At 44.0% G+C, this 72089-nt stretch overlaps 1 protein-coding gene across 3 annotated transcripts; it reads right to left on the bottom strand.

Moving 5' to 3' along the window:
• Nucleotides 1–39111: 39111 nt before the first annotated feature.
• LOC133901558 (DNA-directed RNA polymerase 1B, mitochondrial-like) lies at nucleotides 39112–52140 on the bottom strand. 3 transcript variants are annotated; one of them, XM_062342903.1, is made up of 19 exons: nucleotides 51141–52136; nucleotides 50004–50219; nucleotides 49773–49906; nucleotides 49609–49675; nucleotides 49450–49508; nucleotides 49019–49136; nucleotides 48394–48507; nucleotides 48162–48293; nucleotides 47648–48064; nucleotides 46937–46987; nucleotides 46752–46822; nucleotides 46018–46102; nucleotides 44915–45067; nucleotides 44747–44821; nucleotides 44008–44097; nucleotides 43822–43869; nucleotides 40491–40605; nucleotides 40312–40415; nucleotides 39112–39721 (listed from the first exon to the last, which is right to left on the bottom strand). In XM_062342903.1, exons 1-19 carry the CDS (start codon nucleotides 52008–52010, stop codon nucleotides 39611–39613), a joined length of 3030 nt encoding a protein of 1009 aa, XP_062198887.1. In that variant the 5' UTR covers nucleotides 52011–52136; the 3' UTR covers nucleotides 39112–39610. The 3 variants fall into 3 exon arrangements, 2 of the variants coding, with proteins under 2 accessions (XP_062198887.1, XP_062198888.1); XR_009906732.1 differs by having other exon boundaries at nucleotides 39673–39721; nucleotides 40511–40605; nucleotides 51141–52138; XM_062342904.1 differs by lacking the exons at nucleotides 39112–39721; nucleotides 40312–40415; nucleotides 40491–40605; ... (2 more) ...; nucleotides 44747–44821; nucleotides 44915–45067 and adding an exon at nucleotides 45075–45701 and having other exon boundaries at nucleotides 51141–52140.
• Nucleotides 52141–72089: the final 19949 nt, after the last annotated feature.

The following is a 72089-nucleotide window of genomic DNA, read 5'->3' as shown; positions in this document are numbered from 1 at the left end:
TTGAGTTGCATCGAGCAAAGTCTTGAGTTGATTAACCACAGGGCTTAAGGGGTTGACCGGATCCAACTCGGGAAAGGATCTTAAAATCATATGGGCACCATAGATATTGGCTTCTGGGGTACCAAAAACATCACTACCTAGAGTCAGATGTGGTGGTTCTGATGTCGCCCCGCAATTGGTATCATGAGGGGGTTCGTTCCTTGACCCTTGGGATACTACTGGTGGAGGCGTGCCTACCGGAAGTCATCGTTGAAGACCATGAGGCACCTGACCTCCTGCGGCATGTCGATGAAAAGTTGTATTAGGGATAGTGCCCGACGGTATCGCTTAGTGGCACCAGTTCCTGCAGCAGTGGTTGCCACCGCTGGGTCTTTAGGGATTTTAGCATCATCATTCATCACAACATCCAGATCTCCAGCATTCTGCTCGATGGGTGCTTCGCTAGCTTCGGCCAACACGAATCGATCTGTTCGACTCTGACCATCAACGGAGCCACCATTGTCACTTTCCTGACATTCGCCATCGCTATCGGTGTCCATGAATTGGAGAACGTTAGGCTCCTTGGGATCCCAATCGAGGTGCCCCACCTCGCGGTATGCATCCAATGGGTTGGACTCAAGAATATTGGTGTGGATCAGTCCACCCTGATTGTCCTAACGGTAAACCATAGTTGCGAAGGTGATCTCAGAGCTAGCGGGAGGTGATTTGAAGATGATCGCCACTGACTCGAAGTGATTGTAGAAGCCAGTGTCAGAAAATCCAATGCGGATGCGCACTTGAGACATGATCTATCCTGAAAAACAGAAGAAGTCCCCTACCTGTCACACCAATTGTCAAAGATTAGTTCCCAACAATATGTCCATAATTGAACTTGGGTGCCTTTGAGATCAGGGATCGAGCACAAAACAAGACACACGATATAGACAGGTTTGGGCCCCCGGCTGGAGTAATACCCTACGTCTTGTATGAAGTTTGATTCATATGTATTCTCTCGAGTACAATCCAGGTGGCTAGACCTATTACAAGGAGTAGATTGGATGTAAACTAAACTAGAGTTGAAGTCGCTGAGGCTCTTTGAAGGTCTTGGATGCTTGCATCGAGTTGCCTAGGTGTTTATCTGCCGTAAGTTGTAGAAGTTCTCTCTCCCCTCAGGGTTCATGGTCTCCACCTTATAAAGGGGTCCTGGTGCTGCCTTAGTCCCAGCCGTAGTCAATAGAGAGTCCTTCATCTTGTTGGTCAAGGCAAAACAGTCAAATCCAGCTTAGATACTAGTTGTACTCGAGTCGGTTAACCCAATCGAGACATTCCTAGTATGAGCCTTCATGATCTCCAAGTGTACCAGGTCTCGCAGATTCGGGTCCACAATATCTAGAGTCATTAAAGATGTGAACAAGGTATTATGTCCATATACGTTGTACTCTCTATATGTATATACCCTATAGTTAGATATTCGACACCAGCTTTTTAGCTAGTTTGTTGCTAAAAAGCTGGTTTGTGTAAGCTTCTGATGTATCTCATAATTTAAATCATGAGTGTTGCTTGTTCAACGCCTTCACACATGAAGCATCATGCACTAGAATTTGGTGCTACACTAGCATCTGCAGGCAGAAGTGCCTGAGCGAGCAGAGCCACAAGGTTATCACATATGCTCGCGTGCGGAGTCGAGATCCCTTCGGTGAGCAAGAGTCATGGTCTGCTCTGAAGCCGACAATGACTTCACCGTGGGCACATGCGAAGCCGAAGCTGAGCGCAAAGCAAGGAACAGTCCGTCCCACAATAGATGGTCCTTCGGGCCAAATCATGGCAAACTTCATGGCCCGCATATGACGCTAAGCTCTGCACGGCCGAAGCCGTGCAACTCCATGAACTAGGTGGTTATAGCCCACACAGGAAGCCAACCCATTGTGCACCTCTCTGCAGCAGCAGCATTAGCACCGTCGGTGGCGTGAATGATGATGTTATGTATAACATGCACATGTATATTTTCCTAAAATCTTCCAACACGCATTCATCACTTTGTCATGCCATTACTGCTTGTTTTTGTTGTGAGCTACCTTTATATTAGTAGGGAGTAATGAAGGCTGTTTATTAATCTTAATCTTGTATATCTTAGCTGAAATATCTCCTTGAGTGCATAGTTGCTAACCTCGGTTAAACTGCGTGCTGTGTGTATGGCTAGGGAGTAGTTTTTCTGCATACTAGCATTGTGGCAGCATAGAATGGCATCTAGCATGTTGCCGTATCACTTGTGCTAGGGAGTATTTTTCTCTTAAGCACTCAAAGCCTACTATATGCTTGACTGATTACTCATTAATCACCCTGTTGATTCTTATATACTTGCGGTCATGCATCACTGTGATGTGCAGAAGTGTTGCCATCACTACTACAGAAACCCCCTTCACTGTTAGTTTTAGAGCTAGTAGTGGGCAACGGGTAGTGATTCTCCTCTACTATCAATGCTGGCCCAGGGAACCAACAGTGAAGGGGATTATCACTGCCGGCCCAAGGCTTGAGTCAGTAGTTATTCCCTGGTATCACTGTTGGCTGGTGGTTTTAGTTGGCAGTGAATCCGTGGAATCACTGCCAGCTGAAACCTTAAGCCGGCAGTGTTTTGCCTCTCCTCTCTCCTACATCTCTCTCCTCTCTATCCTCTCCTCTCTCTCTCGCCTCTATCCTCTCCTTTCTCCATCTCTCTCGTTTGCTCTCAATACATGCATACAATGAGACACATTTAATGTAAATCAATAGGAAAGACACCTTCATAAATGCATAGTAATTCATGTCCTTCATTAATACATAGTAATTAATATCCTTCATTAATCTGCAAATAAAGCTACTTAATGTGGCTTAATGATATATACGCTGTCATGCCCCTTGATAGACTTCTTCCTTGTCGCATACTATGTACTAGAAGGTATGGTGTCATTTGAAGGTCTCTTATGAGTCGATGACACCATTGGTTCATAAAACTCACTGTTTGGGTTGATAACATGTTCGATGAAGAACCCGATGATCTGTTCTTGAATGGCATGTATTTTCGCAGGGAGTATCGCACTTGTGCGTTGTTTGAAGCGCTGCGTTTGAAGAATTGAAAGAATTAGTCCTTAGACATGTATAGAAATTGAAAATAAGGTATCGATATGTAATTTCATACATCAACATCATTAAACATGACAACGTCTTCTTCTCCACTGAATACGTGCATGAAAGTAAAAACATAGAACCTGCAGAGATTGTTGCATGTGGCAGCAAGAGGAAAGGATTCGTTAGCGGAATGGGTTGAACCTTTTTATTTAGTAGGAAATGTAAGATATGAATATTCCCTGTGTGTCGGAATGTAAGTTTTTACATCATACTATTTCCTGTATAGACAATAGACAACACTTTTTTTGCAGTATCTTGTGTACGCCCTACCCTGTACGTGAATATGAATACCAATTAAACATAGATGCAATCAACATGAGGTTAAATGATCGAGTTTACCTATTTAGCATGTCGATGAGGTCTTGGAAGGTTGACTTATCTTGGTCAAGTCTGGATAGATAACTAGGAGGATCCAATTAAAATTGTAGAAATATGTCACATAGCTAATTAGTACTAGAGTCGAGTTACCCACAAAAGTAGAACGCCGTGGCATGCAAACACGTACTCAAAGCTTTAGGGTAATAGTATGAATATCTTGTGTTGGTGGTGAAGTAGACACTTCAATAAGTAGTTCTAGATGAAGTCTGGACTCTCACTTACAAGTTTTGCATTGACAAGCCCTAGATCGATGAATCCTACTTTATTATCTAATTCTTGTCTGCATGCGTTGATCTTCATTCTATGAAAGAGAGAAGTTAGTCAGCCGATTTGAAGGTACAAGATCATATAACATGAATTATATACATAAGTCACTTACATAGTCCATGCTCTGACTATAGCCACATCGAGTACATCCTCTTTGTACATTTCATAAAAGCACTCGAATTTCAACAAGTAGTCATCCCTGTTGAGGAAATATTCATCTCTATATCTTGCGGGGTATGCCTCAAAACCATGCCTAGACTGCTCCAAGTACCACAGATGTAATCAACACATTTGAGTTGTAATGTTTCTTTCTATATCTGGTTTGACCAAAGGTTTGTCCAACTCAAATGGCTATGTAACAACCAACTTTTGGATTTCTGCTCCCCGCAACAAGCTATGCTAGTTCTTCTGGTGTTAATCTAGAAGTAGTCAGGAAGTCCCTAATGCTTGAAGTATCCTTAATGATTGGACCTGATTTGCTCTTAGCCTGCTTCTTGCTAATGCGTTCGTAGTCAATTGGTGGGTTACTTGAAGCTACACCCGTCTGTTTAACTTTGGCAATATTCATGAAAAATTTCATGCTATCTTCAGTTACAACAGGCTTCGGTGGAGGTGCTGAAGGATGGAGATGAGCCATTACACTAGCATCCACAATCCTTTTGGTTTCCTTGGGATTAATTTAATAACATTTTTGGGTTTCGTAAACTTCTTAGATGGCACTGACTTCTTAGATGATGTTGTATTCTTGGATGCTGCAGAACCTGATTGTGTTTTTCGAGACTCTGGCTGGCTTCTTGAGCGGTGGACTTCTTCGAGGTGATGGCTGAGGAGGTGGACTTCTTCTAGGAGATGGATGAGGAGAGGGAGATCTATGAGACAATGACAGCATGAGGTGTAGTGGACACTAAAGGTTCTTGGGAGATGTCGCTGGTGGAAACACTTTGTAGGCCTTCTCCCATGCGATGAATGTATGTATGGGGTGCTGTGAGGAAACAACCAAATAGTATTCCAATTAATTATCAGGACGATCATCATTTGCTTAATCATGACTACAATGATGATTAATCGAAATTCCATCCTGATAGTCCCGGCATGTGTTTTGTGCCCAAGTTCGGAACACATGCCTTTCCAACATATAGCATCACAATAAAGCTTAAGAAAAAGTGAGTAATTAAATTATATTACAAGTTCTTAAGCATTGAACAATTTACAATAATTTACATCAAAAATGAAGATAGGAGGGTAAATAACAGATTACCTCCTAAACAAACTAGAAACTATGCAGCCGGAAGATTAACACCTAACAACACTCAAAGCTAGGTGAAGCCATATATATGCCCTTAGGCTCCATCCAAAAGCCTCACCACATGAGTAGTTTGCACTACTCATTCCACCACCTACATCGGTTTGCATAAAGTAGCCAAACACAAGCTCCTCCTCATCAGTAAAACCTGAAAGAGCAGCGTGAGTATGAAGGTACTAATAAGACATAATCCGTATGGGTACATATAACAACCTGACTCCAAGCATTATTCATTTAAGTCATTAGCGAGGAGTACGCCACAAGGTTAAGTAAACTCCTATGCATAAGCAACCTTACCACCTATGTGTGAACACCTATACTTAACCAAAAATATCTTTCTACCCTATAACCAACTACTTGCACATAAATGTAAATGGAACAATCTCATGTGAACCAAAACCATCACCAAACATACCCAAGAAATCCTACCAAACACCCTCAATTTTCGAAACTCTACGATCGATGCGGATGGATAGAAGCATACTCATGACCGAGAGTGCGGCAATTTGAATTGTTTTTACACCCTGCAGGGTGTACAACTTTACCCACATGACCCGGGTCCATCCTCTTGGCACCCGGGACAACCTTTCTCATACCTGGAACTACCCACTTGCACATGTCCCTATGGCACCGGGGTTACTGTGAGAGTGTCCTGGACACTGCCGACCCCCCACCATCTTGGTTTTCTTTTATTTTTCTTACATGTCAAGGCAAGCGTCAGCACGTCATATGATACTCAGCTCATTCGTCCATTATCCGAATATGTTGTTGTACGGAAAGTGCTAAAGCAAACGGCATCGATGGATGGTGCTTAAACGATGCAAGCCGTCTATGGCATCCGGGCTCCTCTCCGGACCTACCCCTAGCACCACCCACATCTCGCCTCATCCTCACATCTCATACAACCCACATCATTGCCATTGTGTATTGTAAACAATAAGTAAGCCCTAAGCTCGCGAACAATGGTTGAACCATTGCTCGTCTTCTACCGAGGACCTAAGCACTGCTAAGCATTTCGAATACTTTTAAGTTAGACATCAACAATGTTATCAAGGCTACAATAATATGGATCATCAACAACTCAAGGTAGAGGTAATGCAAAATAATATAGGTTCTATCCATATAAACTTGACATCGACATCGCTAAACATGGAAACATACATAAGCGGCAACTTATAAGTGTAGACTCCATTCAATTCAAACTAAAGGGTGCAATATGCTTAGATTGCTTACCTTGCTACTCTGGCGGTTGCCTGATACTCCTAGCGCAACACTCACAGAACTCCGGTAGATTGGCGTCGCCTTCACTCGCTTGGATCACCGGCAAAACGCTCTCTAAACAAATAAAGAAAGCATTGCATAAATAATTAAACGATAGAAAAGTGTGCATATGATGCATGCTTGAACATTGATAGACTGTCGTGTTTCAAAAACATTTGCAAAAGACTACCAAATGATTAAGGTATTGAAGTTTAAAACCATGGATAAGACAACCTAAGTGCATATATCTTTAAGTAGCTTGCGGTTAGACCTGTGCTGAAGTTGCGGTCAGACCGCCAGTGTGCAGAAGATTTTGACCTTTGGCAGTCAAATCGACATATATCGGCGGTCAAACTGCCGTCTGGCGGTCAGACCGACCCTAGTGATGGTCAGACTGTGAGACTCTGCCAGCAACACATTTCAAAGGCTACCGGTGAAGGTTTCGGTGATGCCTTCGAACGTGAAGGGTACCAAAATACTCTATGGGACTAATGGAGTGCTTCTAAGGTGATTTGGACAACATTCACTGAGCTAAACCCAAAATACACCATGGGGAAGCTCTAGGTTAGGGTTGAACTCAGGTCTAAACAAAATGTGGACCGATTAGAGCTTATGACGACGGGGAAATGGTAGGGGATGTCTCACTTAACATAGGGAAGCTTTCTATTGGAGGGGTTCACTCCAACGAAGCTCCGATTTGGAGATCATGATCCAAGGTGGTGTAGGGGCTTGAGGTGGATGAACGCATGTGGAAACTTCACCGACGAAGAGGGTGAAGGGGATGAGCTTGAGGAAGCCTTCGGGGAGCTCAAGGAAGTTCCCTCCGTCGATCTTCGGTCATCGTGGATGCCAAGGTGATGTTTCCCTCTCTCTTATTGTGGGTGAAGGAGTGAGTGCGAGTGAGAGTGTGAGGGAGTTAGCCGATTTTCTTAAATGGAGCCTTTGTGCTGTGTGTTCAGATCGCGGGATGGGTCGGTCAGACCACGGGAATAGTATGGTCCTGAAAGTCTCATTTTTATTCTTTTTCTGTTCTAATATCTATGGGGTTTCTCCTAACTAGCTTCTAAGCCATGTTCACTCTCAAATACTCATGTATATGTGGGGGAAATACATGGAGACTGAAAACGCATAACTTATGGAACACGTTTAAACTCAAACTGATAATCAATCGCAAAAAAAAATGGAATTATGATTAGGCATGTCTAATTACGTAATTAACATTTTGGAACGTGACAAACCTCCCCCCCCCCCCCCCGCCCCCACCTTAAAAAGAACTTTGTCGAAATTCATTGACAAATGGAATGATAGTCATTGAGCCTTCACTAGAGCTGGTGGTCAGACCACAGCTAGGCTCAGTCAGACCGCGGCATGGTTAGATCGCAAAAATGGTGGTTAGACCAAAATCTATACCGAGAGTTTTGGCTCTAGCGGTCGGACTGGTGTTGTGCTGGCGGTCAGACTGCCGACCAATAGTCAGACCACAAGCCTTGGGCAGTCAAACCGCCCGGGAACAAAGAGGTTTTAGGCTCTAAATGACTCTGGCGATTAGACTAGCAGACCAACAGCGGTTAGACTACCAAGAGTATGGTTCTCCCAGTTGGATAGTTTCTAAGTGATCATGGTAATGCTTATAGACATGTGAGACACTCCAAATATACAAAATTACAACGATATCTACAAGTTCCTGCAAACTTTGGGATATTTGGAGCGAATTTTATCCTCTCGTTCCCAAGTTGCTTCATCCGCGGTGTGGTTGCTCCATTGTACTTTGATGAACTTAATAGAGTGACGTCGGGTCTTACATTCTACTTCATCCAAGATTCAAATTGGCTGTTCGCAATATGAGAGATCCAGTTGCAATTCTTGATTTGCAACTTCAATGACTTCGGTTGGAACTCAAAGGAATTTCTTTAGTTGCAAGACGTGGAACACATTATGAATAGCGTAGAGGGACGGAGGCAAGTTCAATTGGTAGGCCACCTCTCCACGCCAAGCAACGATTTGGAAAGGCCCTACATAACGAGGCACCAACTTCCCTCAGACTTGAAAGAGTCGAATCCCTTTGGCAATACCTTGAGATATACAAAGTCCCTAATATCAAACACAAGTTCTCGCCAGCGGCGGTCCAAATAGCTCTTGTATCGAGACTGAGCCATGAGGAGACACTTGTGAATAGCCCGAACATGTTCTTCTGACTTTTTGACCAAATCCGGACCTAGAAAAGCCCTTTCACCAGATTCAGACCAATTCAATGGTGTTCAGCATCTTCGGCCATAGCGAGCTTCAAATGGTGACATTTTCATGCTTGACTGATAACTATTGTTGTAGGAGAACTCAGCGAATGGCAAGTAAATTTCCCACTTCTTCCCATATGTGAGAGCACAAGCTCACAACATGTCTTCTAGAATCTAATTCACCCTCTCGGTTTGACCATCGGTTTGAGGGTGGTAGGCGGTGCTATGGAAGAGCTCGGTTCTCATGGCTTCATGAAGGCTCTTATAGAAATGAGAAGTGAATTGAGTGTCTCGATCGGAAATGATTTTCTTCAAAATCCTATGAAGGCAAACAATCCAAGTGAGATACAACTCGACATAATTCTTAGCATTGTATCGAGTCTTTACCTGGAGAAATATACTGACTTTGTGAGTCAGTCCACGATGACCCACATCGAGTCATACCCTTGAGAGGTCTTCGGCAACCTGGTAATGAAATTCATACCGATCTCCTCCCACTTCCAGGAGGAAATAGGCAATGGTTGGAGCATACCAGTCGGCTTGAGGTGATCAGCCTTCACTCTTCTGTAGACATCACACTTAGCAACATATTGAGCAATTTCTCGCTTCATGCGAGTCCACCAGAATCTTGGCTTGAGGTCTTGGTACATCTTTGTACTCGTCGGATGAATGTAACAAATAATCATGAGCTTCACCTAGAATCTTCTTTCTCAGTGCCTGAAGCTTTAAAACAACTAGTCTCTTCTCAAACCATATGACACCCTAATAATCGTCAAAAAAACATGTGGCCTTGCCTTCCTTCATTTTCTCTCAGATTTGGGCCATGCCCTTGTCACTCCTTTGAGCTTCTTTGATTTGATCGAGGAGGGTGGATATGATCCCCAAGTATGCTAGAAATCCCTATGGGACCATTTGGAGTTCAAGCCTTCGGAATTCATCACAAAGTGTAGCATTTCCGGGCTTGACCATAAGGCAGTTGAATCAGGCCTTTCGACTTAGTGCATCGGTGACCACATTCGCCTTGCCAGGATGAGAATGCACTTCTAGCTTATAGTCTTTGATTAACTTGAGCCATCTTCTGTCTCATGTTCAGATCGGCTTGAGTAAAAATGTATTTGAGACTTTTGTGATCCGTATAGATACGGCAAGGATTACCCAATAGGTAGTGGCGCTAAATCTTTAGAGTATGTAGAACTGCCGCAAGCTCTAAGTCATGAGTAGGGTAGTTCTTTTCATGGCGCTTCAATTGGCATGAAGCATATGCAACAACTCGGCCTTCTTGCATAAAGACACATCCGAGGCCTATGTGAGAAGCGTCGCAATAGACATCGAAACCCTTGTCCACTTCAGGCTAAGCTATAATAGGAGCTGTCGTGAGCAGTTTCTTCAAAGTTTGGAAACATGACTCACAGCAAGGACGTCATGTTACCAGATATATCATAGAACGGGTTATTACATACGGATTTTAAACTCTATCATAGACAGTTGTATGTTTCATCTCTACAAAAGTGTATGTAATATCGACCTTGTTACAAACAATTCTAGAACCATCTATAATCGCGTTAAACAGAGACAGATTTTTTGTAAAACCTTCTATGGGGTAATAAGGGTCACATACGGGTTTTATTGAAACTCGTCTGTGTTATTTGTCACAGATGGAGTTTTTTAAAAAAAATCATATGTGTGACCTTTTCTCCCCAAAAAGAAAATTTGCTTCCTGGCTGCTCTCATCGTATGGCGTACATACTTTATGATTCACAAATTAAACAACACATTTATATATTATTCATAACATTGATCACACATTGTTCGGAACATCAATCACATATAGTTCAGAACACAACACACAGACATTTACATATCACAAGGGTTCAGAACATCACACATTGTTCATAACACATAAACCTATGTAGCTAAACACAATCCCTAGATATACATCACTGGTGATACTATCTTGCAAAAGGACGAGATGATAGTGTCCAAGATTCGTTCCGGACAATGTGTCCGTAAAGAACGAGGTTACCTTCGTGGATCAGGGATCGAGTAGGAAATGAGATGCACGATGTTGATAGGTTTGGGCCTCCAATTGGAGTAACATCCTTCGTCATGTATACGTATTCTCTTGAGTATAAGTAATGGAGCTAGACCAATTACAAGGAATAAACGGATCTAAACTAAACTAGAGATGAAGTCACTGAGTATCTCCTATGATCTTTTTGCTCGCGTCGAGATGTGTATGCCTTGAGTTGAGGTCATCCTCCCCTCCAAGGGTCTGGGTCCCTACCTTATGTATTGTTCATGTACTATCTCCTATCCAGCCATAGTCGATAGGGAGTCACTATAACAGCTATGATGAAGTGCATGCCTCTTGCACTCGTGATGCTCTATTTCAATCAAGAAAATTACCACAAGCAATTATGCCTTTACACAATGACAGCTAGGATGACATGTTACCAGCACTATCTTAGAACGGGTTATTACATACGGATCTTAAACTCTATTATAGATAGTTGTATGTTTCATCTCTACAAAAGTGTATGTAATATCGACCTTGCTACAAACAATTTTAGAACCATCTATAATCGCGTTAAACAGAGACAGATTTTTTGTAAAACCTTCTATGGGTAATAAGGGTTACATACGGGTTTTATTGAAACTCGTCTGTGTTATTTGTCACAGATGGAGTTTTTTAAAAAAACCGTATGTGTGACCTTTTCTCCCCAAAAAGAAAATTTGCTTCCTGGCTGCTCTCATCGTATGGCGTACATACTTTATGATTCACACATTAAACAACACATTGATATATTATTCATAACATTGATTACACAGTGTTCAAAACATCAATCACATATAGTTCAGAACACAACACACAGACATTTACATATCACAAGGGTTCAGAACATCACACATTGTTCATAACACATAAACCTATGTAGCTAAACACAATCCCTATATATACATCATCAGTGATACTGTCCTGCAAAAGGACGAGATGATAGTGTCCAAGATTCATTCCGGACAATGTGTCCGTAAAGAACGAGGTTACCTTCGTGGATCAGGGATCGAGTAGGAAATGAGATGCATGATGTTGATAGGTTTGGGCCTCCAATTGGAGTAACACCCTACGTCATGTATACGTATTCTATTGAGTATAAGTAATGGAGCTAGACCAATTACAAGGAATAAATGGATCTAAACTAAACTAGAGATGAAGTCACTGAGTATCTCCTATAATCTTTTTGCTCGCGTCGAGATGTGTATGCCTTTAGTTGAGGTCATCCTCCCCTCCAGGAGTCTGGGTCTCCGCCTTATGTATTGTTGATGTACCGTCTCCTATCCAACCATAGTCGATAGGGCGTCACTCTAACAGCTATGATGAAGTGCATGCCTCTTGCACTCGTGATGCTCTATTTCAATCAAGAAAATTACCACAAGCAATAAAGCCATTACACAATGACAGCAAGGACGCCATGTTACCAGATATATCATAGAACGGGTTATTACATACGGATTTTAAACTCTATCATAGACAGTTGTATGTTTCATCTCTACAAATGTGTATGTAATATCGACCTTGTTACAAACAATTTTAGAACCATCTATAAGCACGTTAAACAGAGATAGATTTTTTGTAAAACCTTCTATGGGGTAATAAGGGTCACATACGGGTTTTATTGAAACTCGTCTGTGTTATTTGTCACAGACGGAGTTTTTTTTTTAAAAACCGTCTGTGTGACATTTTCTCCCCAAAAAGAAAATTTGCTTCCTAGCTACCCTCATCGTATGGCGTACATACTTTATGGTTCACAAATTAAACAACACATTGATACATTATTCATAACATTGATCACACATTGTTCGGAACATCAATCACATATAGTTCAGAACACAACACACAGTTATTTACATATCACAAGGGTTCAGAACATCACACATTGTTCATAACACATAAACCTATGTAGCTAAACACAATCCCTATATATACATCATCGGTGATACTGTCCTGCAAAAGGACGAGATGATAGTGTCCAAGATTCATTCCGGACAATGTGTCCGTAAAGAACGAGGTTACCTTCGTGGATCAGGGATTGAGTAAGAAATGAAATGCACGATGTTGATAGGTTTGGGCCTCCAATTGGAGTAACACCCTACGTCATGTATACGTATTCTATTGAGTATAAGTAATGGAGCTAGACCAATTACAAGGAATAAACGGATCTAAACTAAACTAGAGATGAAGTCACTGAGTATCTCCTATAATCTTTTTGCTCTCGTCGAGATGTGTATGCCTTTAGTTGAGGTCTTCCTCCCCTCCAGGGGTCTGGGTCTCCGCCTTATGTATTGTTGATGTACCGTCTCCTATCCAACCATAGTCGATAGGGAGTCACTCTAACAGCTATGATGAAGTGCATGCCTCTTGCACTCGTGATGCTCTATTTCAATCAAGAAAATTACCACAAGCAATAAAGCCATTACACAATGACAGCAAGGACGCCATGTTACCAGATATATCATAGAACGGGTTATTACATACGGATTTTAAACTCTATCATAGACAGTTGTATGTTTCATCTCTACAAATGTGTATGTAATATCGACGTTGTTACAAACAATTTTAGAACCATCTATAATCGCGTTAAACAGAGATAGATTTTTTGTAAAACCTTCTATGGGGTAATAAGGGTCACATACGGGTTTTATTGAAACTCGTCTGTGTTATTTGTCACAGACGGAGTTTTTTTTTAAAATCGTATGTGTGACCTTTTCTCCCCAAAAAGGAAATTTGCTTCCTAGCTACCCTCATCTTATGGCGTACATACTTTATGATTCACAAATTAAACAACACATTGATACATTATTCATAACATTGATCACACATTGTTCGGAACATCAATCACATATAGTTCAGAACACAACAAACAGACATTTACATATCACAAGGGTTCAGAACATCACACATTGTTCATAACACATAAACCTATGTAGCTAAACACAATCCCTATATATACATCATCGGTGATACTGTCCTGCAAAAGGACGAGATGATAGTGTCCAAGATTCGTTCCGGACAATGTGTCCGTAAAGAACGAGGTTACCTTCGTGGATCAGGGATTGAGTAAGAAATGAAATGCACGATGTTGATAGGTTTGGGCCTCCAATTGGAGTAACATCCTTCGTCATGTATACGTATTCTCTTGAGTATAAGTAATGGAGCTAGACCAATTACAAGGAATAAACGGATCTAAACTAAACTAGAGATGAAGTCACTGAGTATCTCATATAATCTTTTTGCTCGCGTCGAGATGTGTATGCCTTTAGTTGAGGTCATCCTCCCCTCCAGGGGTCTGGGTCCCTGCCTTATGTATTGTTGATGTACTGTCTCCTATCCAGCCATAGTCGATAGGGAGTCACTATAACAGCTATTATGAAGTGCATGCCTCTTGCACTCGTGATGCTCCATTTCAATCAAGAAAATTACCACAATGATAGCTAGGATGACATGTTACCAGCACTATCTTAGAACGGGTTATTACATACGGATTTTAAACTCCATTATAGACAGTTGTATGTTTTATCTCTACATAAGTGTATGTAATATCGACCTTGTTACAAACAATTTTAGAACCATCTATAATCGCGTTAAACAGAGACAGATTTTTTGTAAAACCTTCTATGGGTAATAAGGGTTACATACGGGTTTTATTGAAACTCGTCTGTGTTATTTGTCACAGACGGAGTTTTTTTAAAAAACCGTATGTGTGACCTTTTCTCCCCAAGAAGAAAATTTGCTTCCTGGTTGCTCTCATCGTATGGTGTATATACTTTATGATTCACAAATTAAACAACACATTGATATATTATTCGTAACATTGATCACACATTGTTCGGAACATCAATCACATATAGTTCAGAACACAACACATAGACATTTACATATCACAAGGGTTCAGAACATCACACATTGTTCATAACACATAAACCTATGTAGCTAAACACAATCCCTATATATACATCATCAGTGATACTGTCTTGCAAAAGGACGAGATGATAGTGTCCAAGATTCATTCCGGACAATGTGTCCGTAAAGAACGAGGTTACCTTCGTGGATCAGGGATCGAGTAGGAAATGAGATGCACGATGTTGATAGGTTTGGGCCTCCAATTGGAGTAACACCCTACGTCATGTATACGTATTCTATTGAGTATAAGTAATGGAGCTAGACCAATTACAAGGAATAAATGGATCTAAACCAAACTAGAGATGAAGTCACTGAGTATCTCCTATAATCTTTTTGCTCGCGTCGAGATGTGTATGCCTTTAGTTGAGGTCATCCTCCCCTCCAGGAGTCTGGGTCTCCGCCTTATGTATTGTTGATGTACCGTCTCCTATCCAACCATAGTCGATAGGGAGTCACTCTAACAGCTATGATGAAGTGCATGCCTCTTGCACTCGTGATGCTCTATTTCAATCAAGAAAATTACCACAAGCAACAAAGCCATTACACAATGACAGCAAGGACGCCATGTTACCAGATATATCATAGAACGGGTTATTACATACGGATTTTAAACTCTATCATAGACAGTTGTATGTTTCATCTCTACAAAAGTGTATGTAATATCGACCTTGTTACAAACAATTTTAGAACCATCTATAATCGCGTTAAACAGAGACAGATTTTTTGTAAAACCTTCTATTGGGTAATAAGGGTCACATACGGGTTTTATTGAAACTCGTCTGTGTTATTTGTCACAGATGGAGTTTTTTTAAAAAATCGTATGTGTGACCTTTTCTCCCCAAAAAGGAAATTTGCTTCCTGGCTGCTCTCATCGTATGGTGTACATACTTTATGATTCACAAATTAAACAACACATTGATATATTATTCATAACATTGATCACACATTGTTCGAAACATCAATCACATATAGTTCAGAACACAACACACAGACATTTACATATCACAAGGGTTCAGAACATCACACATTGTTCATAACACATAAACCAATGTAGCTAAACACAATCCCTATATATACATCATCGGTGATACTGTCTTGCAAAAGGACGAGATGATAGTGTCCAAGATTCGTTCCGGACAATGTGTCCGTAAAGAACGAGGTTACCTTCGTGGATCAGGAATCGAGTAAGAAATGAGATTTACGATGTTGATAGGTTTGGGCCTCCAATTGGAGTAACATCCTTCGTCATGTATACATATTCTCTTGAGTATAAGTAATGGAGCTAGACAAATTACAAGGAATAAACGGATCAAAACTAAACTAGAGATGAAGTCACTGAGTATCTCCTATGATCTTTTTGCTCGCGTCGAGATGTGTATGCCTTGAGTTGAGGTCATCCTCCCCTCCAGGGTTCTGGGTCCCAGCCTTATGTATTGTTCATGTACAGTTTCCTATCCAGCCATAGTCGAGAGGGAGTCACTATAACAGCTATGATGAAGTGCATGCCTCTTGCACTCGTGATGCTCTATTTCAATCCAGAAAATTACCACAAGCAATAAAGCCATTACACAATGACAGCAAGGACGCCATGTTACCAGATATATCATAGAACGGGTTATTACATACGGATTTTAAACTCTATCATAGACAGTTGTATGTTTCATCTCTACAAAAGTGTATGTAATATCGACCTTGTTACAAACAATTTTAGAACCATCTATAATCGCGTTAAACAGAGACAGATTTTTTTTAAAACCTTCTATGGGGTAATAAGGGTCACATACGGGTTTTATTGAAACTCGTCTGTGTTATTTGTCACAGATGGAGTTTTTTTAAAAAATCTTATGTGTGACCTTTTCTCCCCAAAAAGAAAATTTGCTTCCTGGCTGCTCTCATCGTATGGCGTACATACTTTATGATTCACAAATTAAACAACACATTGATATATTATTCATAACATTGATCACACATTGTTCGGAACATCAATCACATATAGTTCAGAACACAACACACAGACATTTACATATCACAAGGGTTCAGAACATCACACATTGTTCATAACACATAAACCTATGTAGCTAAACACAATCCCTATATATACATCATCGGTGATACTGTCTTGCAAAAGGACGAGATGATAGTGTCCAAGATTCGTTCCGGACAATGTGTCCGTAAAGAACGAGGTTACCTTCGTGGATCAGGGATCGAGTAAGAAATGAGATGCACGATGTTGATAGGTTTGGGCCTCCAATTGGAGTAACATCGTTCGTCATGTATACGTATTCTCTTGAGTATAAGTAATGGAGCTAGACAAATTACAAGGAATAAACGGATCTAAACTAAACTAGAGATGAAGTCACTGAGTATCTCCTATGATCTTTTTGCTCGCGTCGAGATGTGTATGCCTTGAGTTGAGGTCATCCTCCCCTCCAGGGGTCTGGGTCCCTGCCTTATGTATTGTTGATGTACAATCTCCTATCCAGCCATAGTCGATAGGGAGTCACTATAACAGCTATTATGAAGTGCATGCCTCTTGCACTCGTGGTGCTCCATTTCAATCAAGAAAATTACCACAATGATAGCTAGGATGACATGTTACCAGCACTATCTTAGAACGGGTTATTACATACGGATTTTAAACTCCATTATAGACAGTTGTATGTTTTATCTCTACATAAGTGTATGTAATATCGACCTTGTTACAAACAATTTTAGAACCATCTATAATCGCGTTAAACAGAGACAGATTTTTTGTAAAACCTTCTATGGGTAATAAGGGTTACATACGGGTTTTATTGAAACTCGTCTGTGTTATTTGTCACAGACGGAGTTTTTTTAAAAAACCGTATGAGTGACCTTTTCTCCCCAAAAAGAAAATTTGCTTCCTGGTTGCTCTCATCGTATGGTGTACATACTTTATGATTCACAAATTAAACAACACATTGATATATTATTCGTAACATTGATCACACATTGTTCGGAACATCAATCACATATAGTTCAGAACACAACACACAGACATTTACATATCACAAGGGTTCTGAACATCACACATTGTTCATAACACATAAACCTATGTAGCTAAACACAATCCCTAGATATACATCATTGGTGATACTGTCTTGCAAAAGGACAATATGATAGTGTCGAAGATTCATTCCGGACAATGTGTCCGTAAAGAATGAGGTTACCTTCGTGGATCAGGGATCGAGTAAGAAATGAGATGCACGATGTTGATAGGTTTGGGACTCCAATTGGAGTAACACCCTACGTCATGTATACGTATTCTCTTGAGTATAAGTAATGGAGCTAGACCTATTACAAGGAATAAATGGATCTATACTAAACTAGAGATGAAGTCACTGAGTATCTCCGATGATCTTTTTGCTCGCGTCGAGATGTGTATGCCTTGAGTTTAGGTCATCCTCCCCTCCGGTGGTCTGGGTCCCTGCCTTATATAGTGCTGATGTACCGCCTCGTATCCAGCTATAGTCGATAGAGAGTCACAATGACAGCTCGGATCAAGTGCTTGCCTCTTGCACTCGTGATGCTCTATTTCATTGAAGAAAATTACCACAAGCAATTATGCCTTTACACAATGACAACTAGGACGACATGTTACCAGCACTATCTTAGAACGGGTTATTACATATGGATTTTAAACTCTATCATAAACGGTTATATGTTCCATCTCTACAAAAATGTTGTAATATCGACCTTGTTACAAATAATTTCAGAAACATCTATAATAGCAATACACACAGACGGATTTTTTTTTAAAACCTTCTGTGCACAATACAAAGGCATTTACATATTACAAGGGTGAAGAACATCACACATTGTTCAGAACACATTGATCTATCTAGCTAAACGCAATCCCTAGATATACATCATTGGTCATACTGTCTTCCAAAAGGACGAGATGATAGTGTTGAATATTTTTTCCCGATAATGTGTCTGTAAAGAACGAGGTAATATTCGTGGATCGGGGTTCGAGTAAGAAACTAGATACACGATGTAGATAGCTTTGGGTCTCCAATTGGACAAACACTCTACGTCATGTATATGTATTCTCTTGAGTATAAGTAATGGAGCTAGATCTATTATAAGGAGTAAAGCAGATCTAAACTAAACTAGAGTTGATGTCAACGAGTATCTCGTATCTCTTGGTCCTCGTGTCGAGATGTGTATGCCTTGAGTTGAGGTCGTCCTCCCCTCTGGGGGTCTAGGTCCCACCTTATATAATGCTATTGTACCGCCTCCTATCCAGCCATAGTCGATAGGTAGTCACAATGACAGCTAGGGTGAAGTCACACCTCTTGCACTCGTGATGCTCTATTTCATTGAAGAAAATTAGCGCAAGCAATAAAGCCTTTGCACAATGATAGCTTGGACGACATGTTACCAGCGCTATCTTAGAACGGGTTATTACATACGTATTTTAAACTCTATCATAGACGGTTAAATGTTCCATCTCTACAAAAGTGTCTGTAATATTGACTTTGTTACAAACAATTTCTGAACCATCTATAATAGCATTACATAGAGACGGATTTTTTGTAAAACCTTCTTTGCTCAATACACAGGCATTTACATATCACAAGGGTTAAGAACATCACACATTTTTCAGAACACGTAAATCTATCTTGCTAAACACAATCCCTAGATATACATCATTGGTGATTGTCTTGTAAATGGACGAGATGATAGTATCTTAGATTCATTCCCGACAATGTGTCTGTAAAGAATGAGGTTTCCTTCGTGAATCAGGGATTGAGTAAGAAACAAGATATACGATGTAGATAGGTTTGGGCCTCCAATTGAAGTAGCACCCTATGTCATGTGTATGTATTCTCTTGAGTATAAGTAATGGAGCTAGACCTATTACAAGGAGTAAAATGGATCTAAACTAAACTAGATATGAAGACAAAAAGTATCTCCTACGATCTTGGTGCTCACATCGAGATGTGTTTGCCTTGAGTTGAGGTCATCCTCCCCTCTATAGTTCTGGGTCCCTGCCGTATATAGTGCTGATGTACCACCCCCTATCCAGCCATAATTGAAGAAAATTACCACAAGAAATAAAGCTTTTACACAATGACAGCTAGGATGACTTGTTACCTGCACTATCTTAGAACGGGTTATTACATACGGATTTTGAACTCTATCATAGTCGGTTATATGTTCCATCTCTACAAAAGTGTCTATAATATCAATCTTGTTACAAACAATTTTAGAACCATCCATTATAGCGTTACACAGAGACAGATTGTAGGATCGAATATGCGCAAAATACCCAATTTGAGGGGGGATGAATGATTGCGGAAACCAAATTCAAAGATTAACTCACCCAAATCGAAACTCGATTTAAACTCGGTATTCCTCTCGAAACAGAATGGACAAGCTCTAGTAAAATGATGTAGAGAAAGATCTGCTAGTTGGATTGCTCTCAATTTTGGTCAGCCGAAACTACATTCAAATATGAAACTAACCCAACAAGAATGAAGTAAATCGGATATGTGGATCAAAAGTTATTCTTGGTCCATCAGGAATCTTTGGGGACAAGCTCCAGAGGTGGTCCGTGACCCTTCAGGTTCTTAGCCGCTGCCTGGCTCCGGAGGTGATCCATCTATATCCTGGCGACAGTGTATCAGAGGCAAAGCTGAAGGACAGATGGGAGAGGTGGTCCTCGATCCCCTCGGCTCTTAGCCGCTGCTCGGCTCCAGAGGTAATCCATTTGGAGCCTAACGACAGTGTGTCAGAGGCGAAGCCAAAGGCAAGATGGGAGGGGTGGTCCTTGAGCCCCTCAGCTTTTAGCTGCTGCCCGACTCCAAAGCCTGGCGATGGTGTCTCAGAGGCAAAGCCGAAGGCTAGATGGGAGAGGTGGTCCTCGACAGCCTCGGCCCTTAGCCGCTGCCTGACTCTGGAGGTAATCCGTCCGGAGCCTGGCGACGTCATGTCGGAGACGAAGTCAAAGGCTAGACGGGAGAGGTGGTCCTCAACCCCCTCTGCCCTTAGCCGCTGCCCGACTCTGGAGGTAATTCGTCTGGAGCCTAGCGACGACGTGTCAGAGGTGAAGCTGAAGGCTAGACAGGAGAGGTGGTCCTCGTCCCGCTCAGCATTTAGCCGCTGCCTGACTCCGGAGGTAATTCGTCCGGAGCCTGACGATGACGTGTTGGAGGCGAAGCTGAAGGCTAGACATGAGAAGTGGTCCTCGACCCCCTCGGCCCTTAGACGATGCCTGACTTCGGAGGTAATCCGTCCAGGGCCTGGTGACAGCGTGTTACAGGTGAAGCCGAAAGCTAGTCGGGAGAGGTGGTCCTCAATGCCTCAGCCCTTAGCCGCTGCTCGGCTCCGGAGGTAATCCGTCCAGAGCCTGGCGACGGCGTGGCAGCTGTTGCCTCGTGCCACGCAAAGTGGTCTTTTACTTAATATTAGCATAGTCTTTATAAACGATGTATGAGTCATGTCTTTGATTAGACTGCAGGGTAATGATTTTACCTTTTACCATGCATGTTTGAGTCACGTGGGCCATACCTCTTCTTGCGGGGAGGGGGATTTATGCCCCTTTGATCTGTTGGCTATGCCTCTCAGAGGCTAGTGGGTTTCGCACTTGTCCGGCACGGAGGTGTTTGCCTTTAAGATGCCGGGGGATTTTGTTCGATATGTCTTTTTAGAACCACTTCGTCTGGCGGAGGTTTTTTTTAAGACATCCCCATTTGCGGGGGTTTTAAAAGACTCTCCATCTTGCGGTGGTTTTTGCAAGGCTCTCTGTCCTGTGAAGGTTTTTTGGAAGACATCCCCATCTTGCGGGGGTTTTTCAAGTCTCTCCGTTTTGGCCGAGGTTTGGTAAGACTCTCCGTCTTGCGGAGTTTTGGAGGATTCTCCATTTTTGCTGAAGGTTTAGTAGGACTCTTCGTTTTGGTGGAGGTTTTTGTAAGACGCTCCGTCTCGCGAAGATTTTTGGATGTCTCTCCGTTTTTGCCGGAGGCTTTGTAAGACTCTTCGTTTTTGCTGGAGCTTTCGCAGGACTCTCCATTTTTGCCAGAGGTTTTGTAAGTCTCTCCATTTTTGCCGAAGGTTTTGTAGGACCCCTGTTTGTCAGAGGTTTTGTACGACTCTCTGTTTTTGCCAGAGGTTTTGCAGGTCTCTTCGTTTTTGCAAGAGGTTTTGTAAGTCTCTCCGTTTTTGTTGAAGGTCTTGTATGACACTCCGTTTTGCTGGAGGTATTGTAGGTCTTTCTGTTTTTGCTGGAGGTTTTGTAGGACTCTTCATTTTTCCCGAAGGTTTTGTAGGTCTCTCCATTTTTGTCAGAGGTTTTGTAAGTCTCTTCATTTCTGCCAAAGGTTTTGTATCCCCTTTGGCATGTATTAATGATGAAGGCTCTACACACTATCGGAGCTACACAATATCTTCTAGGAAACCTAGATAGTCTTGACTTCTAGGTGATCTAGGCATGCTACGCCCTTGGTGTGTAGGTTTGTTTTGCTCCCGAGGAAATGCCCCGGGTGCACCGCAACACTGTCCACCAAGGGTGTGCCCTAGCGCATGGCATTTGTACGACCGAAGCTATGCAATACCTTCCAGGAAACCTAGGCTTGATGCCTTCGTGGTAAACTAGGCATGCTGCGCTCACGGTATATAAGCATATCGTGCAACGAGGATTCCTTGTGACGGCATTCCACAGAGCACCGCATCCTCACATCAAGGTCATCCCTTGATATGCAGCGTCCACACTACCGAGGCTATGCAATGCCTTCCAGGACACCATGGCATAATCTGCCTTTTAGGTGACCTAGGTATGCTGCGTTGCTGCAGGTATTTGGGCTCCACTGCCTACTAGGGCAAATCCTACCCTCTAGGAAACCTTTTCAGGTGACTTTAGATTTAGGCAAGCAGTACTTACAGGTGTGTGGGTGTGTCACACTTCCCGAAGAAATCCTTCGGGGGCACAACTACATTACCAAGGAAGTCCCTTGATAACCGGCATCTACACACTATCGAGGCTATGCAACACCTTCCAGGAAACCGAGGCTTGACGCCTTCGCGGTTACCTAGGCTTGCTGTGCCTGCAGTGTGTAGGCATGTCGTGCAACGAGGATTCCTTGTGACAGCATTCCTTAGAGCACTGCATCTCCGCCTCCGAGGACATCTCCCGGGGTGTGGCTTTGACACTACCGAGGCTATGCAATGCCTTCCATGATACCTTGGCATAATCTACCCTCTGGGTGACCTAGGCATGTGGTGTAGCTGTAGGTGTGTGGGCCTCACTGTCTACTGAGACTACGCGATACCTTCCAGGAAACCTAGACAGTATTGCCTTCCAAGTGACCTAGGCATGCTTCGTCAGCGGTACGTAGGTTTTTGCATGGTTATGTACTAGTTAAGTTTTGCAGTCTATTGTTGGCAATAAGCAGCTAATTGTAGTATTGCAGTATAAGACATAGCTATGTCAGGTGACTATTCATAACTCATGTCAAATGAAGATGTAACTTAAGTTCTACTGCTTACTTCTAAACAGAGATGTAATCTAGATTTACCATTTCTACCTAGTGGCTATCTGTTGTAAAAACTTCTAGCAGTAAGGTTGGAGGCATCCAACATATTTTGATCTCACTGTATGAAAGATAGACCAACTAGGTAAACTATTGATAGGTAATAGTGGCTGTACCTTTGCCAGAATAAGGCCTCTATTATGAGGCTTGAAGGTCTCAAAGCCTACGGCTAGGCTTGGAGAGGTGTCCTCGACCTCCTCGGCACATAGCTGTTGCCCGGCTCCGGAGGTAATCCGCTCGGAGCCTAGCGATGGCGTGTTGGAGGTGGAGTCAAAGGCTAGTTAGGAGAGGGGGTCCTCGACCCCCTCAGCCCTTAGCCATTGCTCGGCTCTGGAGGTAATCCATCCGGAGCCTAGTGACGGTGTATTGGACGTGGAGCCGAAGGCTAGTCGGGAGAAATGGTCCTTGACCCCCTCGGCCCTTAGCCGTTTTCTTGGCTCTAGAGGTAATCCGTCTGGAGCCTGGCGATCGCGTGTCGAAGGTGGAGCAGAAGGCTAGTCGAGAGAGGTTGTCCTCGACCCCCTCGGCCCTTAGCCATTGCCTAGTTTCGGAGTTAATCTGTCTGGAGCCTGGAGATAGTGTTTTAGAGGTGGAGCCAAAAGCTACTCGGGAGAGGTGGTCCTCGACCCCCTCGACCCTTAGCCATTACCCGGCTCCAGAGGTAATCCGTCCGGAGCCTGGCGACGGCGTTCTCCAACTCAGTCCTCATCACTAGGATATTGCACCATCGGTAGCGGACTTGGTGGCGATAGAGCGGGGTCAAAGGGCCAGGGATTTGCCTGGGAGTTTGCCCCAGGCTTCCGACCCCTGTGCCATCCTTTACCGGTTCCCTCTGTGGCCAGGTATCCTACTTATCTTCGGAGGTACACCTCCCGGAAGGTCGAGAGGGTTATGCAGTCGTTGGTGTTGTGACCGCACCCTAGTCCGTGCAGTATGCACCCGTGTGCTTCCCGGGGTACCAGAGCTTGTGGTTGACGTTGAGGACTCTGCCGGGGGTCGTGTGCCCCGGAGCCCACGATTTCCCTATGGCCTCCTTACCTTTGGGGAGACCTTCGAGGCCATCCGGTGAACCGACTTTCGGAGCTAGAGTGGCTTTGACTGCACCTCCCTAGATGAGGTGGACTTGGGGTTCCCTGCGCGTGGTTGGCGTCACGAGGGCTGCGTTGGGTGCGCTGGCGAGGTCTACGCACTCCGGAGTGTTGCGCCTCCTCGGAACCCTCTTTCGCTGGAGGGGCCCGAGGAGGACGCTGGATGGATAGATTCTCCGAAGATGTTGGCTCGCCCGGGGCATCCCAGGTGCTGTCGAAGGAGATACTTTGGGACCAAGTCCAGGCGAGAACATCCCTAGGTTTGACTGCCCAGACCTACTAGAAAGCGGCCTGCTTGGCTGCAACATCAGTCCAACCTCAGTCGCGACCTCTCCTGGTGCAGCGAGGTTTTTGCCATGCAGAGGCTGGAAGGCCTTCATGCCGTGTGGAGTTTCTGTACCGACCCAAGGTTTTGGGTCGGTCAAGGCCAGAGGAATACTGTCCCATATGACAGCGGGGCTGGAGGGTGCACGCGGTGTGCATGGCTGAGACAACCATACATATGGTTGCATGGTTGCAACGGTGGATCTGGAGGCTAGCGCATTGGTGATTTTTCTGGTGGATTCCTACCTCTCTTTGGCACTTCTGAGTTCGAATCCCCACGGGCGGTGCGTTGTTGGAGCAAGAGATCGTCTTGCCCCAGCAAGTATGATGAGAGTTTCTTCTATGGAGGAGACTCAAGCTTGGAGATGAAGTTTGAGAGGAAGGGACACAGAACATGATAAAGATCCCACTTTTGAATTGGCTACTATTGCATGTAATTATCCAATGTGGAAATCTGAATTGAGTAATTATACTCCTCATGAACTTCTTAGCCGGTTCTACGGTTATCTTCCCCACGGGTTCGGCCTTGATCCACTTAGTGAATATGTCGATAGCCATAAATAGGAACTTATAACCATCTTGGGCCCTTGGGAACAGTCCCAGGATATCCAAGCCCTAGATAGAGAAAGGCCAAGAAAGAGGAATTGTTTACAAATCTTGGGCTAGTCGAGTGGTCTGCCTTTAGAAAATTGGCAGCTTTTGCACTTTTTTAACAGCTCAGAAGCATTCTGGAGGACAGTTGGCCAATAGAATCCTTGAAGGAAAGCTTTTCCGACCAAGGTGCGGTAAGACGCATGGTTACCACACATGTCTCTATGGATATCGAGAAATATTTTATTACCCTCTTCCTGAGTGATGCACTTCATCAAGATTCCGTTACTCCCCTTTCAGTAGAGATTACCGTCTACCAAAGCGTAGACTTGTGTAATTTTCTCTGTAGATGTATCATCATAAGGAATGTCTCGACCTTCGAGATAGGCTTTGTAAGAAGTCATTCAAGTCAGTTCACGTTCGAGTAGTGCAGCTATTATGTCTACAAGTTCTACCTCGCTAACCTGATCAGACTACTGGTTGAGTTGAGCAGCATCTGTTTGCCAAACTATCAGGATAGATGGTTTAAGGAGTTTCTCAATAAAGACTCCCATGGGTACTGGTGCTCGAGAAGAGTAAGTCTAGCAAGCTCATCCGCACAAGACTCCTTCTGATGTGTGTTCCTTCTACCCCTTCGAACTTTTCCTCACGCGTGAGTGATCCATCAAAGAAGAGCGTCCAGTGGTCCCATGAACAACGTACCTGAGTTCATCACCCGTTTGAGATTTAAATACAATGCCAGCCCTCGAGCCCTGAAGCGTGAGTGATCCATCCAAGAAGAGCGTCCAGTGGTCCTTGACCACACTTGGCTTAGTTTCGTCAATGCTTGTCCATTCAGCGATGAATTCCGCCAGTACTCCCAACTTCACTCTTGTGCATGGTGCATAGTATACGTCGAACTCATTGAGTTCAAGTGCCCATTGGGCGATTCGGCCAGTAGCCTCCCTATTGCGTATGACCTCCTCTGGATTGTTTGCTTCCTATCCTCTGCAAACCTTCGTTGTTTCTGCACCACGGGTTTGGCATTGGGTTTCATAGCTAGTCGATGTTTAATCCTTTTTAGGGACCCCGGGCATATCGGATGGTTGCCATGTAAACACATTTTGGTTCGCTTAGAGGAAAGTGATGAGCTCGAGTTCCTATTTAGGATTAAGGTCAACCCCTATCTTGACCATCTTATCTGATTCAAACAGATCGAAGGGTTGCACCATCAATCTTCTTGTCCTTGCACCATTGTTGTAATCTCCTTTGGTGGCCTCGTTGGACTTGAAAGTGCCAGCCAAACTTACGAGCTTGGAGTCCTTAACTCCAACAATGGATTGATGCTTCTAGCGCTTAGACTCCACGCCTTTCGAAGTACTTTCTGTCCGACAGAAATGCTCGACCATATCCAAACTCTGCTTATCACATTTGACCACTACACGTTGATCCCCTTTGACAGTTATGACCTCTTTGTGGCCTAGGATATTGAGTGTTTGATACGCGTAATGCACTACGACCATGAACTCGCCCAACATTGGGCAGCCTAGAATCACATTGTAAGCTGTCTCAAAGTCTATCACATCAAAGGTTAACTTCGTTGTATGGAAGTTGTCAGGCTCTCCGAACATGACTGGTAGCTAGATCTGGCCAAGGGGTATATTGGATGAATTAGAGGTTATACCATGAGAGGCTCAGCTCCTTCCTTGAGCTCTGACCTTGAAATTCCCATCTTGTCTAACGTCCTGGCAAAGATGAGATTAAGTGAACTACCCCCATCAACCAATGTTCGATGTATCTTGATGTTAAGGATAGTAGGCTGGACCATGAACGGGTATCGACCGGGATGTGGAATTGCAGCTAGGTGGTGAAAGTGCATCTAGGCCCCCTAAGTGGGTTTTGGCTTATTGATGACAAAATGATTAAGGATCTAATATGTTTATCTAAGTTATGAACAGGTCTAAGTCTAAATTAAGAAGACATATGACGATTGACGCCCTTCGAAAAGAAAAGAGAAGCAACGAGGAGTACTCAATAGGATTTAAATTTCTCTATTTTTGAATTGAGTCTAGGATAGCCGCTCTATTAAGAGGGTTGCATTTGATTGCTTGTTCAGTGTCTCAATGCTCAAGATATCCTTTAGAACCAATAAGTTGAGAGACACACTCACCCTCGGACACCGGGATGTTAGACAGAAGTTCACTAAGTCCGGAGTCTTCGGTGTTTACCGGATACTCCGGTACTCAGTATTTAGACCGGAGTCTCTGAGACAAACTCCGGCAGAGGGTGCTCGGTTTTGTTTTATTTTTAATTGTCTGAAGTCTCCGGTGTTCATCGGATACTCCGGTAGTTGGTGAGTTTTAAAGCCAGAGTCTCCGAGGGAGACTCCGCCAGAGAGCCTCGGTTAAGTATTTATTTTTGTTGAAAAAGACCGGAGTCTCCGGTGTTCACCGGATACTCCGGTAGGAGAAAATATTTGTACCGGAGTCTCCGAGGGAGACTCCGGCATGGTGGCTCGGTTAATATTTATTCTTTTGATAAAAAGACCGGAGTCTCCGGTGTTCACCGGATACTCCGGTACCTGGAGAAGCCGGAGGGTCCGGCTAGTCTCCGGACTTAGTCTGAGTAGCAGCCTTGTCAGGACCGGAGACTCCGGTAACTTAACAGAACCGTAACGGCTAGTTCTGACACAGTTCTGTGACCGTTCTGATGCCGTTTTGGAATTGAGACCGGATACTCCGGTGTTCACCAGATACTCCGGGTTAGGTCTGTCAGAACAATAACGGCTAGTTTTTTAGAGAGGGCTATATATACTTCCACACCCCATGGCATTAAAGGCTTGCTGTTGCTGCTGAACTCTACACTCATAGAGCATTCCAAGAGCATTCAAAGTCCCTCCAACCATCTCTAGTGCTAAGTTTTGCGCAAATTTAGTGAGTTTGGGTTTGGAGTGAGATTAAGGCACTTGAGCATTGAGTTCTTCATCGAGCATTCGTTGTGATCATTCCTCTTGGAGCTTTGTGCTTCTAGACAGCAAGGCGTCGCCCATAGAGCACCCAATCTTTGTGGAGTGCCATGGAAAGTTTGTAATCGATTTCAAAATGAGTAAGGAAACTATAGCTTGATCTTTGTGGTCGCTAGAAGGGGATAGGGTTGGAAAAGACCCGGCTCTTTGTGAGCTCCTCAACGGAGACGTAGGCGCTTCTTTGTGAGGTGGCCGAACTCCGGGATAATCCCTTGTGTTCTCATTTATGCAATTTACTTAATTGTGTAGCTTTGAGAATTTTCATATAAATTGTCTTAGTGATCATCTTGCTAGTATTTATTGTTGTTTAAGCTTTGTGATATCTAGTAGACTTAGTAACACCTTTAGATTCTAGCTGCTCACATTAATTCTTAGTTATTCTCGAAATCCTGTATAGACCGAAGACTCCGGACTAGACTGGATACTCCAGACTGACCGGAGAATCTGACCTTCACCGGAGTATTCGGCAGCTTTTAATCCACTGTTTAGTTTTAATTTTCAGAAAAGCCTATTCACCCCCCCTCTAGGCACTTTCAGGTGGTCAACTTGGTTAAAGGTAATCGGGACCTCTTACCACTTGAGGTATCGAGTAGGCCCTGTTAGAGCCAAGTTGACCTCTCTCTCGACTGCTTTGTACTTTCTCTTGGACTCATACGTGACAGATCATTCGAAGATGTGTACCAAGCTCTGATCAGCCCCGCGAAATTTGGGTTCGTTGTCTTTAGCATCTGGCTTGGCCTATTTGTTGTGATACTTAGCAACAACGGTGTTGAGCATCGACCTTTTTTTTTTAATGATGCGGCATTCGTCAAAGTCGTGTTGGTTGGTCCGATGGATGGGACACTACTTTCCACCACCTCGGCTCAGGCCTTTGTTATCCCGGTGTTGTGCGACTTTCTCCTATCGACCGCAGCTACAGTCGTGTTAGGACCTTTGTGCTTGTTACAAGGTTTATTCTTCTTCCCCTCGTTCTTTGAGGATTCGAGATTGTCCTTGTCAGGCTGGGGGTTTTTGGCATGTGCCTGAGCTTCAACACACTTTGCAGACTTGTTGGCCAACTCAAAAAGCTCTTTAATCATTTAGATCTTTCTAGTAGCTAACTTACCGACTAGATCTGTGTCCTTGATGCCTTGCTTAAAGGTGATGATGACTGACTCATCGGAGATGTCTGGGATCATGTTGCACCTATCGCTGAACCTACGGATGAAATCTCAAAGAGATTCATCTTTGCCTTGGTTCAGCTGATGAAGATCGTTCTCCGTTCTTGGATGCTCGAACATGCCCTGGAAGTCGGCGATGAACTGAGCCTTCAGCTTAGCTCATGATCGAATTGAGTTGGGAGGCAAGTTTAACAACTAGGACCATGCTGGCCCATCCAGCACTATCAGTAGATAGTTGGCCATCACTTTGTTGTCACCGCCTACCACTGGAATAACACTGGTATAGATCTGCAACCACTCATTGGGATTGAGTTTTTCGTCGTATTTCTGGATTGGACCCTCTTTGAACTTCTCAGGCCACTGTATCGATCAGAGCTCAGGGGCGAAGGCTTCGCAATCCCCATCAAACTCTTCAAGAGGCGGAGGATGTGGACAATCATGCATGTTCCTTCGAATAGGGGAGTCACGTCAACCATCCCATCCTAGAGATCGGTTGTCCTCAAGACGTTCCTCACGATGGTTGTCTATCACTCTCCATAGATCATGCCGATCGTGAGGGATGCAGTTTCTTAGGTCTTCCTGGTTCCTGTGCCTATAAATAGGGTAGTTACAGCCTGGCCCGCAAGACTACTGTCAGTGTATTCAGAACCAGGGGTCCCTAAGTCCCGAGGCCAGGCCGGCCATCCACCACATGTCACCACCCTGTAAGGTAAGAAGAAGCTAAGTCCCGGGAGAAGGTGCTCGGGGCCGCCGCCTCTGGTTCCCGAGCACCCTAGTTCCCCGATGATCCGCAGAGCCCAAATACCAAGAAGGAAATGCTCGGGAGAGAGTGCTCGGGGCTGCACGTGGCAGCCCCCGAGGACTCGGTGCCCCGAAGGTCCCACCGAAGTGCTCGGGAGAGAGTGCTCGGGGCTGCACGTGGCAGCCCCCGAGGACTCGGTGCCCCGAAGACCCCATCGAAGTGCTCGGGAGAGAGTGCTCGGGGCTGCACGTGGCAGCCCCCGAGGACTCGGTGCCCCGAAGGTCCCACCGAAGTGCTCGGGAGAGAGTGCTCGGGGCTGCACGTGGCAGCCCCCGAGGACTCGGTGCCCCGAAGGTCCCACCGAAGTGCTCGGGAGAGAGTGCTCGGGGCTGCACGTGCCAGCCCCCGAGGACTCGGTGCCCCGAAGGTCCCACCGAAGTGCTCGGGAGAGAGTGCTCGGGGCTGCACGTGGCAGCCCCCGAGGACTCGGTTCCCCGAAGGTCTCACTCAAGTACTCGGGGGAGAGTGCTCGGGGCTGCACGTGGCAGCCCTCGAGGACTCGGTTCCCCGAAGGTTCGCGCAAGATCATTCAACGACCCGAAGGGTCCCGTCGTCAGGGTGTCATCTAGTCAAAGGCCCAATGCCGCATTTAATAGGCACGCGCGGTCTGACATCCTGACATCCTGATATTCTCAGCTGCCCACGCCCCAGTGTCAGACCCTGCCATGCACTGGCAGGGGGGCGTGGGTCCATTAAATGCACGGGTCCCGTCCCGTTTCATCCAGGTGCCTCGGGATAACGTTGCCAGAATCGAAGCGCTCCGCCTGCCACCCTGCCCTGGCAGAAGAACAAGACAGGGTGGGCGCACCGGGCACCTCTGAGGCTGCCCGGTGGGCCCCCTTTATGGCGCCCGAGGGCTTCCACAGTGGCGGGTGGTCGGATGCGCGCCGCATTTCTCCACCGCCCCTGTCACTTCGACAAGACGAAATGATTGCGCCTTTCTCCGTGGCACCTTGGCATTCGCATCCCCTCTTTCCCATTCAGGATATGTTGAGGTCGGCGCGCCTATAAAAGGAAAGGATGGAGAACACGTAAAAAAAAACCCCCCGGCCGAATCTCTAAAAAGGGGTCTCTCGGGATCCCTGCGACAGGAGTTCACCCTCCGACAGCTGGCAAGGGCCTCGGCAGCTTGCTGCCTCGACGCCTCGGCCAAGCGGGCGGCGTCTTCTCGTTCCCGCGCGGCCTCTGCCCGCGTGGTCTTCAGAGTTTCTCGTTCCCACGTGGCTTCCGCGCGGATGTCTTCTAGGAGCTTCTGCTCCTGCGCGGCTGCCGCACGGGCCTCCTCCTGGGCGCCCGCCAGCTGCACCTTCTCCAGTGCCAGGCGGGCGCGCTCGGCCTCGAGCTCCCCCTCCTTGGCGTTCACCATTGCGCCCAGCCGCCCAACCGCTACTTGGACACCTTCAATGGCGGCCAGGAAAGGATCAGCGGGCTGCCCGGGCACCGGTGGGGCCCAGGCTTCTCCGCAGAGTGCCTCCAGGGGGGCCGAGCTCTCCGCAGGGCCTTGCACCGCCATCCGCCCCGGGCTCTGCCTGCCCGGGGTAGGCTCCGCCGGAGCCAAGGTCTCGGACGGCGGCCGCATTCCCGCATCGGTTGCCCTGTCCACCGGCCCCGGCAGAACATCCACCTCCACCGTTATCCGCCCCAGGCTCTCCACGCCCGGGGTAGGTTCCGCCGGCACCCTTCTCTTGGCCGCCGCCTCCGCCTCTCTTCCAGGGGCCGCCACGTCAATTGGCGCCTCCGCCGTTCCTATGCCGGCCTCCGTCGGCGCAGTGGGCGGGCTCGGCTCTGGCCCCGGCGCCTGTTCTCTCTCCGTCGCAGCAGCGCCTGCAGCCGGCCTACGGGAGACAAGTGAAAATTGTCAAAACTTAGTTCGGGCCGAAAATGCCCATGGAAAAGCAAGAAAGAAGACTCACCGATACCGCCATTTGGCCGCTGGGAGCCTGATGTCCGGGTCCGGCGCCGTCGGTCCGGACTCCTCCCGCCGCCTCTTCCGCTGAGGGCTCGGCTGAGCCACTACGCGGGCCACGGGCGCCGTCGTGCGGGCCTCGGGTGCCGCCGCACGGGTCTCGGTCTCTGCCGTGCAGGTCGCGGGCGCCGATGCAGGCCCCATCCGCACCAGGCGCGGCTCCAGCACCGGAAATGCCGCCGCTGCCGTCGGCGACGGTGGAGAATCCGGCACTAGGATCAAGGCCCGGGGACGCTTTCCCCGATCTCCCGGCCCCAACTCCTCAACAACTTCAGTGGCGCCCTCCTCTCTGGTACGGTGGCTGCCGCTTGCGGCGACCCCTTCACCAGCCTGCGCCGAGCTACCAGCGACCTCATCGCCAAGTAGTTCCTCCAGCCCGGGGAGTTCGGAGGCCTCAGGACTCCGGCTTCTTGGCCGGTCCACGGGCCCCTGGGCATCGAACTCCGGCAGCCCCGCCATAATGGCCACCCGGCTGGGGTTGGCACAGAGCGCCATCTCCGGCCACGGGAGTTTCGCCCGGCTCATATCCTCCGTTCCAGTGATCACCCTTGTCATCCCCCGCAGTTCCGCCGCCCCCAGATCCCAGCTCGCGCCAATCTGGGTCCTGGTGATGTCCTCCGGCCCGGTGTAGAACCAGCTCGGCCGGGCCCGTTCTCGCAGAGGCGCCAACCGACGACGCAGAAAATCCGCCACCACCATGACTGAGGTCAGCCCGCCCTCGCGCAGTTCCAGAATGCGCTCCAGCACCGGCTTCAGTCTCGCATCTTCTGGTGGCGGCGCCTCCCACGTTGATCGCCGAGGTTCCGCCGCCTTCTCTGGCAATTCGAGGCGCTCGTGGGGGTCGATGTCGACGAAGAACCAGTCCCGTCGCCATTCCTCCCACTTGTTGCGCATCACCTGGGGAATGTAATGATCCCCCAGGCCTTCCCGGAGCCGAAGGTTGCAGCACCCCGCGACGTCCACCGTGGAGTGCCCCCTCTTCTTCCCCACCGGCCGAAGGACGAAGAAGTGGCGAAGCCGCGTCGCCGACGGCATCACCCCCACGAACATTTCGCAGAGATGTGCGAAGACCGCCAACGCCACGACGGAATTGGGGCTTAGGTGCACCATTTGAATGCCGTACGTCTCCAGCACTTGCAGAAAGAAGGCGGAGAACGGCGGCACTAGCCCCGCTGCCACGAAGGAGGTGAAGAGGACGGTCCGCCCAGGGACGGTCGTCGCCGGCGTCAGAGTCGCCGGCCTCACCGCCACAGCACCCTCCTGACCCTCCGGCACCAGCAGCTTCCTAATCTTGTCCGCCGCCTCCTCGTTCCTCAGACGAGACTCCGGCAAAATGCTGTCCGAAGTCTTGTCCCGGCGACCTCCTCCAACCCTCGTCATCTCGACAGGATGGGAGGTGTTTTTTGGTGGTGAAGAAAGAGAGAAGGAAGAATGCTCCGGTTGCCTGAGAATCCCCTAAAGGCTTCGGAGCACGAAGAAGGCAAGAGCACAAGTGCAAGAGAGCGTAAAAAGGGGAACGGACCGATCCGTTCCCCCTTTTATATCTCAAAATTCGAAAACTGCCGCTCGAACGGTTCGCTCGGCGAAGCGTCGCCTCGATCGGCGCAACTGTCAGGCGAATCTCCCACCGATCGCGCGATGTCAGCGGTTGCCAGGCGTATTTTCCTCGATCTGCGCGGCAACCACGCGTGCCGCCCGTATGGTTATCATACCCTTCGGAAGTTGTGTGGACACGCGTCCACTCATTTTCCCGTTGGAACGTACTTGAGGTCTAGGTCCGCAAGGGCCACCCCTCGAAAGCTTGCCACATGACGTTCGCGCCAGCCTTGGCCTCGGTCGCGACGAAGGGCCCATTCGCAGTCTCCGTCCCATCGGCTACCAACGGGCCCGGGGGCTACTGTCGGTGTATTCAGAACCAGGGGTCCCTAAGTCCCGAGGCCAGGCCAGCCATCCACCACATGTCACCACCCTGCAAGGTAAGAAGAAGCTAAGTCCCGGGAGAAGGTGCTCGGGGCCGCCGCCTCTGGTTCCCGAGCACCCTAGTTCCCCGATGATCCGCAGAGCCCAAATACCAAGAAGGAAGTGCTCGGGAGAGAGTGCTCGGGGCTGCACGTGGCAGCCCCCGAGGACTCGGTGCCCCGAAGGTCCCACCGAAGTGCTCGGGAGAGAGTGCTCGGGGCTGCACGTGGCAGCCCCCGAGGACTCGGTGCCCCGAAGACCCCACCGAAGTGCTCGGGAGAGAGTGCTCGGGGCTGCACGTGGCAGCCCCCGAGGACTCGGTGCCCCGAAGGTCCCACCGAAGTGCTCGGGAGAGAGTGCTCGGGGCTGCACATGGCAGCCCCCGAGGACTCGGTGCCCCGAAGGTCCCACCGAAGTGCTCGGGAGAGAGTGCTCGGGGCTGCACGTGGCAGCCCCCGAGGACTCGGTGCCCCGAAGGTCCCACCGAAGTGCTCGGGAGAGAGTGCTCGGGGCTGCACGTGGCAGCCCCCGAGGACTCGGTGCCCCAAAGGTCCCACCGAAGTGCTCGGGAGAGAGTGCTCGGGGCTGCACGTGCCAGCCCCCGAGGACTCGGTGCCCCGAAGGTCCCACCGAAGTGCTCGGGAGAGAGTGCTCGGGGCTGCACGTGGCAGCCCCCGAGGACTCGGTTCCCCGAAGGTCTCACTCAAGTACTCGGGGGAGAGTGCTCGGGGCTGCACGTGGCAGCCCCCGAGGACTCGGTTCCCCGAAGGTTCGCGCAAGATTATTCAACGACCCGAAGGGTCCCGTCGTCAGGGTGTCATCCAGTCAAAGGCCCAATGCCGCATTTAATAGGCACGCGCGGTCTGACATCCTAACATCCTGACATTCTCAGCTGCCCACGCCCCAGTGTCAGACCCTGCCATGCACTGGCAGGGGGGCGTGGGTCCATTAAATGCACGGGTCCCGTCCCGTTTCATCCAGGTGCCTCGGGATAACGTTGCCAGAATCGAAGCGCTCCGCCTGCTACCCTGCCCTGGCAGAAGAACAAGACAGGGTGGGCGCACCGGACACCTCTGAGGCTGCCCGGTGGGCCCCCTTTATGGCGCCCGAGGGCTTCCACAGTGGCGGGTGGTCGGATGCGCGCCGCATTTCTCCACCGCCCCTGTCACTTCGACAAGACGAAATGATTGCGCCTTTCTCCATGGCACCTTGGCATTCGCATCCCCTCTTTCCCATTCAGGATATGTTGAGGTCGGCGCGCCTATAAAAGGAAAGGATGGAGAACACGTAAAAAAAAACCCCCCCGGCCGAATCTCTAAAAAGGGGTCTCTCGGGATCCCTGCGACAGGAGTTCACCCTCCGACAACTACACTCGACCCCAACCGCCCGAGCTTCCCATCTACGACTCCTCGACTTGGGGATGACCACGTCCGTGGCTTCTCAACCCGGTGCCTTGCCGACTCGGGTGCCTAGAACTGCCAGGGCTGTTTACTTGAGCAGCTTGGATCTGAGCTGCATTGAGTAAAGTATTCACTTGGTTGAGCATCGGGGTTAAAGGATTTGTCAGATCCAACTCCAGGAAGTAGAATCAGATGAGCGCCCTGGACATTAGCCTCTGGAGTACTTAAAACACCTCTGTCGAGGCTTAGTTGCGGTTGAGTCGATGATGCCTCATGACAGTTGTCCTGAGAGTATATGTTCCTTGATATCGAGACAAGTGCTAGTGGAGGGGTTCCCATCAGAAGTCATCATTGAAGCCCAGAGGGTACCTGACCTCATGTGGTTCGTCGATGATCAGTAGTATTAGGAGCTAACTGGGCACCAGCCACAAACACTCTTGGTGGTATATCTCTGGTGACGCCGGTACTATGGGCGGCGGGTGCCGCTGCTGGGTCCGTAGGAATCTCATCGCCATTGTTCTCTGTGGCATTTTGATCTACCGCCATCGGGTCGTGGGTGGGGTTTTGACTCCTCGAGCCATGAACACGAATCGATATGTTCGGCTGCTCTGACTGTTGACAGAGTTATCGTTGCCACTCTCCCGATCTTCGTCCTCGTTGTCGGTGTCTATGCACCAAAGAACGTTAGGCTCCTTGGGATCCCAGTCGAGATGTCCCACCTCACGATATGTGTCCAATGGGCTGGACTCAAGAATACCAGTGTGGATTAGTCCTCCTTAATTGTCCCAGTGGAAAACCATGGCTCCGAAGAGGATCTGAGGTCAGGCAGGAGGCGATGAGTAGATGGCTTCCGCTGACTCGAAGTGGTCATAGAAACCGTCATCAGAGAAACCAGCGTGGATGTGAACTCGAGACATGATCAATCCTGAAAAGCAGAAGAAGGCCTCTACCTGGCGCGCCAACTGTCGAAGATTAGTTCCTAACAATATATATGTAATTGACTAGGGTACCTTCGAGATCAAGGATTGAACACGGAGCGAGACACATGATGTAGATAGGTTCGGGTCTTCGGTTGAAGTAATACCCTATGTCCTGTATGAATGATGATGTATATGTATTATCTCGAGTACATGTAATATGTCTAGACCTATTACAAAGAATATATTGGATCTAAGATAAACTAAAAATGATGTCGCCGAGTATCTCCTATGGTCCTAGTGTTTGCGTCGAGTTGCAGATACGTGAGTTTTCTCTTCCCCCCTTGGGGTTTGTGTCCCCGTTTTATATAGGGTTGATATACCATCTCCTATCTAGCCGTAGTCGATATAGAGTCCTTCATCTTGTCTACTATGACAAAATAGATGAATCCGACTTGGATACTTGTTGTTCTCGAGTTGGGGCAATTGTGGGAGCAAGAGATTGTCTTGTCCCAGCAAGTACGGTGAGAGTTTCTTCTAAGGAGGAGATTTAAGCTTGGAGACGAAGTTTAAGAGAAAGGAGCACCACAAATGTATTGATGGTAGAAAAAATGGATTGGTCTGGAGGGTTGGGAGTATCACAACGTGATTTTGTGTTTGGGCACCTCTGTGTCCTGTGTCTTGCCTTGAGCGTTCTCCTTGTAACATGCTCCCTCCCCAGATGACCACGACCCCTTATTTATAAGATGGTACGTAGCTTAGTGTACAAGCTATCATGATGAACAAATATCTAGGACCTAACCAAATTGTTAGGTCTTATCTCGGATAACTACTTTTTACTCTACATAGAAAATAAATATTTACCATACTAACTATTGTGGTGCCTGCACCCTGAGGGATGAGCTGATCGCAAATTGCGGCCCGGCGCCGCGCTGTCAAGGGTGTCAGATAACCTCCATTACATTGGGGTGTCAGGACGGTGTCAATTAGCTTAGGTATTTAACGTCGGTCACTTCCTTGTAGGCAAAGGATGACCGGTGTTCCCCTTCTTGGTGATCTTTCTTGAGGCTTGATGACTCACTCTGTAGCCTTTGGAAAGCCTGCCTGAGCTCCGGAGATGGAGGTCCGGGGGAGGTATAGCTCTAGGAGATGGAGGCTTCGGGAGATGAAAGCTTCGAGGGCTATAGCTCCGGGAGATGAAGGCTTCAAGAGGCATGGCTCCATGAGTATGGGCTAGCTAAGCCATGAGGCCGTCAGGGGTCCTTAACAACGACCCTAAGTAGCAACCAATCGAGAACTTCTTAGTATATGCTTTCTAAATTCCGAGTATAACAAGCATCGCAGATTCAGTTTCATAGTATATAGAGTTGTTATACATGTGCATGATATACCCTGTCTATATATAATGTACTTGTTATGAATATATATCCTATATTTAGATATTCGACAAAAAAGTTATCCTAGTTTCCACACACTACAAAATTTCGAATCTCAAGGATAATTTGAGTTGGCATGAATTTCATGAGTAACAAAATTCATCTCTCCCTTGGCTAGTAAACCTTTTCTAATAAAAATGAAGCAAGAGCTCGCAGATTGAAATTTCTTAGTAAATTGTCCAAACTGATGGTACAAATCCTTTGAGAAGGCTTTAGTTTGAGCCTGTAAAATTTGTTTAAATACAGATAAGTGATAAAAAAAACATCTCTAATTATACTCATTTCTTCAATAGTATTCGAAAGCATAAAAATATGCATCAAACATGTATCAGAAGAAATCTCACATTCGTATACCAAAAACTTGGGAAGTTCAATACAATCACGAAATCTTGGCATCTGCAGTTAATCCCATAGAAAGCACGAACTATATGAACATCTAAATAAATAGGAAACCACTTATCACTTTATTATGGGAAAAATGCAAACCCCTAAAAGTCACTTAGATTTTGATTTTCTCCCACAAAAATTGTTTTGTTGTAAAAACCCCCTCAAAAATTTGGTTTTGTTGCGAAAAATCCCCCAAAAATTCAAAAAAAAATAAAAAATCACAAAAACTCTAAAAAAAATTAGAGACAATTATAAGACCTTCTGTGAAATTTGTTTTCAAAAATAATATTATTTGTATCATATTTCATAGAGAGGAAGTTTGAAAAAAAATGCGCAACTCATTTATTAACTCATGCTATTTTAACTTTATCATATCTATCATTATTTTTTCAATACAAATAATTGTTTAAGTAAACTAATAAAGTGATTTCACTAATTTTGAGGTGTTATGAATTAGTTATAAATTAATCTATCTGCAACACATTTACTCAATCCTGCATGTTACTGTAACTATTTCAAAATTTATGTATTTTTAAAAGATAGAGGACCAACTAAGACTAAAAAAATTTGTTTCATGATTTTTAAATTAGTAAATAATTAACTATACATTTAACTCAAATTAATAAATGAGCTGCATATTTTTTATTTTTTTCAAACTTACTTTTCATAAAATATGGCAAAAAATATTATTTTTAAAAACAAATTTCAAAAAAGTCTTAAAATTATCTCTATTTTTTTTTGAATTTTTTATAATTTTGTTTAAATTTTTTTAATTTTTACAGTGTTTTTACAACAAAACTAAACCTTTAGGGGTATTTTTACAACAAAACAACTTTTGAGAGAACAGTCAAAATCAAGTAACTTTTGAGATAACTTTTGCATTTTTTCCCTTTATTATTGAAAATATTATCTTAAAACTACATAATCTTTCGTCAGCACCAGCAGAGCTGTGTTCCTCTCAGCAGAATCCCCCTCTCTAAACCAAGCACATGGAAAATGAAAATATCAGTGAAGAGGCCCAAGAATAATATAATTACATTTACAAGGATCTGGACTGGATATCTTTAGAAATGTGACCGTGCTACGCGTGAGCCTTGAGATAAAAAAAGAATGCACAGAAAAAAACTACACTGCAGCCAAAACACATCAAAAACCCTCTTCAATGGGCTTCTTTCTTGATCATGGTTTCCATTTGTTTGGCTTTGTTGTTTGCACAAATCCGCAAACCCCCGCCCAAGCATACTCTGTTTTCGCCAATTCCCTTAGCTTATAGACTGCTCAAAGTTGAAAGCAGAGAAAGAGCATCTTTTGTACACCTCTGCAAATCCGCTCCTTGGGATATGCTTGTGTACGCTGTCTTGAAGTTGGTTTATCAGCCAGCAAAAGAATTAGCTTCATCATCTGAGTTGGTGGCTATGTACTTGAAACTCAGAATGGGTGCAGAGTGTAGGACAATGAAATGTCGCCATAATTGAACTAGTTGAAGAAATATGGAGACTCAAGGACATCCTTCAGATTAAAATCTCCCCTCTCTGGCAATGGTGGAAACTTTGCATCGGGGAAAGATTTCTCAAAGCTCTCCAACAACTGCATCAAATAAATTAAGTTCAGAAAAAGATGGCGTGTCAATAATATCTGCTATTCAACAATTAGGACCCACACAAAGATAGCAAATCTCAATGAGGTAAAGGTTGCCTAAAAATAAATATGATAGTTCAAAGCAGAGTACTTCTGTTTAACATTGTCTCCGCACCACCACGTTACGCAGTAACTTGTGTACTCCTATCAAATGAAATACTCTAAGCTTAACATTCCCTCAGCTTTGAAAGCACGATTAGTCAAGGGGAGAATGCAATGATCACACTATTACACTCAATCCAATCATTGAAAAGTTTTGTAGAAACTAATCCAAATAAACTAAAAACATTTTGAAACAGAGGAAGTACAAACTAAGGACCTTGTTTCTAAGAAAGCAGGGTGGACATAACATATTTTGAAAATTTTCTAATAAATTAGAAACACTGTAAAACAGAGGGAGTAGAAACTAAACTAAGGAGAGCATAAGAAAGTATTGAATGTAAAAACAGATTTGGTAAATTTTCTAATAATCTACTCTGACACAAGAAACAATGATTGTCTAAAGTCAATGCTTACAGCTGGGATAAGGAAATACATACATTTTCTAAAATAGGTGCATCGTATAGTTCCACAAACTTGTCCCGAAGTGTTTTGTTCATTGTATCAACATCACAAGCATGGGTCCAATATGAATCATGAACTCCTGCATTGATTTAAAGAAAAAAAATATTAGGAGTAATGCATGTCAACTGCAGAAATTAGTGAAGAGAAACACTACCTGCAAAGTTAAGGCCTTGCCTTTTGCATGCAACAGCAGTCATCATCATATGAGAGCCATCAAGGGAGTGCACAAAATTTGGAGGGAAAGCTGTCCTCTGCCGCTTCACCATAACCTGGTTGTACGATTTATTGAGTGTAAGTATCAAAGTGCTCCACAGATCTAAATTCCAAAATAATACAAATGAGAGATACCATAAGAACTGTAACCATGACAGTAGTTAATAAGAAATTGGTAGTTACTCAAATCATTATTCCATATGGCCACAATGCTAATAAAAGATGAGGAATGAGATGACCAGGACAGACTAACACGCAGAGCCATCGATGGGCATGTTCAGGATGCCCAACCGCACAGGGCCCCCAAAATTTAGGGGGCCCCAAATTTTACTTAAGCAATAATTAGCACTACTTAATGATAATGATATTAGGTGATATATAAAAGGTATATTTGCTCCATGTAATTAAGCACTACTCTATCTCTTTGAAGGTTAATTCCTCCCTCCAAATTCTCCTCCTCCCAACTAACTTGTGATTTCCTCATAATAATCCATTTTGGTGGGAATGATATTATGGATCTCCCTCCCTCCATCCTCACTACTCTGTCTCCGTAAAAGTTAACTCTTCCTCACTACATCTCCCATACTAGTCCTTTTGGTGTCACAGATGTATCATCTCCAGTCTCATTTATTTATTGTGTTCTTGTCTTGTTCTACTAATATTTGTGATTCTGTGTATCGATTGAGGCTTTGTGCTGAACTGGTTGGTCCGGTCAAGGAGGGTCGTACAAGATGTAATTATTTGCACTATAATTAGAAGAATGTAATTAGAGCATTGACAGAATAATTTAGAACCGGGCATGTTCGGTGACTTGTGTAGTCGTGTGTGCACGCTATTTGTTGGGGAAAAATAGACCAGCCTAAGGATAATGGTTGACGATCGCTATCAAAGGTCACTCCGAAGCCTTCGGTCTCCAGACCCTCAGCGGGAGGCCTGGCCCCCGAAGGCTGCGGACTCCTTCGGGCCACCTCTCCGACACGTATGTGGCCTTCCGAAAACTCGAAACTACAGCAAGTCCCTCTAGAACCTTCGGCCTTCGGACTCTCAGCAGGAGGCCTAACCCCCGAAGGCTGCAGACCACTTCGGGCCACCCCTCCGGTGCCCATGCGGCCTTCCGAAACCTAAAGATGAAGTCGGCCTCCGGAGATAATATCAGGGAAGAAAGGACAACCCGCAGCCGACCTGACGCGAGGTGACAGGTGATTAATGCCGGTGCAAGTGGTGCTTATCCTGACACCCAAGTGCGATGAAAGTCGTACTGACACCCCCGGCAGAACGGCATCAGGCCGTAATTGGCAACCGGCTCACCCCTCAGGAGGCAGGCACCACAATAGTTACCACGGTAGATATTTATCTTCTATGAAGGGTAAAAAATAATTATCCAAAATAATACTTAGTAATTCTAGGACTTGGCCAAAATAGGACTAGGTCATCTGGGAAGGGAAGGAGGTCACAAGGAGAACGCTCAAGGCAACACACAGGACACAGAGGTGCCCAAGCGCTAAACCACGCTATGATACTCCCCTCAGACCGATTCATTTTTCTACTATTAATACATTTGTGGTGTTCCTTCCTCTCAAACTTCGTCTCCAAGTTTGAGTCTCCTCCTTAGAAGAAACTCTCGCCATGCTTACTAGGGCAAGACGATCTCTTGTTGTAACACTATCCAACCGGGTTCCATCCCTAGGATCAAACCGTGTGCCTATTTTTCGGGATTTAATCCCGAGTGGAATATTAATACATTGTGTTCAGTGGTGTGCAGGGTTCACGTTACCGACTGGAGGTCGGTTACCGACCTCCGGCGGTAACCGAAAAACTGCGGTAACCGCGATTACCGGTCAAAAATAAAAAAAAATTCGGAGAAAATTCATTCGGCAAATTTTGAATTTTTGCGAAAAAATCGTGTTTTTGCCCTCTCGGTAACCGCTCGGTTTTGGTCGGTTACCGAGCGGTTTGGGTCGGTTACCGAGCGATTTTCTCGCATTTTTGATTTGGTCGGTTACCGAGCGGTTTGGGTCCGTAACCACTCGGTTTTCTCGATTTATCGAGCGGTTTTATCGAATTTCAGCGCAGTTCAACAAAAAACCTAAAAAAAGGTTCAATCTTGTAAAATCAATAACTAATTCATCTGAGCTTCAAATCAAGTGAAACAAATTTTGTTGGCTTCCTTGTAACATGATCTACATGATAAAAGTAATTATACTCATAAAAAAGTTCAAAATTTCCTGTGAGAAATTTTATTTGTTAAACCAAGTTAAATGCATAGTTTACTCTTTGCTAATCCAAAAATCATGAAACTAATTTTGTTAGTCTTCTTATATAATCCTATATCTTTTAAAAATATATGAACTCATGAATTAGTTATTGTAACATGCATGATTGTGTAAATGTGTTGCGACTAGATTAATTCATAACTGACCCATCACACCTCAAAAATTAGTGAAACCACTTTCATTAGCTTATTTATATTATGATTTACGTAGAAAAAATAATAGTAGACATGAAAAAGTTAATTACAGTGCTGTTTCTTAACATATTCACTTTATGCTTGTGAACTTTGTAAAAATCATAGAGAATTTAATAAAACTCTAAATAAAGTGAAATCAATTTTAAAGATTCTCTTAAAATACGTTTTATACAAGAAAAATATGTGTTTGCATGTTACACTTTTCCTTAACGTGAGTTAATAACTGAGCCGCACGCTTCAATTTTTTTCATTTTTTTCAAACTTTCTCCCTATAGAATATGATGCAAACGACATTATTTTTGAAAAAAAAATTCACAGAAGGTCTTAGAATTGTGTCTAGTTTTTTTTTAAGATTTTTTTTGAATTTTTTTATTTTTTCGAATTTTTTGAATTCAAATTTCGGTTACCGTTCGGTTTCTGAAACCGGACCAGACCGGGAAGGTCGGTAACCGCGATTTTTGGGCGGTTACCGACGGTTTTTTGAACCCTGGTGGTGTGTGCATCGTTCCTATTAGTTGGAAAGAAGTATATGTTGAAAGAAAAAATGCATTGAAGTTCTAACACCGAATGAAAAAGAAATCGGTTATAAACATTTCTTAGCATGCGTAAAGCCCAATTTTAATTTAGTACAGGGCCCCCAAATTCTCAGATACGGCCCTGCTAACACGTAATACAATGAGGCTTTTCGAAAACCAGAAAGGCCACTGCTTCATGCCGCCACTGGAAATTCCGATCAGCAACAAGCAGTAACCAATGATCAATCCAAAAATATGTAGGGGATGAACCCATGCAAAGAGGCGCATACCTTATCAGTCTCCCTTTGAAGGGTCAGGACTTGTAATGACGTTTTAATCTACAAGGGAAACATCAAGAATACCACATTGACATTAATAATAATGTCAACAATGTAGACATGATTATTTCTTCCGCAAGGCACGTTGAAACAATAAACAGAAGATAAAGAATAAAACAATTGTACAAAAACACTTACAAGATGTCTCCCTAGTTTGCGGTATGGTTGAACAACTGGAAGCCCAAGCGGAGTCGTCCATTTCACTGGTTCGTTCTCAGTAGCAATTACCTGTAATGCAAAACAGGTGGACACAATTATATATCCATGGTTATAGGGCTAAGTGGCTAACTCACTCAGAAACAGCAGAGGCATCAACTCCACCAAATAAGGCAGCTGGGCTTAACTATAAAAGGATGTCAGAACTGGATGATGACTGAGCGTTTGCCTTGACAAATGTTTAATCTTCAGATAGAAGCATAGGTTTTAGGTGTTTTCATTCTTTTAAGTCTTCTAAGACCTAACCATAGTTCATGCTGCCTTTGACATGTAGGTGGTTTAATTTCCTTAATTTTTTACTTTTGCCTCCATTAATATTAAGGCACTCATCTCACTTCGATACTATATCCATCACAGCATACAATGTCAACGCATATAATTGATAAATATTCAGTCAATGAAAAACTTTTGCAGGCTTCCTCATTTAGTGGACTAATTTTTCTACAAAAAAAGATTCAACCACAAGACAAAAGACAACTTTTCACAGCTTGCGGCAACTGTGCTTACCAACTACAAAAGGCTAGTTCTATATACCTGACAGATTAACACTGCCCAAACATGATACTGAAATGGATTTTCTTGATGCGGTGTAAATGTAGCATGAAACATCACATGATATGTAATTCAACGTTCAGAAGACTTTTGATACTGTGGCTTGTACCTTGGCACAGTCACCAAGCCAGTTCATGATACTACGTGCAGCTTGGAACATCTCACCAAGTGCTGTCAGTGTAACCTATCAAAGATAGAAAGAATAGGGTATTTGATTCAAATGGATGTATACATCGCACAACGAAAACAAACAGTTTCACTTGGTAAGATCTTCCACCTTAGCAGCATAGCAAGATGCACCAAAAAGTTCCGAGTCATCACCAATGACCCCCCTCTCTTTCAGTCTTCTTTTTATTTGTTCACGTGCTCCAACATAAGTGACACCATAGACAGATGTCATCACAGTTTGCTTTACCAGTTTTCTATCCACCTGCACTTACAGATAAGCAAGTAAATAAAAGTAAAAAGTAAACAATAAACACAAAGTTCTTTGTCGGTCGAGAGGGTAAAGTTGTCGTAGAACCCCTTGTTCGAGAAGCTGGTTCTCAATGCAGACTTGGATGAGTCAGCGACATGTTGTGTGCTGAGGATTCGGTGTCTTCGGTCATATTCCCCATCGACAGTGCCAGATGTTGACGACTTGTGAATCACCGATCTTATGAATTTATTTAGGAAACAGGGAATACTCCTTGTAATCGAATCACACGCACATAGAGATTTATACAAGCTCAGGCCTCCCTTAGGATAATAGTTCTACATCCTCTTTGTCTTATATTGATCTTCGAGGCTGTTTACAAGGATGGTCTTGGCTAGCCTAGATAGAATTAAACCTAGTCGAGAGGCTCCTTGCATGTAGTCTCGGTGGATTGCTGATGTAGATCGGAAGTACAAAAGGCTCGAAGGCTTAAGGCTTATGTAGGCTTGAATGACTCTATCCTCCGTAAGATCTCCTGGCTCCGTGTATATATGGGGGTCATCGTGTGATCTCTGGACTCCTTTCTTGTCATCCTTAGAGATAAACTTCCCTGTTTACGAGATATCCCGATTCCTGCGGGCAATATGCCCTGAAAATACAGGAAACCCTATGGGATATGGATACTGATATACAGTTGTTTTATACTACCTATCGTCAGCAACTATGCAATTATTACAAAGAAAAAATCCATTGGAAAATCCATTATAAAATATTGAAACTCTAAAGTCCAACATTTATTTAGCATAACGAACGGTTATAGATGCTGACTAGAGTTCATGATTTAGTGCCTATATATATAGAACTTCTAATATCTTCTTCAGCTTTGAGGACTTCATCCGTATCCATCAATTGAGGCCAAATATAGTGAGAACTAAGATATAAATCAGAAACAAAAAAAAAAACACCTGATCAAATATCAGACGAGCACGTGCTGCATCAGGATCTGTCGAAGGATCTTTTTGTGCATCTTCCCTCATAATTTCCACCACCCTAGATCACAAGGATGGACTATATAACTACAAATCCATCATCATAAGTACAAAGAGAATATGAGTAAACCAGTCAAATGTAGCATCAAGATGAAGAATTAGCCCTGGTGAATCCTGACTCCAGTTTGAACAAACTTTGGGCTCTACATAAGGGACTACGAATGATAGTAGAGAGTTGAGACTATTAAGAAAGACCTCACCAATATTGCAAATAAATAAATCAGTATCAATTTCAAGCGTGTAAGATATTTCATGATGTGACTTCAATAAGAACAATTCATAAAGTCTAGAAGTTAAAAAAACCAGTGTTATAAAAGGGGGCCTTGGCGGCCACCTAGGCACTAGGCACCACCCATCCGCACTTTGCAGTACATCCTGTAAGAGCACGAATTACCTAATACGGTTACAATTCTAGACGAAGGAATAACTCGGTAGTAGCAAGAAACTAAAGCCAGACGATATTTAACTTTGCTAATAGCCTCATGATGTTTTAGAATTCTTGAAAAAAGTGATATTTGGCATCCATAAGGCCGCCCAGAATAGATGGGCCAATAGGCTACAGCATATAGAGTGATACAATTCCAACGACATGTCAAGTTCTATCACAAACAAATTCCAGTGCAAGACACAATGCCCCACAAACAGCATACCTGGTAGCTATTCCGGTGTAAACATCTGCAGGCTTCTCTCCAGCGACTAAGTTGACAGCGATGGCTCCCAACTGGATGAAATTAAATAAAAAATTACTCATTCTATTAGATATAATTACAGAATTCTCCATGGCAACCAAAATAATCTTAAAGCAAACAGCATAATCAGTCAGACATGAACTTACCCTATCCCTCCCGAGAGCTGCATAGTGTTGCAGGCCATTACAAGAACCATCCTGAAAAATAGAACATTTTAATGTAATTCTGCTCAACATAACAAAAGTTTGAACATCAGTGAAAGCTGAAATTGTGTCAAACAATATATGTTTTTTGATGGACAAAGGATATTAAAAGATAAAAATATATTGAATCACTAGTGATATATTTCTGTTTGGGAAAACTATATCTAAACAACATCGAACATGAGGCTGCAAAGTGAGTCCTGAAGACTACTTGTCAGTGATACACAGATGTTACTTTCCAACTCTAACAGTTACTGAGACATTTACACAACCATTTTTCACAACTGAGATGCCACTCAAATGCTGGGAGGTTCAATGAACGTGTCAAGTATAACAAAGGTTAATGTTGAACAATGTGATCAAACATGGGAAATGCCACAGGCACTCAGTGTCACATCCAAATGTATCGGTAGAAATAAGCATACTCAATACTCATTGAAATACATGAGCACGCACATGACGAACGAAAGAGAGTGATCTTCTATCAGGAACCAAGAAAATATGAATGTGTAGTCCTATATTGATCAATCTCTTCCTATGTGGCATGATATAAGTTGTAAAAGAACATATAGAACATCAGACATTTGCATAAGATCATTTAGTCATTCTACAAACAACTGGACAGGAAAATGATAACTCGAACCGAATCAGTACCTGATGCACAGGAATATGTGAGATAGTTGTTTCTGGTGAGGAGCTTTTTAAAGCTTCAGTAAGATTCATGCATACTGCCAGACACTGGAATGGATCCTCAGCCTCGAGCCACCATCGTTTGCCTTCTAGAGGCCTATCAGCTGAGTCAAATATTTCCTCCAAGTGACTCTCAGTAAATGCAAGTCGGCCATCATATGATAACTTGTCAACACCACCAGCATATAAATTTGCTAGGTGTATCTTCAGCCAGCGCAAGCCTGACTCGCCAAGTGGCCGACCTTCAGCAAACTCCAAAACCCCACGACAAAGATCTGAACCCAAGTGGTTCAGGTAAGGATGCATTGGATAAGCACGACCTCTAAAATCAAGGTTGTGTGGATAGTAAAACCCTTCTTCATCCTTCATTTTCCGAGCGACCTGTCACCAATATATGCATTAGATGAAAGAGTAAGAGGTGAATAAATGGTAGACAACACGATGGATAACAATAGCAAGACCCCTAATAGTCGCTTACCGCAAGTTTCAGTTCAACATCACATCTCTGAGAATGCTTTTCACTGTTTTCCTTCTTGACTGATCTCAAATGCCACCTCCACTTCTTCAGTGCAGCTTCATCTTCAGTATCAGGCTTCTCTGGTAGGGAAACCTGAGTAAACGGACCACTTCAGATGAGATTTAAAACTAGAATGCACCCCAATCCAATCAAGTGATAATACATTTTCATAAGAAAATAAATGGCAACTCACATCAGCTCGATCAACCAAGTCACCAAGCCTGCCACCACTTGACCATATTCTGTCAACAATACTAAGAACTCTCTTGTTGACCCTCCACTTTGTGCTCCCAAGAGTATTTAAGGCCTGGAATCAACGATGCATCAAATAATGAAACCTCACATACAGATATTACAGTGGAAATTAATGAATTTCATGCAACAATTAGTTTTCCTGAAAGGTTGGCAATATACTTCAGCACCCCTCACGAAGTCATGTTTAGGCTCCACCAGGCCTATAATGTGGACTCACGATGCCCATTATTACTTTTTGCTTAAAAATTGCGTTAGCCAGGTCTCGGATCGGGACCAACGGATCTTATACTGTGCAAGATAAACAAGTAATATATTGTACTGCATAGCGATTTAGTAAATGTATATACACACTGGGCTAACAAGCCATGTTGTCCAAATACAGAAGGAAGCTATATACACACAAGTCTATCTATACACAGCGTAAATAACAATCAAAATGTATTAAAGCAGCTATTTTATAGCATTGGATGTGATGGGAATATGATCTTGTAAGCGAATTTAGGAAAGTATTCCATCAAGGATTACTCATCTAATTTGCATAAGTTAGGAATAGAGGACAGTACCTCAAAAACTGATTGCATTTGTTCCCTTGGAGCCCTTTTTACAGCCTCCCTCTGTTGCCTAGCCCCATGGGTGCGCATCACATAGGATGGCAAAAACAAGTGTGCTCCCTTGTCATATCTGTAGAAAATTTTAAGAGTACTGAATAATTACTAGACACAATAAAGTTTGCAGAAACTTACAAGCATGACATTACTAAAAAGGTAGGAACAAATTCACTACTTATTCAGAAATGTCAAATAATAGGAGTAATAGTCTGATAAAACAGCATCCATTTGCACGAATCAGAACCACATGCTGAACTAACCAAACTTTAAGAAAACCCCAAGTTCCAAACCATCAAACGAAGTAACACCATTAGTTTTTCGAGTTGTTAAGATACATCATGTAACAGCCAACAGAATTTAAAAGAAAATAGGCCAAAAATACCAACCCAGTCCAACATATCGGGGGAATCAACATAGGCATGTATGGGATGACCATGTGCTTTGCCTGTTAAAGAAAACATGAACCATTAAGTGATCAAAGAATGCAAAATTAGAAGAAGAGTATTTTAGTAAAAATCAAGATTACTGCAGAAGGGTCAACTGACTGTTCGATCCAGGCCTTGCCGCACCAGTGGATCACACTTGATCACACCATAGCGGCGACTATTCTTCCTGTTGAATTAAAATGCATGAGATAAAGTATAGGTAATGATGAAGCAGCATACTACTTTTGGAACAAAATGTATTAAATAAGAGATAACATCATTACTGTTGTTCTTTTGGCACAGTTCTCATTTCATGTCTGAAAGCAGGACGGATGTCAGGTGGACCATCTGATGACTGGCTAGCAGGTGGTTGTATATGGGCTGTTTCAATAAATAGCTCAATCAAACGACTACCAACCTATAGAACAGCAAAAGATAATAGGAAATATCATCAGTCGAAATAGTGCGGGGAGTGAACAACATATAAATCCAAATATTTAACAAAGGATTCATACTTTTGCTTGAGCATCTTGACCCCATGGCCTGGTGTTATCTTGATTCTTCACTATGTTCCTTACTTGCCGTAACTTTTGCTTTTTCATCAGATCAGTAACTTTCTTTCTTAGACGCTGTTGTTCTTTGGCAATGTCCGAGTCACCAATTTTTTCTTCATTGTCCATTTCTTTGTTGCTCTTTTTCTTTGTCTTCTCTAGAAATTTATGGATTCGAACCTAGTCAAGGACAAAAATAAAGGTACAATGGTTCATTACTGACTGATACTCAGGACACAACATGCTGCCACCAAAATAAGTGCATTAACCAAATAATGACAGGTTTAAAGCCATGCCCGAGATTAATAGAAACCAAAAAAAAGTAACAAAACTGAAGCAGATTGACAACAGCCTAAAGGTATCCCTTGATAGCACAACTTCAAATATCTATGACAATGATTGGAAGTTCATACTTCAAATGGTGAGTTCGAAGAGAAAACATGAAATTAGTCAATCACTAAATTGCCACATACTTAAAATGGTGATTTCAAACAGAGCATATGAAATTGCAACAGCATTACATGCTACAACAAATTACTAGCATGTCAGCGAAAACCCACACATTATTTCCAGACATAGAACAGTTAAGATGGCTATACATAGTAGCAATAACAATGACAGTGTGTGCCCCTAAATAACTTCAAGAAGGAATGCTAGTTAGTAAGCAGCTATCCAGTCAGTGAAGTGCTGTATTTCTTCTAACACCTCTTTCCCCTAAATTTACCCTATATATTTAAAAAGGGGGCTTATCTTCACACCCACTCCTATCAAGTATGATTCACATAATTTATCAATTGTAGCTTAAAACCTCCATCTTTAATCAGAATAATACTACTCTGATCATTTCAGCTTGCGGTTATGCCTAGCCATAGATTACTTCAATTAAAAAATAGTTCAGTGAGACAAGAACAAAAATATTAGACTGTTGTCCATTAGAGTTTTTTAATTTATAAGTTCAATCATCTGAAGCTCCACAAATGCTCATGCGCTTCATATTTCCAACAACCAAGGGCACCAATTCCCTGAGCTAAAGACTAGTTTTGAATGCAGCCACACTGTTGCAAACAAACAAGGAAGTCCCCCCACCCACAATCCACATACCTCATGCTCGATAGCCTCGCCAATCTGGCACGCAGCCTGTATGACTCGAACGCTCCCTTCTCCGCTGCCCGTCATGAGAAGGCCCATGAGTTTGTGCATGGTGATAACGGCCATCATGTCGGCTGGAAGCATGTTGAAGAAGGGAGCATGGGAGGCGCGCGACCCGCGCTCCGCCACGAGCTCCTGCTCTGCGATGATCTGGTCGCGCAGCGGCTCGAACCAGCCAAGGAAGAGCGACTTGACGTAGGGCAGATTAGGCGCCAGCCTCTGCTCGCACATGTCCGCGAGCAGCTCGCGGTACTCTTTTGCTGCTTGCTCCCAGGCCTCCGTCTCGACCCGGATCTGCCGCCGCCGCAGCGCCGTGTACTTGTGGAACGTCATCCCGTGCTCCGCCGCCGTCACTGCCGCCTGCCGGCCCCGCCCACTCCTCCGCCTCCGGCCCCTCCCCGCCTCCCCCGCCGTTCCCGCTGGCGACGGAGGCGGCTGCTGCTTCGGCTCCGCGCGAACGATCTCCTCGAGCGCGTGATGCAGCTCCTCGGCCTCCTCAGAGGACACCGCCTCAGCGGCGGCGGCGGAGGAGGACGCGAACCGCGGAGCCTGGTGCTGCTGCCACGGGGGGAGGCGCGCGGGCGGGAGGAGACCAGAGGCCGCGGGGAGAAGCTGGCGGTCGAGAAGAGTGCGAGGGTGCGGGGCGGCAGCACGCGGGAGGGAGGAAGAGGAAAGGGCGGAGGCGAGGCGGCGGGCGGGGAGGCGACGCCACATGAGGGGCGCGCCGGTGGTGGCTAGGGTTTGGAGCACGAGGAGGAGAAGAGAGCGAGGCAGAGGCGAGGGGAAGACGGCGGCGGCGGTCGGAGTTGGGGCCGAGAGCATCAATTGGAGGGCGCGGGGGAGGGAGCAGGAGGGGACATGGGGAATGGCAATGTGGCGCCGCCGCCAAGGAAGCAGGGGGGTTGGGGGAGGAGGAGGCACGCCGACTTCGCTTCGGGAGGCTTAAACCCTTGCCACCTAGACGGTTGGTTACGACTTACGAGGTTTAGGGGTGGAGATTTTTCTCTATCTCAAGAAAACTCACATTAACTTCTACGCTTGCTTTCTAAGTTGCTATTAGACTTTTAAAAAAAACTCATCATAAGGTTACAAATGTCCCCAAGAATTCCAATTAAAGTTCTAATCCGTGGTATGGAAGTTCAAATTTCCTTAGATCCGGGTCAAAAACCTGTCCAAACTTATTTGAAAGTTAAAAGTTGCCATCTATTCCACTTGAATGCCATTATATCCCAGTCAAAAAGTCTATTTTAATCGTAAATGAAATTCTATTTTAGTAGTAAATGTCCCAATTTAAAGTTGTTTTTCATTCATATCAAAACCTCATTGTCTGCCATTATGTTTCCAATTGTGCAGACATTTTGCTAAATGTAGTACTATGATTATAAATTAAGTGGAGGAGTTTACTATGTTACCAATTATATCAGCAAAGGTTGTACTTACATCAAATTAGGTCGATAAAATTGATAGGTTCTGGACTACGTAATGTGAAGTGGACATGGTTGTTACGAATTATGCACTTACACTTTCTTACCCTCATCCTCTCCTGTGCACATCAAGTGTTACCACCTCTGAGCCCACGCAAGCCTCTATCCCTCGTCCATCTGGCAATACACAATCACACACCACCATTGTTGGCTCTAGATTTGAGCTTCACCAGCTTGCACCTGAGTCATGATGGACTTATATGAGCTTTATGGACTCGATGAGTGCCATGGCTCCCCTGCCGCTTCCAACTAAGCCTGTGCGCAATGATGACCCTAAATAAAAAAAAATGTTTTGATAACATATTTTCATAGAAATTGACATTCAAAGTGTCAGGTCAGACATGTACAAACAACTTGGTTTGGAACAGAGGGAGTAGTGTTCACTGAGTAGTCTGGACTCCGTGCTATTATAAGGTAACTATGTTGCTATGAAAAGTCATATAAGAGAATTATGGCCATGAGCAAAATTAAGAATTGTGCCTTACGCTTTAGAATAAATCATTAAACAATTTTAATTTAGTATATAACCATGATATAGATTTTTTACAATACTAAGAATTGTGTCGCTGAAATGATGTCTTCAAACACTAAACTAGTATCTTAGGTAGTGTTTAATTGCTTGTATTCAACATGATTCTTTTATGATAAAGCTATGAAGGGTTTTTTTCGTTCTTGTCGTGCGTTAGGATTGAAACCCAAGGGCAAATATATTAATACACATTAACGTCTTATATGTTGTCTCATGCAATGCCACATAAGATTTTAGGTTATATCGTGAAGAGAGAGAGAGTAAGGTGAGAGAAAGAGACCATTGTTTTATGAAGCAATGATCTCATAAACTAAAATTTAGGACTATAAAACTACTCGTGCGTCATTATATATTTAATTATTTCATACACAAATTGAGAGGTTGTAGAATTACTACAAGACAACTAAAAAGATGAAATATTGTAGGAATTGTCTATTAAGTTATCTCAAGATTACGTGTCAATGTATGAGACAGCCTATAAGACAGCACCAATATACTTGTCCTAAGCTAATTAACCTACTCTATTTGGAGAATGGTACTATCTGTTAATTTCTACCTATCATAAGGGCATACAGAATGGAGTCTAAACAAATATGTCACTCTGGGATTAAGGCCTTTGAAAATACCTTTTTGAGGCCAGTTAGCGGTTCAATTTCTTTGTTGTCCTTAAAATTCATAAGTAAATTCATATTCCCCAATTTTAATAGGAGGCCAGGAAAATAGGGGGTCACCTAGATGCACTGATGAAGACATCACTCCTTCGGATGCAACAACAACAAATGATAATCTAGTTGTGACACTTATGCAAGGTTCCATTATAAGAGCGTATGCATTTCGATTAAGTCATGAGGTGAGCTTGTTCCTCTCTGTTTGTATCCATACTTACAAGAATGAGATGCTACTAAATAGATCTTGTGATATTTTGTTACTTAGAAATACGAGAGAAGACATCTCAGCATGTTGGCGCATTTCAAATGGACACCAAAATTCAGTCAGCCACCTCTACATCAACTTGTGCACATTCCAAAAGGACACCATCCTCTTTCCAAGGCAACAACACCACCTAGATGTCACCTTTCCACGTCCAAGACAAGTCGGACTCCAATTCAAATACAACTCGATCTCCGAATTCGATTCGAATTCCACAAACATTGGAGTAACAAAAGGATCATATCTCATACGGAGTCCTATGGAAGTGTTTAGCCACAAGTTGAAAAGATTACATCGTGATCTTTCCAACTGATCTAACTCATTAACAAATTCCTCGTGAGCGACTCGAAAATCTCAAAACTAGTCGATATTATAACAGATAGAGTTAAAGTCGGATTTTGTTTCCTTAGTTTGATTTGTAGCATCTGGGGGGTTTGCATACCCATAAATAGAGGCCAAGTGCGGCTAGAATACTCGGGTTTTGTTGAGCATAGTTTCGTCTAAGGCTAAACAACATTGTCTCTAGTTGTGTCTTGCGACCATCGAGTTGACTACTTTGCAAAACTCCATCATATCAATATATCGTGCTTCATCTATATTCACAATTTCATATTGCCTTCAATTATTCTTGCTTGTTCTTCGGTTGCTTTTAGGATAAGAACTTCATGTTCAGGTTGATCGTGCCTACGGTAAGGTCAGTAACTTCCAGAAGTTGGTTTAGCGATCGTCAATGTGCTCCATCATCGTACGAGTGTAGCCAGATCATCAAAGTTGTCTCCACCAAACCAACTTTTGTTTCTCATAAAAAGATCAGGACACTCATACTCATACCAATGGCATAAGAGCTCTAGGTTGCTCGGTGAGAGATTTTTGTTTCTCATAGTTAGATTGTTATTTTACCTATAGTCTAGAAAAGGCCAAAAAAAAAATAGTGCTGGATCATCCACTGTCAAAACCCATTGTGCTTTGCAATTTCATTTTGGTATTTGCATTGTTAAACTTTTGTTGCGACATCATGTTGAGTCGCTGGTCTTTGAGTCAGCCTTCAGAGTTTTGAGTTCTTGTCACGTTTTCATCACGTCACTGCTGCACATGTCATCGTCACCGTTTCCACTTACCACTCAAAATTTTGCTTGCGCTCATACAATCTTCACCACACAATGCCCAACATCCACCCCGTAGTGCTGAATTTATTATGCAATTGATTGTATTGTGCAGAAGGAAGGAGAAATAATTCATTTTGGAATAGAAACAGATCAAGGGAGAAAGAAAGAGTTTGATTCAAAGTACCAAAAAAAGGTGAGAAAAAAAAGAAAAGAAAAGAAGGAGAACCTGATTTGATTAGGAAGTCGAGGTGAAATCCATTTGGAAAGTTTGATCTTGGATTTTTATTTCCACAGCTTGAAGTGTATTTTGAAAGTACCTCTAATTCCTTGTCATGTAGATTGCTCCATGCTACGCATAACATCTTTTTACATCATTGCTTTGCACCACTGCCACAATCTGAATTATCGCCTTTATTTGGGCTGTGTTGCATCGCGATATTGTTTGTGTCCAGGCTCACGCTCCAGCAAGGTTTAGCTTAGGACCAGCAAGCTTGCACTGCTATAGAAAACGTCAACACTACCAATTCAAAAATGTCCTTACTACTAATTTTTGAATCGACAGTGATTAAGCGGCAGTGATAATCCATACCCGCGCCGCCATTGACCTTGGCTCTTGCTTCTTTGGCATCGCAGGGTCTCCGGCAAAGGTTTCCGCCACTCCTCGGTTCTTCTCCGATGTCAAACGTCGCCCTCACCGAGCTTGAAGCTCGCCGGCTGCCCCTCTCTGTCGCCGGACTTCCTCAATCCCTCTCCACCAGCAAGAAGCCTCGGTAAAGATTCCCCGTGAGCTCCCCTTTGTTTTGTGCCTCTTTCCACCTTGATTTGTGCCCGTTTTCGTCTCCTCACCGTGTATGTGCTGCCGGTCGAGTCTGTCTACCACCTCTTTGAACCCAGCCGTCGAAACTCAATCCTATGGTCCGAATAGCATACGCCTTCATCACTTCATAACCGGCTGACCGTGGATATGGATCGGCCTTCCAGGCCGTGGTCCATGGGTCTGTAGACCAATTTCATGAGCTTTTCCAATAGAAAATTAAATTGGTTTTGATTTATACGTCATAAATTAGTTTTCTAGTATAAAATCAATTCGGGTTTTTCTCTGAAAATCAAGTAAAATTTGCAGTTAAGCCCCTAAACCTGCAAAAGCATAATACTTTTTGCTCGTAGCTCTGTTTTGGGCGATTTTCATGCCCAAATATTCGTAGTGACTTGTAGAATCTTTTTCTAGGGTTTTTACCTAGTTTTAGTACTGTATGGTGTACTTTTATTAGAGGTTTGCCTCATGTGCTTTTTTTGGTTTGTCGATTAGAAGGTGAGCAGTTTAAGAATCTTCAAGATCAAGCTTTCGAGGACTTTGAGCAACCCTCCATTGAAGGCAAGTGTCCTTGAACATTTTGACCCCTATTTTAGGATTCATGTGTAGCTATTTTATTCCTTCTATGCATGCTTGTCTAATTTGGAATCCTATTCTAGGTTTACTAGTTGTCGCCGTTGTTTAACCATGGGTGAAAATGGGTAGTATATGCTAGCACATTTAAAGTTGTGGGAAATGTTAATCTTGACTAATGTCTATGCAACCAGAATCTGGTACGGTAATCTTGTAGCAATATGGTATAGAGATCGTAACAGGATGGTTGGTTTGAGGTGGTGCTAAATAGCAGGCTTGTGTTTGTTCTTATGTGGGGTCATAAGGACCGGTTCTTGAACATGTAACCAAGTGAATCCACACAACCACGAGGCTTATATGGGTACGTCCTGGCTAACTAATTAGCCACCTCTCTAACTCTATGGGCACCGTTGGACGGTTGAGTGGCACAAGAGGGGGCTTCTACAACGATGTAATCGTCTGTTAGCGGTGAAACCTTAGTGGGTGCCTCCAAGTTGGCGGGAGCTTTGTAAAGGCCTTGTAGTGAGACCCCGACTCCACACCCTAAAAGTGTGAACCAACACGGGAATCACGACTCGTGAGGAAAGCTGTGCAAACTCTGCAGAGTACCAATCTGGTCGATCAGCCGTGCTCACGGACAAGAGCAGACTTGGACTTCTTCAGGATTAGATGGGATTAGGGTTGGTATGGTTGGTTGGGTAGCTAGGTAATGGAATTACCTGGTGAGTCTTGGTAGTCGGATGGATCCGATGAGTCAATCCTTCTGTTATAGTGGTGTCTTCACACTTAGTAAAGAGGATGCCTGTTGTTCAAGTCATTAGGTTATGGTTTGCTTGGTGCAGTTAACCATGTCTAACCTTTCCTTGACTTAAGCCCCGTGGCATATTATTCCTACACTTGTGGAGTACATTTTTGTACTCGCACCTGTTGTCCATTCTCTTGCATTGTGCCGCTGTTCAGAAGCTGTCGATGAAGCTGCAACCTTTAATGAAGATGACTTCGACCCGGAGTTGCTGTTCTAGGCTGGAGTGCCCCCGGTTGATGCCTGTGGATTATGGAAGTCCCACTGGCATTGAAGATCTTTTTTTTCCACTGTGTTTTCTTTTAGACCCTAGGGACCATTTTTATTAAGTTAATTACGTTATTGTAATAGTGGCACTATGAAGATACAATGATGATGTAAACGCATATATGAAACTTGATCCTAGCATGCATGTGTTGTGCCTAGTTTTGCTCCTTTAATACTGGGTATTATAGAAATGGTATCAGAGTCGTGTTGACCATAGGACACAACCTAGATAGAAAGGACGTGCTAACGACTTATGTTTATACAAACTACTTTTGTAAAATTGTTTCCCTTTCAGTTTTTCCTTAACTTGTCCATTGCTCTTTAAAAAACTGTTACTAATTTTTTCTTCTTCAAAATTTTAGATGCCCCACACGAAGGTCACCCTGCGCAAGCGCGTGCTGGTTCTTGAGCTGGAGATCCTTGCTGGTGCTGTCTGGGCGTACCAACCCCTTCTGAGTTCTACTCCAACGAGTAGCTTGCCGGCTACTTCGTCCGTACGCTGTGGTACCTGCTTCAGGAACTAGGCTACCACGATGCTCCACTATACAAGGGAGTCAGAGTTCCGCTGGGAGGCTGTGGTTACTCCTGATTAGTGGAGGTGACCATGTTTGAGAAGCCCACCGACGATAGTCTTCGCCGAGTTCGCCATGTCCACACTGCCGTCGCCCTTAGAGCTACCTTCGAGGTAGGAATCGTCGAGTTCTCAGGAGGGAGAACAGACAAGACCTCCACCACACCCAGTTTGGCAAGTTCCTGTAGCGCCCGTCCGGTAGCTTGGAGGTCATATTCGCACACGTCAACAACGAGCCAGATCTCCGTCTGAGAGAACAGGTCCGCCAAACTGCCGCCCTGTATGCCGAGCTTGAAATAGCCCTCGATGAGCTGGAGGATATGCATCAATGCAATGTAGAGCAGGAGCAGAGCATCCGCGAGTTCCAGATTTTGCTGGAGGACCCCGACCAGTTTCCGAGGAGGTTCCCGTGGCTGCACCGCCCCGTTCCCCTCCGCGCAAGAAGCTTCATCTGGTAGATGCAGCAGGTCCTTCGGGCATAGCAGGCAAGGAGTAGAGTCAAGCTAGGAGGATGTCCGTAGCTGAAAAAATCGTTTAGTCGCGTGTATTCTAGTTGTCTTGTGTCGTTTGTGCTAGTGTGTGCTTGTGCTTGTGTTTGTATTGTGAACCTTGTATGAGTTGGATCTTTGCATGAGTGTTGGTGTGATGTGGGGGTTTCCCCTCTACATCACATCAGTTAATAATATAATAATAGTTGGGAGTCCCTTTCTTTCTTTCTTTCGTGCTTATCTGTTCTTTTCTGTTCTTATCTTGTTTATCCACCCTTGCTTTTCACTTATGTTCTCCACTCGAACCTTGGCTACCAATAGATGGTGAACACCTGGCGTGGCAACAACAATAACGTCAACGACAACACCACCAACCAGCACGATCTTCCACCACACCCCCTCTGATAGACGCCAATTAAGTGATGACCATTCTCCAAGGCTTAGTCCAGGCTATCAACCAGCGACCCCAAGACCAGCATGCATCGAAGCAATAGCCGCAGTCTAAGCTAAGAACTTTCTTGAGTACTCAGTGACCCACCTTCTCTCAGGTAGTTGATCCCATGGAGGCTGATGACTGGCTGAAGATAATAGAGAGCAAGCTGCAGAAAGCTTAGTGCACTTGAAGTGAGAAAGTTCTTTTCGCATCTCATCAACTAATTGGTCCAACTCAAGAATGGTGGACAACTTACACTACCACCCATGAGGATCCCTAAGAGATCACTTGGGCAGAGTTCCGGAATAGCTCGAGCGCACCATGTCCCCGCACGTGAAGTGAAGCTGAAGAGGAAGGAGTTGCTCAATCTGAAGCAAGGACCCATGTTAGTAAGGGAATGCCTCACCAAGTTCACCCAGCTCTCCTGCTACGCCCCCAATGATGTGAATACTAATGAAAAGAAACAACATTGTTTCCTGGAGGGTCTCAACACTAGCTTACAGTATGCCCTCTTAGCCAACGAAGACCCAGTTTCCAGAAGCTGGTCTATAGAGCTTTCATCATGGAGAAGAAGTGCACGAATCTGGGAGAAGAATGCAAGCACAGTCTGCAAGGTTAGTCTTCTGGCAGCAACACCCGTTCTTGCTTCAACCCTCCTGCCACAAGTCCAATGTTCTGCCATGAAGGGCAGAATCAGCAATAGAGGCCACCATAGAAGATGCCTAATCAGGTTGCAGGATTGTACAAGCCGCCAGTGCAGCAGCAACAGTAGTAGTCTCACCTCAACTTTCAGCAACAGCAACCCAACAACAACTAGCCCAAGCAATAGAATCGCACTGGTCAAGGATCGGGCAACATCGACCCATGTTTCAGTTGTGGTAACTTCGGGCACCTAGCCAACAAATGTCCCAAGAAGCAGCAGGGCTAAGCATAGACCCAGGGCAACAACAATCAGCAGCAGCAGCCTCAGCGGAATGTGATGCATGGTCGATTCAATCACATTGAGGTGGAAGAAGCCCAAGATGCTCCCGATGTAGTGTTAGGTATGTTTTCTGCAAACTCTCGCCCTACTACAGTTTTGTTCGATTCTAGAGTTTCGTATTCTTTCCTATCGTCTCAGTTTGTAAATACATATTAATTGCCAAGAGCATTAATGAAAAATCAGGTGCTAGTTAGTTCTCCTGGAGGAAAAATGGAATCAAGGCACATATGCCCTAAAAAAGGTATATGCATAAGGGGGGGTAGACTTTCTTGCCAACCTCATCATTCTAGAATCCAAGGGAATTGGTATCATACTGGGAATGGACTGGTTGACCAAGTACAATGGAATCATTGGATGTGTCACAAAGTCAGTACAGTTGACACACAAAGATGGTACTAAGGTAAAATTTCAAGCCACGACAGAGTCAGCTATCAATGCTAGTCTCAACAAGGCCAATGCAGTGGAAGATAGCAGAGTGGTTAGTGAATTTCCAGATGTCTTCCCGGAGGATTTGCTAGGTATGCTACCTGATCACGAAATTGAGTTCGTCATTGAGTTAGTACCTGGAATGGCTCCTATATACAACAGGCCATATAGAATGGATGCTAATTAGTTGGCTGAGCTCAAGGAGCAAATCCAAGAGCTACTAGACAAAGAGTTTATCCGCCCCAGTTCTTTGCCCTGGAGAGCCCTAGTTATCTTTGTACCGATGAAGGATGGAACCCAAAGATATGTATAGATTATCGAGCCCTGAATGAAGTAACAATCAAGAACAAGTATCCTCTACCTCGCATTGAAGATCTGTTTGACCAGTTGAAAGGAGCACATGTGTTCTCTAAGATTGATCTTCAGTCTGGGTGTCATCAGCTAAAGATTCATGCTTTGGATATTCCGAAGACGGCATTTGTTACTCGGTATGGTCTATACGATTACACAGTAATGTCTTTCGGGTTGACCAATGCCCCAACTTACTTCATGTATCTGATGAACATGGTCTTCATGGAGTATTTGGACAAGTTTGTCGTGGTATTTTTTTTATGGCATTCTGGTTTACTCCAAGAACGAAGAAGAGCATGAGGAACATCTAAAATTGGTATTGCAGAAACTCAGAGAAAATCAGTTGTATGCTAAGTTGAGTAAATGTGAGTTTTGGTTGAAGGAAGTTCCCTTCCTTGATCACATTATTTCGGTAGGAGGTGTGTCTATGGACCTATCCAAAGTAAGGGATGTTCTGAACTGAAAACCACCACAGAATGTTTCAAAGATCCACAGTTTCTTAGGTCTAGCAGGATACTATCATTGGTTTATAGAAGGTTTCTCAAGATAGCAAAGTCAATGACAAAACTGCTAGAAAAAGGCGCAGAGTTCAAGTGGACCACCGCTCGAGAAGCCAGTTTCAATGAGTTAAAGAAAAGATCGACCTTAGCTCCAGTATTGATCATGCCTAACACTCAGAAGCCATTCTCTATGTATTGTGATGCATCTCATCAAGATTTGGGTGGTGCGCTCATGCAAGAAGGTCATGTTGTAGCATATGCATCCAGGCATTTAAGTAAGGATGAAGAGAACTACCTGACACATGACTTGGCGCTAGCTGCGATAGTTCATGCACTTAAGATCTGAAGGCATTAACTGATAGGTCAAAGATGTGAGATCTATTCAAATCATAAGAGCTTGAAGTATATCTTCACTCAACCGGATCTTAACCTCAAACAACACAGATGGTTAGAGCTCATCAAGGATTACAACTTGAGAATCAACTATCACCCAGGAAAGGCAAATGTAGAGGCTGATGCCTTGAGCAGAAAATCTCAAGTCTACGCTATAACTCTTCAAGAGATGTGTCCCGAGCTATGTAAGGAATTCGAGAAGTTGAGTTTGGGAATGGTGTGTAACACCGAGATAGTTGCAATAGAAATAAACTCAATGCTTGAACATGATATAAGAAAGGGTTGGCTTGAGGATGAATTTTTTTTGGAAATCAAGCAGCTGATCAAAGTTGGCAAAGCCCTAGATTTCACTGAAGATGAGAAAGGTACAGTGTGGTACAAGCACAGGATATGTGTTCTGGAAATAAAGGCTATTCGGGATACAATTTTAATGAAGCTCATGATTCGGCATATTCCATTCACCCAGGGAGTACCAAGATGTATCAGGATCTTAATGATCAGTATTGGTGGTACAGAATGAAACATGAAGTAGCAGAATATGTGGCTTTGTGTGATATCTGTTAGCGAGTCAAAGCCAAAAATCAGAGACCAGAAGGTCTACTACAGCCATTGAAAGTACTGAATGGAAGTCATAAGAAATTAGCATGGACTTCATAGTGGGTCTACCTCGAACTCAGTCAGGATGTGATGCCATATGGGTCGTAGTTGACTGGTTGACAAAACTAGCTCACTTCATTCCAGTCAAAGAATCCTATCGAGATCCAAAACTAGTTGAGTTATATATGTCCTGCCTGGATTGTGTGTTTGCATGAAGTACCCAAGATAATTGTATCTAATCAGGGTAGTCAGTTTACCTCACAGTTCTGGCAACATCTACATGAATCAATGGATACAAGGTTGAATTTCAGCTCAGCATATCACCTACAAACTAACGGACATACAAACTAAGTAAATCAAATCCTTGAAGACATGTTGAGAGCATGTGCACTAAAGAACGATAACAGTTGGGAATCTGCCGTGTGCGGAGTTCTCGTACAATAATAATTATCAAGCTATCCTCAAGATGTCTCCTTTTAAAGTCCTATATGGAAGGAAGTGTAGAACCCCGTTGTTCTGCAACTAGACCAGGGAAAGCCAAATTTTTGGTCCTGAAGTTCTAAGAGAAGCAGAAAGACAAGTGCAAGAAATCAGAGATAATTTGAAGACTACCCAATCAAGACAAAAGAGCTATGCAGATAATCGACGCCGAGAACTGACATTCGAAGTAAGAGACTTCGTGTATCTCAAAGTATCACCGATCAGAGGTCTATGCAGATTCAATGTCAAAGGTAAGCTTTCACCTCAGTTTATTGGTCTGTACAAGATATTGGTAAGACGAGGAGAAGTAGCTTACCAACTTGAATTACCACCTCAACTCTCAGAAGTACATGATGTTTTTCATGTGTCACAATTGAAAAAGCAAGACTTGCCTAATTTTCGAATATTCTAGAGTCAAAAGCGGGCAGAACCTAACCTATCATTTGTTCCAATCCGAAGCATAAACAAAGACAGGGGTAATCTTTCGAAAAAGGGCTTTCCTTTCTAAAAAGTAAAAAAAGAGTTCTCGAAGAGGAGCTACTAGTAGAAGAATTGGATGTGCGAGAATACCTCTCCTACTCAGAATATCCAGTCAAGATTCTTGATATGTCAGAACGGATTACCAGAAATAGGCGAGTCCGTATGTGTAAGATGCAGTGGAAGCATCACTCAGAAGAGAAGCAACTTGGGAAAGAGAAGATGATCTGAAGGCTGAGTTTCCCTATCTCTTCTCCAATCCTTCTGAATCTCGAGGGTGAGATTCAATCTAAGGACGGTAAGTTTGTAACACCCTAAATTTCAATTTTTGTAATATTTTAAAATTTTGCTAAAATTTTAAATAGGAGTTGCAAATTTTGTTCAATAGAAGAAATTAATTTCTAAATTTAATATCTCCATAGGTTATATATAAGTTTGATGCATCCATGCCGTCGTAGTTACAATAGGTTTTTTATGCATGGAAAAAGTTGGCAAAAGTTCGTAGAGTCACTCGTTTAAACTCCTTTTGAAATTTGTTCAAAATCTAAAAAGAAAAAAAAGCTTTTTAGTTTGGAAAAAAAACTCCCAAGCCGAATCCATCTCCCGGCCCACCTCTTCCCTCCCCTCTCTTCCACCCGCGTTGGCTACCGGCCTCCTTCCCACGCTGGGCCACGGTTGAGCCGGCCTGCGCTGCCCCCAAGCCGCCCCTCCCCGCTTTCTCTCGCCGCTAGGCGGGTCCTGCCCAAGCTGGCTGGAGCTGAGCCCCGCGCGCGCCATAACCACAGCTGCACTTCTCCTTCCTCCTGCCGCCCAAGCCCGATCCGCCCCTAAATCGTGTGCCCATTCAAATCGCCACCTCCTCGCACCGTTTTGACTCAATTAAACCTCATGGCCGAGATCCCCACCCCCTATTCACTCCTTCCCGGTCATTTCCCCCTCCTTAATCCCTCACAAATGTGGAAACCAATGCAATTAAGGAAATTTAGAACCCCAGCCAATCCTTTCTAATATGGCTGATTCTCTCATTCTCTTGAGTATTTTAGCCTCGCTTCTTCTTCCTTGCAATGTTCTGTGCATTCTCCACCCTTTTTCCTTCTTTCTCCCTCTCGAATTCAACATCGGCACCAGCTTCTTCTTCAACTCGGTAAGGAGCTCCACCACCACAAATTCTCCATGCCCGAGCCGCCATTGACCTTGGCTCTTGCTTCTTTGGCGTCATAGGGTCTCTGGCGAAGTTTTCTACCGCTCCTCGGTTCTTCTCCGACGTCGGACACCGCCCTCACTAAGTTTGAAGCCCGCCAGCTACCCCTCTCCATCACCGGCCTTCCTTAGCCCCGCTCCACCGGCAAGAAGCCTCGTAAAGATTCCCCGCAAGCTCCCCTTTGTTTTGTGCCTCTTTCCGCCGTGATCCATGCCCATTTGCGCCTCTCCAGCCGAATCCGTCTATCGCCTATATGAACCCCGGCCGTCGGATCTCAATCCTATAGCCCTAATAGCATACCCCTTCATCACTTCATAACCGTCCCACCGTGGACATGGACCAGCCTTCCAGGCCATGGTCCACGGGTCTGTAGACCAATTCCATGAGCTTTTCCAATAGAAAATTAAATTGATTTTTATTTATGACGTCAAAAACTAGTTTTCCAGTATATAATCAATTCGGGTGTTTCTCTGAAATCAAGTAAAATTTGCATTTAAGCCCCTAAAACTTTAAAAGCTCAATACTTTTTGCTCGTAGCTCTGTTTTGGGTGATTTTCACGCCCAAATGTTCGTAGCGACTATTGGGGAATGGGCAGGCTATGCTAGCCTAAAACAAAAAATTTTGTACCGGATTCACCCAGAAAATCATGCTAGTAGGAGATCATAGATCATTACCGCTTGACACGTAGTGTAGCGGAAGAAGAGTTGGAGTAGACCGATCCAACATCGTATGCGTCGAACTCCTCGAGCAGCTTCTCAATCAGATCTGTGACTAGCCCCGCACAAGTGGTCACGCTGCTCGACCAAGTCCGAGCAGGTGGTCATGCTCCTCGACCAACCTCAAGCTGGTGGTCGTGCTCCTCGACCAACTCTGAGCAGGTGGTCGTGCTCCTAGACCAACTCCGAGCAGGTGATCGTGCTCCTAGACCAACTCCGAGCAGGTGGTCGTGCTCCTTGACTAACTCTGAGCAATTGGTCGTGCTCCTTGACTAACTCTGAGCTGGTGGTCGTGCTCCTCAACCAACTCCGAGCAGGTAGTTGTGCTCCTCGACCAACTCCCGTTCGACTCACCGAGAAGATCAACGCCGCAATAGCAGTAGCACCTCTACATTATCCACACGTACTGGGCAGAAACACCGAGCGCTGATGTGCTAGCACCGCACGCACGACTAGGGTTTTGGGAGATCGTGTGGAAGGTTGCGGCTAGGGTTTCAAAGCGGCTCAACCTTGGGACGCCCTACCTACACCTCTCCTTATATAGAGCTCGCCAATGGGCTCCGACGTTGAAAGCCCTTTAGGACTCTAACTTCTCATGGATCACAATCCAATCAAAACCCATATACAAATCCAATTCGCATGTTTTGTTCCAACCCATTAAGTGTGTGACCCGTTAGGTTCATGTATAAATGAATACGACTCGGAAACCCTTTCCAAACTGAAATCAATAGCGGTCCCTAGCAGGACATTTTGATTCCCGAGTATACATAAAACATCATATCGGCTGAACCTTGACATACACACGCACCGATCCCTTCGCCTCACGATACCAGTTAAGCTCAAGGAGAGATACGTGCCACCCTTGTAATAGCTCGACCATTCGCTCGACCATTCACTCGATCAAGTAGTGGATTCATCATGATTAACTCTTTAATCATATTGGCATGACCATGCACTTTCTCAATCCAACTACCACAAGGGGCCCAGAGATATCTCTCCCGTTATCAAGGAGGGATAAATTTCATCTTGATCGCTCATACCCTATGACATGTTTCATGATAAACCCAAAAACTACCTTTATGACTACCCAGTTACAGAATAACGTTTGCCAGCCCCAAGTATGCCACTACACATTCTAGGAATCAATAATGATATCAGGTCTAAGGATCCTGCAGGTACATCATTTGAGATAACAACGATGGCACATCATAAATAACAATCCCAGCAGTATCTCAAGGTGGGTCTATCAAACATCATGTTCTCTAACAGAAGTATCCACATTATTGACCTGATATCTCTATACCTATGATCCATGAAACGTGATCATCAATCAATACATGTGTTGGTCTTATGTATCATCACAATGATATTCGACCAGGGATCAACTAAGAATAACATCATGATATAAACAAAGAGTTTAATGAACAAGTCACATACTTGCCAATAAATGTAAATGATAGTCATTCTTGGAATCACACATTATTCGGTAGTACATGAATATAAACGTGTGATACAATCATCTCTATGATTGCCTCTAGGGCATATCACCTTCAGCGATGTGTAGAATCTTTTTTATAGGGTTTTTACCTAGTTTTAGTATTGTATAGTGTACTTTTCTTCCAGGTTTCCCTCGTGTGCTTTTTCCAATTTGTCGATTAGGAGGTGAGCAGTTTAGGAATCTTCAAGATCAAGCTTTTGAAGACTTTGAGCAACCCTTCGGTGAAGGCAAGTGTCCTTAACATTTTGACCCCTATTTTAGGATTCATGTGTAGCTATTTTATTCCTTTTGTGCATGCTTGTCTAATTTGGAATCCTATGTTAGGGTTTACTAGCTTTTCCTTGTCATTGTTGTTTAACCATGGGTTAAAATGGGTAGTATATGCTAGCGCAGTCATAGTTGCAGAATGTTAATCTTGACTAATGTCTATGCAACCAAAATCGGGTATGGTAATCTTGTAGCAATATGGTATAGGGATCATAACAGGATGGTTGGTATGAGGTGGTGTCGAATAGCAGGCTTGTGTTTGTTCCTGTGTGGGGTCCTAAGGACTGGTTCTTGAACATGTAACTAAGTGAATCCGCACAACCATGAGACCTATATGGGTACGGCCTGGCCAACTAATTAGCCACCCCTCTAACTCTATGGGTACTGTTGGACAGTTGAGTGGCACAAGAGGGGGCTTCTGTAGCAATGTAATCGTCTATTAGCGGTGAAATCTCAGTGGGTGCCTGCAAGTTGGCGGGAGCTTTGTAAAGACCATGTAGTGAGACCCCGACTTCACACCCCGGAAGTGTGAAGCAACACGGGAATCACGACTCGTAGGAAAAGCTGTGCAAACTCTATAGAGTACCGATCTGGTCGATTAGCCATGCTCACGGATAAGAGCAGACTTGGACTTCTTCAGGATTAGATGGGATCAGGGTTCGTATGGTTGGTTGGGTAGCCGGGTAATGGAATTACCTGGTGAGTCTTGGTAGTCGGATGGAATCCGATGGGTCAATCCTTTGGTTATAGTGGTGTCTACACACTTAGTAAATAGGATGCCTATTGTTGGAGTCATTAGGTTAAGGTTTGCTTGGTGCAGTTAACAGTGTCTAACCTTTTCTTGACTTAAGCCCCGTAGCATATTTTCCCTACACTTGCGGAGTACATTTTTGTACTCACACCTGTTGTCCCTTCTTTTGCATTCTGCCGCCGTTCAGACGCCGTCAATGAAGCTGCAACCTTTGATGAAAATGACTTCGACCCGGAGTTGCTGTTCTAGGCTGGAGTGCCCCCGGTTGACGCCTGTGGATTATGGAAGCCTCGCTGGCGTTGAAGATCTTTAGTTCCACTGTGTTTTCTTTTAGACCCTTGGGTCCTTTTGTATTAAATTAATTATGTTATTGTAATAATAGCACTGTGAAGATACACTGATGATGTAGACGCATGTATGAAACTTGATCCTAGCATACATGTGTTATGCTCGGTTTTGTTCCTTTAAAACTGGGTGTTACATTGAAGAAGTTGCAGGAGAAGAACTAGTTGAATCGGAGAATGATGATATGTGAAGTAGGGCTACAAGTATTGAAATCTTCATCCGCCTTTTATTCTTATGCAATTAAGACATGTTACTAGCATTTATTTTGTTAAAAAAAATTGATACGGCTTGATTTTCTATGGAAACAAAGGGGATGTAATGATTATCTTACTATAAAATTGCCGCACCTGTTACCTTGTGCCATCCATAAGATATTTCTTCAATTACTACAAAATATTGCTATATTTACTCAAAAAACATAATAGTGTAGTTTGAACCTGAACACATAGTGTAGTCTAGAAATTAATGCGATGATGCACGGCACTGGTAAGAATGGTTGTCGTATTGTTGGATTTGCCATGATCTGAATATTTGGTAACCATTTTTAGTTCCATGAACTATGAATTTTAATTACCATATATGGCGAATAAGAAATTTAATCAATTACTACAAATAGGGTGCTATATTTAGTACAATATGACGTTTGTGTTTTGTTGAATAAATGTAAGATCATTCTTAAAAAGGAAATCCAGGGCTGACCTATTGGGTTTCAAATGTTTCAAAGAATAATCGTGAACGACATGCAGATGCTGAGATATGACAATATTTTTTTTAAGCATAGTATTATAGATCATTATTGTCGATGCACTAACGGTGTTGCACTCGAAGGTCAGTCCACTCAATATAATCAACATGAATGTTGTTCTCATGAAATAATATGAATGCCATAATTCACTTATTATGATTTTAAATAATTCGACAAGGAATCCAAAAAAGCATAGTATTATAGATTTCAATCAGGTGCAGTCAAGGTGGTCCAGTCAAGGCAGGACCACTCGAGGTTAGTTAGTGAAAGCGAAAGAATTTTTTTGATAGAAGTATGTCACATTTGTCGATAGTCATGTGATATTTTGCCTTGCGAAGGTTTGTATTTAAATTATTCCTAGGTTCAACTAACAATATTAAGTACAGTTACCACAAAATGTACATCTATTGACCATAACAAGTGAAGTGAATCCTGACATTTTAATGAAGACATGGTAACAATAAGGGCTAACATCAATTACGACAATGTAGTGTGAAAATTACTATATTTTTGTAGTGGCTATATTCGTATTAGATGTATAGGATACTATGAGACTGAGTAGGAAATTGAGTTACTATAATTGACTTGTTGATTGACAATAAATTGATATATCACTAACGACAAATTATTGGAGTGGATTGGATGAAGAATGATGCTGGAGGGAATACATATATGAGAACGCCACGTAGTGTGTACTGCATTTCTGCCCAGGCAATTACTACAATAAGTAGTAATTCAATTATATGTACTCTGTTGAATTACTGTTGTTAGTAACATAATTTAACTATTAGATGCACAATCAATTACTACAATGGAGTGCATTACTTAGTGCAATTTTAAATGCGAAATAGTTTACACTAATCTGAGATGCATGATGAAATTTTGGTCAAATACATTGTGGTGGAAAACGATTTGCTATAAATGCCACCCAGAATGAATATAAAATGATTTAACACGGCCAACATATGCTAAAACTGTAAAATAAGAGAAATGTGCAAGGGAAAATATACCACAGAGAAGCATGATGTTTGATATTTAAAATTTGAAGGGATTGTGGCCACAATAAAGTGTTTTACACAAAGTACATGGACGTTCACAACACACATGACACGGTGCCCCGTTATTAGGACGGTAACTAGGAAGTTGCAATACAAGTAGATGGAAATTTTAAATAAAGTTGTGTCATGATCATTATCGTGGGATTCGAAGCATAAATGGGATCAAGGCCGGGGCCTATGTATCTCCAGGCCAATAGGGAGGTTCTTTATCTCATTTAGGGGGTGGTAAAGCATGTAGAATAGAACCTCAGCCGTAAATAGTGTGGCTCTACCCTGCAATGGTAAAGTGATGTAACTATAGTGAGATGAATGGAAATTAACAAAAATGGATGAATATGAACTTTGTTCAAATGAGATGACTTGCCTGAATTATTGGTTTCTCGAAGTCATCACCATTCCACAGGTCCATGAATTTTGTAGCAAAGAAACCACTATCATTGTTGCGCAACTGCTTTGGCACATCATGGATAGGGCATCACCATCTAACAAACTCTTTCACACCACCATTGGTGAAGTTCTGGAACAAATCATTTAGCCGTGGAACAATCCGAGCACCCACCACCTCATGGTACATTGTGTGGTCAATGACATTAGAATTGAATACATATATTCTTGTATGCATCATGTTGAGGCAGTACACACTCCCCATTCACCATTCTCCAAAACTGGCAAGAAGTATTGGGATGTATAATGTGAACAGTTAGAAGCTTACACAAATTGTAAAAAGATGGTAGTGAGAACACTAACTATAGTAATTCTTGAACTAGTCTTAAAAGTTTGACTTTGTGGGGGGAAACCCCAAGGAGGTCGTGTTGGAGTACACCCTAAACAACTTGGTATGGAAACTCCATGTTTTGTTCATGCTCTACTGTGTTGAGAAGTTCCTGGAGTTAGCAATAATGAATGACTTTACAGATTCATTCGGTTCAGTGGATAAAAAAATGAGACTGTAGTAGAGAGAGCAAGTAGTGCATGCCCATGAGGATGGATGTGAACTCACCCCTAGCTCTTGAGAGAGGAATACGCTATATCCGTCACCATCAGGCATATGGGCTTCTTCGTCGTGCGTAATGAATGAAACATAGGTGGCCATGAATTTGCTTGAAAGCATTTTTCCATCCCCAAAAGAGTCAAATATTTTAGTTCCTTTGAACACGTTTGAACTGGTGGAGATGAAAACATTGCTGCATTATGGCAAATATTCAATATTGAGGGTTATGTCAAAGATGGAAAGTAAGGTTTCCTTTGGATGAGAATGAATTCCTGCTAGAGTTGAGGGTTTTGCAGAACTTCTCAGAGGGAAGATGCTTTTGTCATTGGGATTTTAGGGCGGCTGAAATTTTCTTTAAATAGTGACACATACAATTCTAGGACCCTTGTAAACCTATTAGATCGTCAAGCAACATGTGCAAGGAGGAGGTTATCCTCTTGGGTACACGGCCACAATAGAATAGGGCCCAATGGATCATCAGTAGTTCTAACATTGCCTTGAACCTGCACATATTCGATGATATAATAAATATGTAGATACATAGTTGATGTTTAGAAGTGAGTTTGTTTTGTAAAACTACAGATGATGGTGGCTTATTAATATGTAACTGAGTTATGATAATAGAAATCCTAGGTTGTAGAATGTTACCTCATGAACAGAATGGAGACGTTGGAAATTATCATAAATAATATAATGGGCAATAGTAGAGCAACTGTCAACTAATGGGTTCCCCAAGGCACCACAAGCTTCGACATGTCCATGCGTGTAAAACTCCTGAATAGTCCAAGGATGAGCAAAGTCTCCATCACTGGTAGGGTTGGATGGAATCTCAAAAACTTCAGCAATGGCAGTCTGCACTAGCTCCATGGCTGGTGCTACTTGAAATGCATCGCCTAAATTCTCTTGATGCACAGGCAACTCCTGGTAGATTTCCTCATTCGGCACACGATCTCGAGATTGAGGAACTAATCAGTATGAAACATAGCTTTGATATAAAATACGTGATTTTCATAAAGTGGAATGCAATTGTAGCCATTACCATTTAGAATATGCTATGTTTCCATTGGTTCTGGGGGCAGCATCACCTCAGGTGCGCCACCTTTGGTTATTGTATCTTCGTTCTCA

This window comes from Phragmites australis, chromosome 20 (assembly GCF_958298935.1).
Source record: "Phragmites australis chromosome 20, lpPhrAust1.1, whole genome shotgun sequence".
In the NCBI taxonomy this organism is placed as follows: Eukaryota; Viridiplantae; Streptophyta; class Magnoliopsida; order Poales; family Poaceae; genus Phragmites; species Phragmites australis.
The sequence above is the reverse complement of the archived record's forward strand: the minus strand, read 5'-3'. Positions and strand labels throughout refer to the sequence as shown.

Excerpts from the sequence above, each read along its gene's own strand:
- LOC133901558 (XM_062342903.1), bottom strand. The coding sequence starts at position 52,010 with ATGCTCTCGGCCCCAACTCCGACCGCCGCCGCCGTCTTCCCCTCGCCT. Across the intron at positions 50,220-51,140 it reads GCGAGGCTATCGAGCATGAG|GTTCGAATCCATAAATTTCT; the intron begins GTATGTGGATTG and ends GTCCTTGACTAG. Across the intron at positions 49,907-50,003 it reads GTCAAGATGCTCAAGCAAAA|GTTGGTAGTCGTTTGATTGA; the intron begins GTATGAATCCTT and ends GCTGTTCTATAG.